This window comes from Triticum aestivum, chromosome 4A (genome assembly GCF_018294505.1).
Source record: "Triticum aestivum cultivar Chinese Spring chromosome 4A, IWGSC CS RefSeq v2.1, whole genome shotgun sequence".
NCBI classification, from domain to species: domain Eukaryota; kingdom Viridiplantae; phylum Streptophyta; class Magnoliopsida; order Poales; family Poaceae; genus Triticum; species Triticum aestivum.
The window spans coordinates 533,781,065-533,842,012 of NC_057803.1; the positions used below are offsets into that span (position 1 = coordinate 533,781,065).

A 60,948-nucleotide genomic window follows, 5' to 3' on the forward strand; every position below is an offset into this window, starting at 1 on the left:
TTGGGAGATGATCGGTATACATGCATGTGTGTGTTAGAAGCAAATGAGGCACGAGGAGAAGGATAGAGAGAGAGGGATGCATGTAGGAGGTGGTACGGGAGGCATACTATATCGAGGGGGAGGAGTGTGCGAGTACGAGAATGATGAAAAGAGTGGTGGGAGTGAGGCATGGACGGTGACAAGAGAAGAGGGGAAGCTTGTGTTTGTGCTAGGCACACCTGGCTAGAGAGGCATATCGATCGATGTGTGCCGTAAAGAAGGAGCTGCGGGCCTACACACACCATGGGTGAACGACCTAAAGTGAAAACACGAATTTGCGCGATGGAGCTAGAGAATGCTGAGGGAGGGTGAGAGGGATGCGGACGTGTGCATGCACAAGAGAAAGTTAGCGCTAGCTACAAAGATAAGAGGGTTGTGTGGGTGTAAAAGACGAATAGAGATCATATATACTTCATTATAAAAAGCGAATTCGGATATTTGAAGAATTTATCATAGTGTTTAAAACCGACGGATGTGTGAATATATATAACGGTGATAAACATGGTGTGGTTATGAACATGGTATACTACATTTAATATATTTTATCTCTACTCTTATAAAAAAACAGAGTTGTTGATGATGGTGTGTCTGCCATCCTGCATTATAGGCTGTCTGATTTATATCTGGCAGATAGCAAGGAAACTTTGATGGTTGAAGTTGGCAACAATCATGATTGTAGATTCTTATTGAAATAGAGAAACGAATTCAAATTTAGTTCGAATTGCAGCGGTGGTATAGACATTTGGAATGCACTAAAATGTTGGTATGAGTAGGTTACATGCATTATACAGCAAGCGAAAAAATTTAATCGGACATAACATGGATTCATACTCCCTCCTTCCATCTACATAGGGTGTAATGAGATTTTTAAGACTGCCTTTGACTATTGACAAGATTAATAGTACATGACATGCACAATGTGAAAATTATATCATTGAAAGAACCTTTCACAGACGAATTTAACGGTGTGCTTTGTGTAAGTTGCATGTCATATATCATTGCTCTAATATTTGGTCAAAGTTAGCATCGAAAAACGCATTAGGCCCTATATAGATGGAAGGAGGGAGTAGCTTTGAATAGCATTTGTATAGTAAAATGGGGCAAGACTCTCTCTGTGTGTGGTGTGAATAGTTTTATTTTTTTCGTTTTCTTTTTGGTTGAGGGAAGTGCGAATTGATTTGGTACGTACAAGTACAATATTACGACACGTTAGGCTTGTCCCTGAAATTCAACCCGCGTCTTATTATATCCCGAAAATTCAGATATCGTGCTCCCAAAACTGGCGCCTTCACAACCCGTGCCTTGCTATCCCGAAATTACAACGCGCGCGAAAACTCCCTCCAGCTGCCAAATCCCGACACGCGAAATCCCCCTTCTAACCCTGAGCCGAAAGCGCCGCTAGTTCAAATCGGTGGGGGGTACTTTTGTAACACACCATACATTTTGGACAAGCGCGTTCCTAAGTCATGCTTCACCCCCTTTTCGCCATTCGAAATCCCAGGCCGCCATAACCTCTTCGCTCCAGCCGCGAAACCCCACCCTCCTCCATCCGCCACGTCACCGCTGCCCAGCCGGAGCCTCTTCCCTGATGACGTCGTCCACCACAACAGCTCGACGTCCCTCGTCCACCTCCCCGGATGAGGATCCGTCGTCCATCTCGCCGTCCCACCGGTTCAGCTGCCCCGTCCTCCACCTCCAAGGAGCTGCTCCAACAATCGCCTCGTCTATCGCGGCTGCTCCATCCCCACAGCGCCGCCTTAACCTGCTCCACCGGAACCGCAACATCCTCACCGACTCCTCGGACGAAGCCGAGGCCTACTCGGCGCCACCAAAGAGGTTGTACACTCATCACATCGCACCTTCTCCTTAACTCGACCTCCCGGCGCCGACGGTGCTCCATCCCGCACCCCCATGGAGCGGCTACCTTGAAGCCGGCGCCGCGGGCGACATCTCCACGGCGGCTCTCCCCCAGTGCAAGGCCCCTTCGGCGGCAGCGTCCATACCAGCCGGATCTGCTGCTACTGCTCCGGCTCTCGCTCGATCGCTCGCTCGCCCAGCTGCTGCTGCTGCTCACCCCCTCGCTCGTGCTGCTGCTCTGCTCCGATTAAGCCACACTTCAGTCGACTGAATCGACTTTTGGGTCAGTCGATTTTCAGGGGTTGGGGGGGCTCGCTGGAGTTAAGGAAGAACCATCCGCAGCGGGGACGGGGGCTCGCCATAGAGGTACCCCACTATCTATCTTAGGGTTTAGGGTGGGGGCGGGGGGCCTAGAGGGCTGGCCGAGGCGGCGGTGCGAGTTGTTTCGGGGCGGCGAGGCGGCGCTGGGGCCGGCGGTTCAGCCGGTGGTGGCTGGCGGCTCAGGGGGGTGCAGGTTGAAGATGAACTGCAGGCCCTCCCTAAACTACATGTCAAGTGCCTCTCTGCTACCATTGCGTTCAGTTTCGACAGTAGCATTCAAATTCCACAATAAATTTCAGTTTCGATAGTTCAGTTCAGAGTCAACAGTTTTTACCTCATCTGTTCTAGTCAGGTGGTTTTTGGTGATGTTAATTTTACATCATCTATTGGAAATGTTATTAGAATCCCACTTGAGATTGACGATGTCTGTCTTGTGCTGCTTCAGCCTTGACGTCTTACGGCTCACCGGAGCTGCTCCAACGACAGAACGATCCATCACAACAGAGCAGTGCCCTGGACACCGTCTACAGATTCCTCAGGTCTTCCTCCACACCTCTGACAGCCACCTCTGCCTCAACTGCTTCAGCGACCAACCCAATGATGCTGAGGTCGACACGGCTATGGCAAAGAGGTTGTACACTTGTTGCATCACTTATTACTATACATTCATGTCGATCCATTAGGGCTATTTTGGTTCAACGGAAAAACATTGATCCACTGGTTGTTACCATCACTCTAAATTTCTGCATGCTCTCCTTACATAATCTCACCATATTTTTTTGTATGCATGTCAGATATTGTACATAGTCATGCTGAACATGTAGAGAAAAGAAGAAGAGTTTTGCGCGGCAATACAATGTCATGCAGACATCGCTCCATGGTGGGTTCAATGGCAAACCCTCCCCACCCCTCTCTAGATTGTAATCCAGAGGAAGATATCTGTTCTGAGGCGGATTCGGACGCCGCTGACCACTCCTATTTACCCCCCAAGGTGTTTGCTCTACCTTGGCATGATGATGTTAGTCATATCATGCACATGTTGCCTTGCAGTGCCTACTTTTGACATCATATATGTCATCTGCTTAGTTTAGACATGTTCTGTAATGCCACATGTTTAGTTTCTATATCATATATGGGAATTATGCAGTCTCATGTCTTTTAGCCAGCCATAATATATGTGAAATGTGCAATGCCATCCTGTTTAACCAGGCATCATATATTTGAATGATATCTTGCCCATCCTTTTCTTCATTACATTTCCATTTGTCGACAATGTTTGTACATTAAACTACTCTTCCTATGAATCAATCATTTGGGTGGGAGATGGAAAATCTAGAGTGAAAACAAGGCCTTCAGAGTAGACAGTGCTACCTATCGAAGCAGATCTCTTGTTGGGTCCCGATAGCTCCTCAGAGATGGATTCGGAGATAGATGACCAGTCCTATTCCCCCACTGAGGTGTATGCTCTAACTTGGCACGGTTATACTGCTCACATCATGCATATGGTGTCTTGCATTGCATAGTTTAGACATCATATACACAATATTCAAAACCATGTTCTTAGTTCAGACATCATATCGAATGCCCTCTGTTTAGCATATAAATCATATATGTGAATTAAATGATGTGATCCTGATTACTTAGATAACATGTAGGTGAATTATGTCAGGCGATCCTGTTTAGTTATTCATCATATCTTTGAATTATGTTATGTTATGCTATCCAGTTTAGATAGACATCATATATGTGAAATTATGTCATGTTATCCATTTTAGTTAAACAATATACATGTCAACTATTTCATGCCCTCTTTTTTCCACACTATCTATTGCATCTGTCTCTCATACAATGTCTGTACATTCAACTATGTTTCCTGTTTATCAACCATTTGAATTGGAGCGGGTGATGCCAGTATCTAGCGGACTAAAAACACGGTCTTCAAATAAAACAGTGCTACCTCTTGGTGGAGATAGCACCCCGGTTGTACATGCACAAGAACCAACCCTACCACACATAACCCAAACTCTCGCAGATTGTACCCCTACTACGATGGACAGAGAACCGGCTTCACCCAATCTAACCCCAGCCGATAGTAACCCAGTTCCTGTTGACACAGCACCATCTCCACCAAAGAGCTCCCAAACAAGAGCAGTTAGTAAGGCAGCTCCGGTGCCCAAAGGGCCAGTACTATCACGGCGAACCCCAACTCCACCAGTTAGTACGCCTATTCCTGTGGAGGAAGCACAACCAGCTAGTCGTAGTTTAGCATCTATCGCATTTGATGTTGTTAAATCGTATGTGCGTATCTTCCCATCTTGGAAATATTATACTGAAGATGAAGGAAAATGCCAGTTGCATGTGTTTGTCCAGGAGTTATGTGTAAGTAATGTTATTCATGGCAATTACTTTGCTTTGTCCCATACATCCTACCTCCATGATGGTTATAATACATCAAATTTTCCCATTTTTCTCTATAGAGAAGGACCGGTTTGGAAACTCAAGATGAGGTAACCTATGCTAATACCTCTGCTATCTTCAAGAATGCTTGGTGGCAGTATCAGAATTACCTGAAGAAAACGTACTTCACCAGCAAAGAAACTCATCAAATTCCCTTACGTTCTCCTGAGACACATTTACTGGACGATGACTGGGAACGCCTTGTTCTGTACTGGTCCTGAACCAAGAATGTGGTAAGGTCTATGAGCTCATTTTCTATTTTTAAGTATTATATTCTTGCGTCTTACTGTACTCTGTTCATGTAGAACAAGTGCCTAAACCTGAAGAACCACTGTTCTAATTTAAGATTCCATTGCTACCATAGGACATAGATATATGTTTGTTTGATGCTTTTATTATATACTAGTACTTGGCAATAGAAGACTTGGTAGTTTAATCCTGTCCACCTTACTAATGAACTGGTTCACCGAAATGAGTTTCATATACTAGTACATGCTAAACTTGTTATGTGTCTGCTTGTTTCTTCTTTTAGAATGCTGACAGAATATTGGGGAAGAGTGCCTTATTAAGCAACGGTAAGGAAGTAATGCAGATAAGGTTCAGGATAGTGACACATCCTGTCTTGGTTTAGTGTTGGAGTTACTGGCCACTACCGCTTGCACAAGCTATTCAAACTCACTATCTGAATCAGTTCGGTTTGTTGAGTCTCAACTACAAGCTGAAAGACATCGATCAGCTGTACTGTGACAAGAAGCAGAAGGACTGTGGAAGTCCCTGGAGCATTCAGATGCATACTTTCTGGTGCAACAGCAAGCGTTGGAGGATTTTAGCACCAAACAAGACAAAGCTAATCAGCTTGCTAAGCTTATTGCCAGCATGGTGGATACCCAGGATAACGTTTCTTGAGCTCTTCTAAAGTTGTTTCAGTTATGCTCTTGTTTTGCTGCCGCCTTTATTTGCACTGGTGGCCAATTTTGACGGCCAGTGTATATGATATGCTGCTTTGTTCCCTATATTTGCACTGGTGGCGAACTTTGATGCCCAGTGGATGTAATATGTGTAATAGCCGTGATAGCCTAGCGTTAGTTGCTTGCTTATTTATTTCCTTGTTGTCTTGTTTATTTTTTTGCTTGTAGTCATTGCAGTTCTTTTTCCGCGGTTAACTAGTGGCTGCAATAACCTATTTTTTAAAACTAGGCCACAATAACCATGGGCTAATATTTACTGTAGTGACACTGGGCCTCCTACGGGCCGTAGAAATAGTGGGCCTTTTACGGGCCGTAGAAACAGTAGGCCTTCTACGGGCCGTAGAAACAATGGGCCTTCTACGGGCCATATCATCAATGGGCCTTATACGGGCCGTATGATCGATTGGCCAAACATGGGCCAATAACAGGCCGCATTATGGCTGTAAACGGTCTAGAGTTGGAATCGTCCGTTCATGGGCCGACCGTAACGGGCCATCGTTAATAGGCCGTATTTGATGACGCTATGAAAACGGCCCAACGTATTAACGGACCACAAACGGGCCGACTATAACCATGGGTTGAATTTGGCCCACAAGCAAAAAATGACAGTAACGGGCCGTAAGTAAATGAATGCTGGAAATGAGCCCAAGAATAAATGGGCTCTGAGCAGGCCGAAAGATAACATGGGCCGGAAACGGCCCAACGGAATAACGGGCCATTAATGGGTATAAAGTGATACACTGTTCATTACACGCCAGTTTCACCACGGGTCGTTAATGGGTGTAAAGTGATACACTATTCATTACGGGCCAGTTTCACCACGGCCCATTAATAGGCCAAGAGTTACATAGGGCCTCATATGGGCCGAAAGACGTCATGGGCCATACATGGGCCAGAAGTGAAAACGGGCTGGAATCATATTGGATGGCCCAGATGACGCTACTGGGCCTAATTCGGATAGGGCGTAACGGGCCTTGGGTTAGCGGGCTGTAAATGGGCTATATGCAAACAGGCCGTTAACAGGCTTTCCATGGGCCGGCCCGCCAGCTTTTGACCAAGTCAAATGGGTCGGCCTTTTCATAGGAATGGGCCTTTGTTGGGCCGTGCCACGTGTCGACGTAGCATAGGTGCCTATCTGACCAACTAACAAACTGACACGTGTTTCGTCCGGCCAATAAGAATTTTACACGTGGAAATTTCCCATTGGTCGGGGCTATTAACGGGTTATCGGATCCAAAACCCGACCCGATAGCTTAACGGCGTTCCGTTACGGTGGATGCCACGTGTCGGTCACCCTTGACGAAAGCACTTCTGTGACGCGCGATTTATCGTCATGGAAGTGGACACTTCCGTGATGATAATTTTGGTAATGTCATGGAACACTTCTACGACAGCACAGGTATGACTACCTTGGTTCTGTCATAAATTTGTCATGGATGTACATGCATGACAAAAAAAGCGACCTACTATGACAAACACGTATCATCACAGAAGTGTATTTTTTTGTAGTGGGTGCTAGTGGGTTGCTAGTAGTGTTAATTACTCCTTGTAGTTGATGCTAGTTGGTTTAATTGGTGGAAGATCATATGTTCAGATCCTATATGCATATTAATACCCCTCTGATTATGAACATGTTTATGCTTTGTGAGTAGTTACATTTGTTCCTGAGGACAAGGGAGAAGTCTTGCTATTAGTAGTCATGTGAATTTGGTATTCGTTCGATATTTTGATAAGACGTATGTTGTCTAGCCTCTAGTGGTGTTATGTGAACGTCGACTACATAACACTTCGCCATTATTTGGGCCTAGAGGAAGGCATTGGGAAGTAATAAGTAGATGATGGGTTGCTAGAGTGACAGAAGCTTAAACCCTAGTTTATGCGTTGCTTCGTAAGGGGCTGATTTGGATTCATATGTTTCATGCTATGGTTAGGTTTACCTTAATACTTTTGTTGTAGTTGCGGATGCTTGCAATAGAGGTTAATCATAAGTGGGATGCTTGTTCAAGTAAGAACAGCACCCAAGCACCGGTCCACCCACATGTCAAATTATCAAAGTACCAAACGCGAATCATATGAACGTGATGAAAACTAGCTTGACGATATTCCCATGTGTCCTCAGGAGCGCTTTTCCTTATATAAGAGTTTGTCCAGGCTTGTCCTTTGCTACAAAAAGGATTGGGCCACCTTGCTGCACTTTATTTACTTTTGTTACTTGTTGCTCGTTACAAATTATCTCATCACAAAACTATCTGTTACCACTTATTTCAGTACTTGCAGAGAATACCTTGCTGAAAACCGTTTATCATTTCCTTCTGCTCCTCATTGGGTTCGACACTCTTACTTATCGAAAGGACAATGATAGATCCCCTATACTTGTGGGTCATCAACACTCTTTTCTGGCGCCGTTGCCGGGGAGTGAAGCGCCTTTGGTAGGTGGAATTTGGTAAGGAAAAATTTATATAGTGTGCTGAAATTTACTGTCACTTGTTACTATGGAAAGTAATCCTCTGAGGGGCTTGTTCCGGGTATCTTCACCCCGACCAGTAGAGCAAAGAGTTGCTCCTCAACCTACTGAACCTATTGAAAATGAAATTCCTTATGAAGTTCCTTCGGGTATAATAGAAAAACTGCTAGCTAATCCTTTTTAGGAGATGGAACAAAACATCCTGATGAACATCTAATATATGTGGATGAAGTTTGTGGATTATTTAAGCTTGCAGGTGTATCCGGAGATGTTGTTAATTAAACGCAACTCTGAAGATTGGGACCTCGATAATGGTAAAGAGTCAGGTATGACACCTAAGTTTGATTGTGTTAAATCTTTTATGGATACCGATATTTTCCGTAAGTTTAGCGCTAAATATGGACTTGATTCTGAGATAGTGGCTTCTTTCTGTGAATCTTTTGCTACTTATGTTGATCTCCCTAAGGAGAAGTGGTTTAAATATCATCGTCCCATAGAAGTAAAAGTAGTTGCACCTATTAAAGTTGAAGAAAAGACTGTCACTTATAATGATCCTATTGTTCCTACTTCTTATGTTGAGAAACCACCTTTCCCTGTTAGGATAAAGGATCATGCTAAAGCTTCAACGGCGGTTTGTAAAAGCAATATTAAAACATATACACCTCCTGAGCAAGTTAAAGTAGAACCTAATATTGCTATTGTTAAGGATCTCTTGTCTGATAATATTGCTTCGTATCACCATCACTTTTATCTTTACCGTTTTTCTTAGTTCGATCCTTTTGGTAATATCTTGATCTAGTAGAATAAAGTTTTAGTATGATCTAGTTGTGAGTTTTGCTTTATGATCCTTCTATGTAATCGAGTCTGTGAACTATATATAATAAAGATTAGTGTTGAGTCAAGGGCTTGATTATCTTGCTATGATCTTGAGGGAATAAAATAAAAGAGAAGAAACAAAAAGAAATAAAGAGATCACATGGATCTTATGGAGTGACTTCACATATAAAGAGTATGATGAATAAAAGTTGTTGAGAGTTGACAAACATAGTTTGGGTCATCGTTGCAATTAATAGGAAGTAATAAAGAAACAGAGGTTTTCACATATAAATATACTATCTTGGACATCTTTTATGATTGTTAGCACTCATTAAAATATGACATGCTAAAGAGTTGATGTTGGACAAGGAAGACAACGTAATGGGTTATGTTTTCTTGCATCTGAGATAAATTTTATTGTTATGGATCATCCAGCATGTTGAGCTTGCCTTTCCCTCTCATGCTAGCCAAATTCTTTGCACCAAGTAGAGATACTACTTGTGCTTCCAAATATCCTTAAACCTAGTTTTGCCATGAGAGTCCACTATATATACCTATGGATTGAGTAAGATCCTTCAAGTAAGTTGTCATCGTTTCAAGCAATAAAAATTGCTCTCTAAATATGTATGATTTATTAGTGTGGAGAAAATAAGCTTTATACGATCTTGTGATGTGGAAGAAATAAAAGCGACGGACTGCATAATAAAGGTCCATATCACAAGTGGCAATATAAAGTGACGTTCTTTCGCATTAAGATTTTGTGCATCCAACCATAAAAGCACATGACAACCTCTGCTTCCCTCTGCGATGGGCCTATCTTTTATTCTTGTCTATTACTTCATGCAAAGAGTCACTGTGATCTTCACATTTCCTTTTTACACTTTATCCTTTGGCAAGCACAATGTGTTGGAAAGATCCAGGTATATATAGCTAATTTGATGTGAGTTTTCATGAACTATTATTGTTGACATTACCCTTGAGGTAAAAAGTTGGGAGGCAAAAACTATAAGCCCCTATCTTTCTCTGTGTCCGATTAAAACTTCATAACCATAAATATCACGTGAGTGTTAGCAATTGTGAAAGACTAAATGTTGGTTGAGTATGTGGACTTGCCGAGAAGCTCTTATATTTACTCTTTCCTATGTTATGATAAATTACAATTGCTTCAATGACTGAGATCATAGTTTTTTAGTTTTCAATGAAGTTTCTGATTCATACTTGAGTATGTGAATGAATTGTTACTTTAGCATAAGAGATCATATAACAATATATATGTTGTTGTTCTAAGAATGAGCATGATGCCCTCATGTCCGTATTTTATTTTATCGACACCTCTATCTCTAAACATGTGGACATATTTTTTGATTTCGGCTTTCGCTTGAGGACAGGCAAGGTCTAAGCTTGGGGGAGTTGATACGTCCATTTTGCATCATGCTTTTATATCAATATTTATTGCATTACGGGTTGTTATTACACATTATGTCACAATACTTATGTCTTTTCTCTCTTATTTTACAAGGTTTACATGAAGAGGGGGAATGCCGGCAGCTGGAATTCTGGGCTGGAAAAGGAGCAAATATTATAGACCTATTCTGCACATCTCCAAAAGTCCTGAAACTCCACGGGAATTATTTTCAGAATATATAAAAAGAATTGGGCGAAAGAAGTACCAGAGGGGGCCACCCACTGTCCACGAGGTTGGGGGTGCGCCTTACCCCCCTGGGCGCGCCCCCTGCCTCGTGGGCCCCCTGGTGGCCCTCTGATGCCCATCTTTGCCTATATGGAGTCTTTCGTCGAGGAAAAAATCATAAGCAAGCTTACGGGACGAAACTCCGCCGCCACGAGGCGGAACCAATCTAGGGCTCCGGTGGAGCTGTTCTGCTGGGGAAACTTCCCTCCGGGAGGAGGAAATCATCACCATCGTCATCACCAACGATCCTCTCATTGGGAGGGGGTCAATCCCCATCAAAATCTTCACCAGCACCATCTCCTCTCAAACCCTAGTTCATCTCTTGTATCCAATCTTTGTATCCAAACCTCAGATTGGTACCTATGGGTTGCTAGTAGTGTTGATTACTCCTTGTAGTTGATGCTAGTTGGTTTACTTGGTGGAAGATCATATGTTCAGATCCATTATGCATATTAATACCCCTCTGATTATGAACATGAATATGATTTGTGAGTAGTTACGTTTGTTCTTGGGGACATGGGAGAAGTCTTGCTATAAGTAGTCATGTGAATTTGGTATTCGTTCGATATTTTGATGAGATGTATGTTGTATTTTCTCTAGTGGTGTCATGTGAACGTCGACTACATGACACTTCACCATTGTTTGGGCCTAGAGGAAGGCATTGGGAAGTAATAAGTAGATGATGGGTTGCTAGAGTGACAGAAGCTTAAACCCTAGTTTATATGTTGCTTCGTAAGGGGCTGATTTGGATCCATATGTTTCATGCTATGGTTAGGTTTACCTTAATTCTTCTGTTGTAGTTGTGGATGCTTGCAATAAGGGTTAATCATAAGTGGGATTCTTGTCCAAGGAAGGACAGTACCCAAGCACCGGTCCACCCACATATCAAATTATCAAAGTACCGAACGCGAATCATATGAACGTGATGAAAACTAGTTTGACGATAATTCCCATGTGTCCTTGGGAGCGCTTTCCTTTATATAAGAGTTTGTCCAGGCTTGTCCTTTGCTACAAAAAGGATTGGGCCATATTGCTGCACCTTATTTACTTTTTTTACTTGTTACCCGTTAAAATTACCTTATCACAAAACTATCTGTTACCAATAATTTCAGTGCTTGCAAAGAATACCTTGCTGAAAACCGCTTATCATTTCCTTCTGCTCCTCGTTGGGTTCGACACTCTTACTTATGGAAAAGGCTACGATAGATCCCCTACACTTGTGGGTCATCATGCAACTCCCGGATATTGGAGGAATGCCTTGTGTGCTATCAAACGTCAGAACATAACTGGGCGATTATAAAGATGATCTACATGTATCTCCGAAGGTGTTTATTGAGTTGGCATAGATCGAGATTAGGATTTCTCACTCCGAGTATCGGAGAGGTATCTCTGGGCCCTCTCGGTAATACACATCATAAGCTTGCAAGCAAACGACTAAGGAGTTAGTCACGAGGTGAAGAATTACAGAACGAGTAAAGAGACTTGCCATTAATGAGATTGAACTAGGTATGAAGATACCGACGATCGAATCTCGGGCAAGTAACATACCGATGGACAAAGGTAATTACGTATGTTGTCATAACGGTTCGACCGATAAAGACCTTCATAGAATATGTAGGAGCAAACATGGGCATCCAGGTCCCGCTATTGGTTATTGACCAGAGAGGTGTCTCGGTCATGTCTACATAGTTCTCAAACTCGTAGCGTCCGCACACTTAACGTTCGATGACGATATAGTGTTATATGAGTTATGTGATTTGGTGACCGAATGTTGTTCCAAGTCCCGGATGAGATCACAGACATGATGAGGAGTCTCTAAATGGTCGCGAGGTAAATATTGATATATAGGACGATAGTATTTGGACACCGGAAGTGTTTCAGGGGGTATCGGGTACTTATCGGGTCACCGGAAGGCGTTCCGGACACCCCCGACAAAATATATGGGCCTTATGGGCCAAGAGGGAAAACACACCAGCCACAAGGGGCCGGCCTAAGGAGGTGAAGGAAAGGGGAGAAGGGAAAGGTAAGTGTGGTTTAGGATTCCCACTTCCTTCCCTCTCCCCCTCTTTCCTTCCCCCTCCGACAAACATGGCAGGGGGAGCGCGGCCAAGGGCAGGAGCCCAAGTAGGATTCAGACCTACTTGGGGTGCCCCTTGGCCTCTCCCCTCTCCCTCCCACCTATATATATATGAGGAGGGGGGCACCTAGCAGACACCAGACAATTGTTTAGCCGTGTGTGGCGCCCCCTCCATCGTTTACACCCCGGTCATATTTTCGTAGTGCTTAGGCGAAGCCCTGTGAAGATCACTTCACCATCATTGTCACCACACAGTCATGCTGACGGAACACATGTAATACCTCGATGTCTTGCTGGATCAAGAAGGCGAGGGACGTCGCCGAGCTGAACGCGTGCAGAACGCGGAGGTGTCGTGTGTTTGGTACTTGATCGGTTGAAGCGCAAAGAAGTTCGACTACATCAACCGCGTTGAGAAACGCTTCCGCTTACGGTCTATGAGGGTACGTAGACACAATCTCCCCCTCGTTGCTATGCATCTCCATGGATAGATCATTGCGTGTGCGTAGAAAATTTTGTTTTCCATGCAACGATTTCCAACACAATTTTCATCATGCATTCATATTCTTCAAATATATTATGATCATGCACTATTGGATTCCAAGATATAGGGGGATATCTTTGCAATTTCAACCTGCCATGTGCATTTGCAATCCAAAGAAAATTCCTCATATGCACATCTTCAGGGGGAGTTCCTCAATATCTTGTAACCAATTTCTTCAAACTCTGTACTTACACTTCAATTATTTTTACTCCTATTGAAAGCCTAACCAATTTGTCATCAATCACCAAAAGGGGGAGATTATAAGTGCATCAAGTGCCCTCCTAATGGTTTTGGAGTATTGAAGACAAATAGGTTGAGGAACTAATGTGTTTATGAGTATACACAGGAGAAAAAGTCCCTGGAGATTTTTTTTAACACATGGAAGATGACCCCTAAAAATGGATTTTTTTTTCAAGTGAAGAATTGGTGATGAAATTGGTGCAACCTTTGAAGAAATTGATGTGAAGACTTTGAAGGTTGAAGACTTTGTTTTCATAGTTTCTTTTCTTCTTCTTTGAGTCATAGGAAAAACTGTACTGTTAAAGGGGGTCTAGGTGAAAATTATTTCACATTTCCAAAGTGATCCTCAAACTTACTCAAACTCATACACAAAAGCCGCTTCGAGTGTAGCCTTTGGAAATCTCCAGTACAACTGACACATTTTCCAGTGACAGTGACAAAATTCATCTGGTCGCTGACGAATTTGGTTACGCTGAGAAGTTAGGAGTTCGCCAGTGCGATCTACCTAAAAGTGAGGAAATTGAGTGCCCCGACGAATTCGAGAGTTCAAATTTCGACCGTTGTTGCGCTGCACACCAGCTGTCGAGTGGATCCTTATCCTGACAACGGTCAAATCAGAGAAGGGCATTTATGACAATTCATGTCGGGTTGCCCCTGGCTGTAAATAGCCACCCCCACAACCACTTGTTGGTTGGCTGCTCCGAGATAACTTGACACTTGTCATTTGAGAGCAACCCATCCTCTGACGACTTTGAGAGAAACCTAAGTGAGGAAAAACCCAGAGCCAAAGTGATTGAGCATCATTGAAGAGATTGATATGTGTGATCCGACGCCTGTTACCTTTGAAGACTGTCATTCTTCCAGACGGTTAGGCGTCAAGTTTTGAGTACACCAAGAGTCATTGTAGTGTGCCGGTGATAAGTCTGTGAAGGTTTTGGAAGTCTACCTTGAAGACTTACCACGAGTGATTGGGCGAGGACTAAGTGACCTTAGCTCAATAGGAATACAGTGAGGACCGTGTCTCCTTTGAGTCGTGACTCAGACGCCTCAACCAAACTTACAGTTGATGGAACAACTGGAACTGGTCTACCAAATTGCATTGTCTTCACTGAGCCAACATAGTTTCAAATTCCTCACCCTCTCTTACATTATTCTGCTGCTGAAGAATTTGTGATCTATGCTTTAACGAATTTGAACTCAAGTATTTCATCATGCTATCTTTCATTTCCTCAGTTTTCATTCTTCATGCTTGTATGATTGTCTGATTGCATGTTCTTCACTCTTACATATCCTGATTGCATGAACTCTGATTCTGTGATGACTTAGTTTCCCTTGTGTCTTTATTTCTTCACTCTGATCTTCGTCAAATTCTTCGGAGTTTGACGAATTTCTAAAAATTTCCCATTCACCCCCTTGGGAGATAACCTGCGCTTTCAACTATGCAAATCACATTACATACGGGTTAAACTACGGAACCCATTGGTGATGATTTCTTCAATCACTAACAATTCTTTACCAGCAACCGTTTGCCCACAACACACACGGCTTATTAGGAGGAATCGTTTGTGTTATTATCGGTCTTCCCACACAATTCTTATTACTCACCTGTTTGCCACATATCACACACATCTGGTTAAGCCGAATCGTTTGTGTTCTTCTGGAACATTGCAAATAGTTAATCAGTGTGACATGTATGTTGTCTATGACACACATCTTGTCTTGGGTAATCATTTGTGTTATTTCCACTCATCGAAAACAGTTCATCTAAGTGACCTATATGCCATCTATCACACACAGCTTAATCTATCTAACCGTTTTTGTTGTTTTGGCTCATCGTAAACAGTTCGCATGTATCAACTGTATGCCATGTATCGCACACGCAACTCTTTTCTGTATCGTATTTGATGGATCCGCCATCACACATAGTTCATATTATTGGTGATGGTTTTATTACCATACTATTTGCGATTCATGCATCACACATAGTTTCGTCGATTGGTCTCCGATACATGTGTCACGTTAGTACCATCCTGTAGTAGTGACTTGCATATTCCTATGACGAGCTTCCTCAAACGCTCGAGGTTTTCATACACTTATAGCTCTAATGCATCTGTTGCATGGGAATCCCTACTCCTTGCATTGATATCGATTGAAAGACCTCTCTAATGCCTGATGATCCATCGGGTTGATGCGGGACTTCCTCAACTTTTTCTCTTCTCTTATAAACCCCTATCATCATTCTCCTCTACCATCCAAAGTGCTAAGTCTATGGCTCACGCTCAGGTATTGAGTGGAGTTGAAAATGTTGAAGCGAGAAAAAGTATGATACAATTGCTTGGTTTGGCACCGGGGTGTTCATGATTTATACTTTGTGCTAGGAAGACCGAGTTATGCCATCCTTACATGATTAAATGAGTAGGAATAATGTTCTTTAGCACTGTTTGTTTTGAATAGTAATGATTATTTGCTAGCATTCTTTTATATTATCGTTTTGATATCTGTTAAGTCATTGCTTCTAAACATTCATAACTAAAATAATTACATGATAAGACATGTTAGGTAGCATTCAACATCAAAAATTCTGGTTTTATATTTACCTACTCGAAGATGAGCAGGAATTAAGCTTGGGGATGCTAATACGTCTCCAACGTATCTATAAATTTTTATTTTTTCATGCTATTATATCTTCAATATTGTATGCTTTATATGTCATTTTATATCATTTTTGGAAACTAACCTATTAATTTAGTGCCCAGTGTCAGTTCCTGTTTTTTGCCCATTTCTTTGTTTCAAAGAAAACCATACCAAACGAAGTCCAAACATGGTGAAACTTTACTGTGAATTTTTATGGACAAAAAGGGACACTAGAAGATTAGGGGAGGGCCAGAAGACCTACCAGGGTCGCACAAGCTCAGGTGGTGCGCCACCTGAGCTTGTGGGCCCCTCGAGACTCCATTTTCCCTAATTCCAGTGCTATAAATTCCCTAAAATCCAGAAACCCTAGAGCAAGACCCAAAAAATTTTATAGCCGCCACAAGCCTCTATTCTTCCGCGATCCCATCTGAAGGCCTCCGCTGGTACTCTGTCGGAGGGGGGAATCGATCACGGAGGCCATCTTCATCAACCTTGTTGCCTTCATGATGATGTGTGAGTAGTTCCCACAGGACCTAGGGGTCCATAGCAGTAGCTCTCTTTTTGATCTTTAGTAAAATCATCTCTTCAGAGATCTATTCGATGTAATCTTTGAAGTGTGTTTGTTGGGTTTCGATGAATTGTGGGTTTATGATCAAATTATTCAATGGAAGTGATAGAGTCTTTTTTGAGATTTATTATGTGTGATTTTATAGCCTTGTATTTTTCCCGATCTATCCATCTTCTTTGGCCAAGTAGATCGATTTATCTTCAGTGTAAGAGGTGCTTGGTAGTAGGTTCAATCTTGCGGCGTCCTTACTCTATGACAGGAGTTGCAAGGCACCTATTTGTATTGTTGCTACTGATGCGTCTCCAACGTATCTATAATTTATGAAGTACGCATGCTATTATATTATCAACCTTGGATGTTTTATATGCGTTTATATGTTATTTTATATGATTTTTGGGACTAACCTATTAACCTAGTGCCCAGTGCCAGTTTCTGTTTTTTCCTTGTTTTTGAGTTTTACGGAAAAGGAATACCAAATGGAGTCCAATTGAAGTGCCAATTTTTGATGATTTTTATGGACCAAAAGAAGACCCCGGAGTAAAAGAGTTGGGCCAGAAGAGTCCCGGGCCATCCACGAGGGTGAGGGGTGCGCCCACCCCCAGGGTGCGTGGGCCTACCTCGTGGACGACTCGGGCACCTCCTTGGCGTGAGACCGATGATACGTCTCCAACGTATCTATAATTTTTGATTGCTCCATGCTATATTATCTACTATTTTGGACATTATTGGGCTTTATTTTCCACTTTTATATTATTTTTGGGACTAACCTATTAACCGGAGGCCCAGCCCAGAATTGCTGTTTTTGCCTATTTTAGGGTTTCGAAGAAAAGGAATATCAAACGGAGTCCAAATAGAATGAAACCTTCGGGAACGTGATTTTCTCACCGAATATGATCCAGGAGACTTGGACCCCACGTCAAGAAACAAAGGAGGGAGCCACCGGCGTACTCCTTCCTCCTATATATACCTACGTACCCCAAACGATCAGATACAGAGCCAAAACCCTAATTCCACCGCCGTAACCTCCTGTATCCACGAGATCCCATCTTTGGGGCCTGTTCTGGAGCTCCGCCAAAGGGGGTACCCATCACGGAGGGCTTCTACATCAACACCATAGCCTCTCCGATGAGTGTGAGTAGTTTACCTCAGACCTTCGAGTCCATAGTTATTAGCTAGATGGCTTCTTCTCTCTTTTTGGATCTCAATACAATGTTCTCCCCCTCTCTTGTGGAGAACCATTCGATGTAATCTTCTTTTTGCGGTGTGTTTGTTGAGACCGATGAATTGTGGGTTTATGATCAAGTCTATCTATGAACAATATTTGAATCTTCTCAGAATTCTTCTATGTATGATTGGTTATCTTTGCAAGTCTCTTCGAATTATCAGTTTGGTTTGGCCTACTAGATTGATCTTTCTTGCAACGGTAGAAGTGCTTAGCTTTGGGTTCAATCTTGTGGTGTCCTTTCCCAGTGACAGTAGGGGCAGCAAGGCACGTATTGTATTGTTGCCATCGAGGATAACAAGATGGGTTTTTTATCATATTGCACGAATTTATCCCTCTACATCATGTCATCTTGCTTAAGGCGTTACTCTGTTTTCATTAACTTAATACTCTAGATGCATGCTGGATAGCGGTCGATGAGTGGAGTAATAGTAGTAGATGCAGGCAGGAGTCGGTCTACTTGTCTCAGACGTGATGCCTATATACATGATCATACCTAGATATTCTCATAACTATGCTCAATTCTGTCAATTGCTCAACAGTAATTCATTCACCCACCGTAGAATACTTATGCTCTTGAGAGAAGCCACTGGTGAAACCTATGGCCCCCGGGTCTATCTTCATCATATTAATCTTCCAATACTTAGTTATTTCCTTTGCTTTTTTACTTTGCTTTTATTTTACTTTGCATCTTTATCATAAAAATACCAAAAATATTATCTTACATATCTATCAGATCTCACTCTCGTAAGTGACCGTGAAGGGATTGACAACCCCTTATCGCGTTGGTTGTGATGAGTTATTTGCTTTGTGCAGGTACTAGGGGATGCGCACGCAACCTCCTACTGGATTGATACCTTGGTTCTCAAAAACTGAGGGAAATACATATGCTACTTTGCTGCATCATCCTTTCCTCTTCGGGGAAATCCAACACAGTGCTCAAGAGGTAGCAAGAAGAATTTCTGGCGCCGTTGCCGGGGAGGTTCGTGCAAGTCAAGATTTGACTTCCAACAATGAGCCACTTCTGGCGTCTACGCAAAAGTCAACATACCAAGTACCCATCACAATCCTTATCTCCCACATTACATTATTTACCGTTTGCCTCTCGTTTTCCTCTCCCCCACTTCATCCTTTCCGTTTTATTCGCCCTCTCTCTCTCTATCCTCCCTTTCTTTTTCCGTTTGCTTGTCGTTATGGCGAGTCCTCTATCTTCTCTGTTGTCTCTCGAGAATGAAGTTCTAAATTTTAAGCAAAGGGAGGGAGAAAATCTAAAAGACGCTTGGTATAGAATTTGCAATGCTCAAAATAGATCTACCAGGAAGCAATCTACTTCCGTTCTTCTTCGCAATTTTTATGTAGGTGTTGCTCCTTGGTACAGATATGTCCTTGATACCATTACCGGAGGGAATTTCTTGGGTAGCCACACTTTTGATTCTTATAATGCTATGATAAATTTATTTGGCTCACCACCTCTTTTGGTTAATGGAACTGTATTAACTTTGGAGCATGTAATGCAAAGGCTTAAAATTATTGAAAATAAGGTTGCTACCGTAGAGTCAATTGAAAATTTGGATAAAAAGATCCACAACTGAATCTCTCAATATGGATCTAAAGTAGGAGTTACTTTGAAAAATATTAAAGAGAAGGAACTCATAGTTAATGAGAAAATAAATCATGATTCCACTAGAATCGATAAACTTGAGGGTATCATCACCAACTTGGGAACCGCTTTTTCTTCCGTAAAGAATACTCCAAGTCCTCCTACTAAAATTGTCAAGCTTATGTATGTTCCTAAAAATAAGGGTGAATCCTCTAGTAAGGAAACTGCGGATCTAAAATCTATAAGTATTCATCCCAATCTTGTTGTTATCATTAAGGAACCATTTGTTACAAATGAATTTTTCGGTCTTGTGCCTAAAAGTTTGATAATAACTAAAAATAAAGAAATTCCTAAGGATGGTAGATGCCTTATTGAAGAATTACCAACCAAAGATGGCAATACCTAGATCTATCCTTGCTTTTTATGCCTAGCTAGGGGCATTAAACGATAGTGCTTGTTGGGAGGCAACCCAATTTTATTTTTATTCCTTAATTTTTGCTCCTTTTTAGTAATAAATAATTTATCTAGCCTCTGTTTTGGTTGTGTTTAATTAGTGTTTGTGCCAAGTAGAACCGTTGGGAAGAGTTGGGGAAAGTCTTGATATCTTGCTGTAAAAAACAGAAACTTTAGCGCTCACAAGAACTGCTGCCATTTTTATTTGGAAAGTGATATTTAGTTAATTGTTTTTGCAGATGATTAATAGATAAATTACTCGCGTCCAGAAATTTATTTTAGAATTTTTGGGGTTCCAGATCTTGCGCTAGCTACAGATTACTACAGACTGTTCTGTTTTTGACAGATTCTGTTTTTCGTGTCTTGTTTGCTTATTTTGATGAATCTATGGCTAGTAAAATAGTTTATAAACCATCGAGAAGTTGGAATACAGTAGGTTTAACACCAATATAAATCAATAATGAGTTCATTACAGTACCTTGAAGTGGTCTTTTGTTTTCTTTCGTTAACGGAGCTCACGAGATTTTCTACTTTAAGTTTTGTGTTGTGAAGTTTTCAAGTTTTGGGTAAACATTTGATGGATTATGGAACAAGGAGTTGCAAGAGCCTAAGCTTGGGGATGCTCATCGCACCCCCAATATAATCTAAGGACACCTAAAAGCCAAAGCTTGGGGATGCCCCGGAAGGCATCCCCTCTTTCGTCTACTTCTATCGGTAACTTTACTTGGAGCTATATTTTTATTCACCACATGATATGTGTTTTGCTTGGAGCGTCTTGTATTATTTGAGTCTTTATTTGTTAGTTTACCACAATCATCCTTGCTGTACACAACTTTTGAGAGAGCCATACATGATTTGGAATTTGTTAGAATACTCTATGTGCTTCGCTTATATCTTTTGAGTTATATAGTTTTGCTCTAGTACTTCACTTATATCTTTTAGAGCACGGTGGTGGATTTGTTTTATAGAAACTATTGATCTCTCATGCTTCACTTAGATTATTTTGAGAGTCTTAAATAGCATGGTAATTTTCTTAAATAATCCTAATATGCTTGGTATTCAAGATAATAATAAAACTTTCTTATGAGTGTGTTGAATACTATGAGAAGTTTGATGCTTGATAATTGTTTTGAGATATGAAGATGGTGATATTAAAGTTGTGCTAGTTGAGTAGTTGTGAATTTGAGAAATACTTGTGTTGAAGTTTGTGATCCCCGTAGCATGCACTTATGGTGAACCGTTATGTGATGAAGTCAGAGCATGATTTATTTATTGATTGTCTTCCTTATGAGTGGCGGTCGGGGACGAGCGATGGTCTTTTCCTACCAATCTATCCCCCTAGGAGCATGTGCGTAATACTTTGCTTTGATAACTTGTAGATTTTTGCAATAAGTATATGAGTTCTTTATGACTAATGTTGAGTCCATGGATTATACGCACTCTCACCCTTCCACCATTGCTAGCCTCTCTAATACCGCGCACCTTTCGCCGGTATCATACACCCACCATATACCTTCCTCAAAACAGCCACCATACCTACCTATTATGGCATTTCCATAGCCATTCCGAGATATATTGCCATGCAACTTTCCACCGTTCCGTTTATTATGACACACTCCATCATTGTCATATTGCTTAGCATGATCATGTAGTTGAAATCGTATTTGTGGCAAAGCCACCATTCATAATTCTTTCATACATGTCACTCATGAGTCATTGCATATCCCGGTACACCACCGGAGGCATTCATATAGAGTCATATTTTGTTCTAAGTATCGAGTTGTAATTGTTGAGTTGTAAGAAAATAAAAGTGTGATGATCATCATTTTTAGAGCATTGTCCCAGTGAGGAAAGGATGATGGAGACTATGATTCCCCCACAAGTTGGGATGAGACTCCGTACAGAAAATAAAAAATAAAGAAAGAAAAGAGGCCATAAAAAAAGAGAAAGGGCCCAAATAAAAAAATTAGAGAAAAAGAGAGAAGGGGCAATGCTACTATCCTTTTACCACACTTGTGCTTCAAAGTAGCACCATGGTCTTCATAGTAGAGAGTCTCTCATTTAGTCACTTTCATATACTAGTTGGAATTTTTCATTATAGAACTTGGCTTGTATATTCCAATGATGGGCTTCCTCAAAATGCCCTAGGTCTTCATGAGCAAGCAAGTTGGATGCACACCCACTTAGTTTCTTTTTGAGCTTTCATATACTTATAGCTCTAGTGCATCCGTTGCATGGCAATCCCTACTCACTCACATTGATATCTATTGATGGGCATCTCCATAGCCCGTTGATACGCCTAGTTGATGTGAGACTATCTTCTCCCTTTTTGTCTTCTCCACAACCACCATTCTATTCCACCTATAGTGCTATATCCATGGCTCACGCTCATGTATTGCGTGAAGATTGAAAAAGTTTTGAGAATGTCAAAAGTATGAAACAATTGCTTGGCTTGTCATCGGGGTTGTGCATGATTTAAATACTTTGTGTGGTGAAGATAGAGCATAGCCAGACTATATGATTTTGTAGGGATAACTTTCTTTGGCCATGTTATTTTGAGAAGACATGATTGCTTTGTTAGTATGCTTGAAGTATTATTATTTTTATGTCAATATGAACTTTTATCTTGAATCTTTCGGATCTGAATATTCATACCACAATTAAGAAGAATTACATTAAAATTATGCCAAGTAGCATTCCACATCAAAAATTCTGTTTTTATCATTTACCTACCCGAGGATGGGCAGGAATTAAGCTTGGGGATGCTTGATACGTCTCCAACGTATCTATAATTTTTGATTGCTCCATGCTATATTATCTACTGTTTTGGACATTATTGGGCTTTATTATCCACTTTTATATTATTTTTGGGACTAACCTATTAACCGGAGGCCCAGCCCAGAATTGATGTTTTTTTTGCCTATTTTAGGGTTTCGAAGAAAAGGAATATGAAACGGAGTCCAAACAGAATGAAACCTTCAGGAACGTGATTTTCTCACCGAATATGATCCAGGAGACTTGGACCCCATGTCAACAAACAAAGGAGGGAGCCACGAGGTAGTGCGGCGCGCCTACCCCCCCCCCCCAAGCGCGCCCTCCACCCTTATGGGTCCCCTGTTGCTCCACCGACATACTCCTTCCTCCTATATATACCTATGTACCCCCAAACGATCAGATACGGAGCCAAAACCCTAATTCCACCACCGTAACTTCCTGTATCCACGAGATCCCATGTTTGGGGCCTGTTCCGGAGCTCCACCGGAGGGGGTACCCATCACGGAGGGCTTCGACATCAACACCATAGCTTCTCCGATGAAGTGTGAGTAGTTTACCTCAAACCTTCGGGTCCATAGTTATTAGCTAGATGGCTTCTTCTCTCTTTTTGGATCTCAATACAATGTTCTCCCCCTCTCTTGTGGAGAACCATTCAATGTAAACTTCTTTTTGCGGTGTGTTTGTTGAGACCGATGAATTGTGGGTTTATGAACAAGTCTATCTATGAACAATATTTGAATCTTCTCTGAATTCTTTTATGTATGATTGGTTATTTTTGCAAGTCTCTTCGAATTATCAGTTTGCTTTGGCCTACTAGATTGATCTTTCTTGCAATGGGAGAAGTTCTTAGCTTTGGGTTCAATCTTGCGGTGTCCTTTCCCAGTGATAGTAGGGGCAGCAAGGCACGTATTGTATTGTTGCCATCGAGTATAACAAGATGGGTTTTTTATCATATTGCATGAATTTATCCCTCTACATCATGTCATCTTGCTTAAGGCGTTACTCTGTTTTCATTAACTTAATACTCTAGATGCATGCTGGATAGCGGTCGATGAGTAGAGTAATAGTAGTAGATGCAGGCAGGAGTCGGTCTACTTGTCTCGGACGTGATGCCTATATACATGATCATACCTAGATATTCTCATAACTATGCTCAATTCTGTCAATTTCTCAACAGTAATTCATTCACCCACCATAGAATACTTATGCTCTTGAGAGAAGCCACTAGTGAAACCTATGGCCCCCAGGTCTATCTTCATCATATTAATCTTCCAATACTTAGTTATTTCCTTTGCTTTTTTACTTTGCTTTTATTTTACTTTGCATCTTTATCATAAAAATACCAAAAATATTATCTTATCATATCTATCAGATCTCACTCTCGAAGTGACCGTGAAGGGATTAACAACCCTTATCGCGTTGGTTGCGAGGAGTTATTGCTTTGTGCAGGTACTAGGGACACGCGCGCAACCTCCTACTGGATTGATACCTTGGTTCTCAAAAACTGAGGGAAATACTTACGCTACTTTGCTGCATCATCCTTTCCTCTTCAGGGAAATCCAATGCAGTGCTCAAGAGGTAGCAATCGATGCCAAAATTCCTATAAATACATAAACCTCCAAAAATTAACCTAGATCGGAAGTTCCACCGCCGCAAGCCTCTATAGCCACGAGAAATCAATCTAGGCCCTCTCTGGCACCCTGCCGGAGGGGGCCATCATCACCGGAGGCTATGGAGGAGAATCTCGGAGGGGCCATCATCACCATGAAGGCCAAGGAACAGAGGGGGAACCTCTCCCCATCCAGGGGGAGGCCATTGAGGAGTAAGCACATGGGGGGAGAACTTCTCCTCCTCTCTCTTGGTGGCACCGGAGTGCCATCGAGAGGGAAATCATCGCCGCGGTGATCGTCTTCATCAACATCACCATCATCATCATCACCCTCATCTCTTTTACGCGGTCCACTCTCCCGCACCCCGTTGTAATCCCTACTTGAACATGGTGCTTTATGCCACATATTATGATCCAATGATGTGTTGCCATCCTATGATGTTTTGAGTAGATATCCTTTGTCTTTGGGTTGATTGATGATCTAGATTGGTATGAGTTGTATGTTTTACTTTGGTGTTGTCCTATGGTGCCCTCCTTGTCATGCAAGCGTGAGGGATTCCCGATGTAGGGTGTTGCAATATGTCCATGGTTTGCTTATTGTCTGCGTTACGTGAGTGACTGAAACACAAACACGGATAACCGGGACATGGCGTATGGGAATAAAGAGGACTGGATACTTTAATGCTATAGTTGGGTTTTACCTTAATGATCTTTAGTAGTTGCGTATGCTTGCTAGAGTTCCAATCATAAGTGCATATGATCCAAGAAGAGAAAGTATGTTAGCTTATGCCTCTCCCTCATATGAAACTGCAATAATGATTATCGGTCTTGTTAACAATTGCCTAGGACGATTCCGCACACCGATCCACCATTATTCCACACTCGCTATTTATAATATTTAGTAATATATTCTAACTTTATGATAACATGACCTATTTTTATATTTTAGCTCTCCGATATCATGCAAAGTTATCCACTTCATACCCACAACGTAGTTTTATTTCTCGTTGCTAGTTGGAAGCAAACGTTCAGTGTACGTAGAGTCGTATCAGTGGCAGATAGGGCTTGAGAGAATATTGATCTTACCTTTAGCTCCTTGTGGGTTCGACACTCCATACTTATCACTTCCACCTTTGGAAATTGCTACGATGATTCCCTGCACTTGGGGATTATCAAGCTCTTTTCTGGCACCATTATCAGGGAGCAATAGCGTGGGGTTGATATTCTCGTGTGTGCTTGTTTGCTTTCTTCACTAAGTAGATTTTGTTTTTCCTTTTTGTTTCTGTTTAGTTGTGGGTGAAACATACAATTTTTTTTAAAGAATGAAAATACAAAAAGAATTTACTTGCCTCCCATGCCTAAAAAGTTTTTCAAAAAGAGAAGTGATTGGAAAGTTATGCATTGAAGAAGTGAGGGTCGACCTTGAGCACTCATGTTCATGCTCACGGAAACAATGTAGAATTTTTCATGGAAGTTTCTATGTAAATAATTACCCCCTTATATATATCCATTGTATTATAAAAATAATGTGCCAAGCTTTGGTTTTAGGATGATTAGATTGCTTGTTTACTATGTGTAGAACAAAAAACATAAACTTTGGATGTAGCGCGTGATTTTACATTTTTTACTGGAAAGTCAAATGGATCTGAAACTTTGTGCACATTACTTCTGTACAAATTTTTCAATTTTTCAAATTTATTTCATAATTTTTGGAGTTACAGAAGTTTACTAAACCTCAAGATTACTACAGACTGTCCTGTTTTAGACAGATTCTGTTTTTCGTATGTTGTTTGCTTATTTTGATGCATCTATGGCTAGTATCGGAGGTTATGAACCATATAGAAGTTGGAATACAGTAGACATAGTTCTGATATGAAATTGGAATGAGTTTGAAACAGTACCTAAAGGTAGTGATTTGCTTTATCTTCTATATCTAAATAGCTAGTCCCCACTAATATATTTCTCTCAACATGCAAGCCTGCCACATCATCAAGCAACATGCATGGCAAAAGGCCCACCACAACATGCATTCATGCACATGAAAATGTCCACCTCAACATGCAAACATATATTAAATATTTTACAATACATTAATCAAACACAATAAAGCATATGGATTTGCAATTTTAGTTTTCGTAGTATCACTATTCACGTTCCATAGAAATCACATATTATCGAAATGTATTGCAAATATTCCTGCAACAACGTGCGGGGTATCATCTAGTTATACTAACGGATCTTACAAAGTTTTTGTTAAAGTTTTGTGTGGATGAAGTGTTCGAAGAACGAGGAGTTACCGATGTGAGAAGAATAAAGAGAGGCAAGAGCTCAAGCTTGGGGATGCCCAAGGCACCCCAAGTAAATATTCTAAGGATACTCAAGCATCTAAGCTTGGGGATGCCCCAGTTGGCATCCCATCTTTCTTCTTCAACAATTATCGGTATACCTCGGTTTTTGTTTTGTTCACATGATTTGTGTCCTTTATGTTTTTCTTTTTCTTTAAGAACCATGCTAGTATGAGATTTCCCTTCATCAATTTATAGAATACTTCATGTGCTTCACTTATATCTTCTAAGTATGATCTTATAGAATTGCTCTTTGAGCTTCACTTAAATCTTTTGAGTATGGCTTTATAGAATGCTTCGTGTGCTTCACTTATACCTTTTGAGCTTGGATATTGGTTAGTCTATATTAATTGTAGAATGCTCCATGAACTTCACTTATATCTTTTGGAGTATGAATAATACTATTATCTAAAGCGGGTTTGGAAGAGTGTCAACTAGGAACTAGTGATCCCGCTATTCCGAATGAGGAGAATTTTGCTTATGTGGAGAGTAGTAAAATTTCTATGCTCATAGATCACGAAAAGAATGCTTTATGTGATGGTAATATTGTTGAACTCATTCATGATGCTACTAAAAATTATTATGAGGGAGGAATACATGCTTGTAGGAGTGCAATAATATCAAGTTTCCTCTCTATGTGCTTAAAGTTTTGAAGTTATACTTGTTTTTCCTTCCTATGCTAGTTGATTCTTGTTCCCATAAATTGTGTGCTCACAAAATCCCTAGACATAGGAAGTGGGATAGGTTTAAATGTGCTAGTCATATTCTTCATGATGCTCTCTTTATGTTTCAATTCTTATCTTTTATGTGAGCATCATTGAAATTATCATGCCTAGCTAAAAGGCATTAAAGAAAAGCGCTTGTTGGGAGACAACCCAATATTTACCCTTACTTTTTTTGTGTGTTCTCATGATTAAGCTACTGTAGTAATCATGTATTATAGCTTTTGTTTCAATAAAGTGCCAAGTAAGACCTTTGGGAAGACTTGGGTGAAAGTTATTGTGATCTTGCTGTAAAAAACAGAAACTTTGCGCTCACGAGATTAGCTGCCATCTTTTTACAAAAGAGTGCGATTGTGTTGATTCTTTTTTCAGAAGATTAATAGACAAATTCCTCACGTCCACCAATTTATTTCATAATTTTTGGAGTAGCAGAAGTATTGTTGGTGTTCAGATCATTACAGACTGTTCTGTTTCTGACAGATTCTGTTTTCATTGCATAGTTTGCTTGTTTTCTAGTTTCTATGGCTTATATTTCTCAATATAATTTTTAGAAATGATATGGTACAGTAGGCATTGTGTGAGAACAATTATGAGCCTTGTCTTTGACAGTACCAAAGTGAATGATTTACTCTTTATCATACTAACCTATCTCACGAAGTTCCGTTAAGTTTTGTGTGATTGAAGTTTTCAAGCTTTGGGTGAGGTATCGATATGAGGAGAATAAGGAGTGGAAAGACCCTAAGATTGGGGATGCCCAAGGCATCCCAAGTTAATATTCAAGGAAGACTCAAGCGCCTAAGCTTGGGGATGCCCCGGAAGGCATCCCCTCTTTCGCCTTCAAAATTATCGGTATACCTTACTCGGAGCTATATTTTTATTCGTCACATGATATGTGTTTTTTTTGGAGCGTATTTTTAATTTTATTTGCTGTTGGAATAAAATCATTGGATCTGAAATCTTGAATGGAAAAAAAGAAAAAGAGAAGGGAATCCTCCCATGGCTAGTTAATTATTTGACTACTCAGTGTCCTTCACTTATATACTTTTTGAGTAGTTTGTCATTTACTCACGTGCTTCATATATATCCTATGAGTAAATGGTTGAATGAATTGAATATCATAAATCTGAATTTGTATATGTTTCATATGCATATACCATGGGGAGTAATGACTTCACACAAAATAAGTATAGGTAGTAAACTTATTGAAAGTTAGCAAACGTAGAATTGGTCACTTGAACAATTCATGAAAGAATATTGAAGGAAGAGAGAATTCACATATAAATTATACTATCTTGCACATCTTTTGTAATTGTGAGCACTCATTAAAATATGACATGCTAAAAGGTTGATGTCGGACAAGGAAGACAGCGTAATGGGTTATGTTTTCTTATATCCGAAATAAAGTATATTGTCTTGGATCATCCAACATGTTGAGCTTGCTTTCCCCCCTCATGCTAGCCAAATTCTTTGCACCAAGTAGAGATACTACTTGTGCTTCCAAACATTCCTTAAACCAGTTTTGCCATGAGAGTCCACCATACCTACCTATGGATTGAGTAAGATCCTTCAAGTAAGTTGTCATCGGTGCATGCAATAAAAATTGCCCTCTAAATATGTATGATCTATTAATGTGGAAAAATAGGCTTTATACGATCTTGTGATGTGGAAGAAATAAAAGCGACAGACTGCATAATAAAGGTCCATATCACAAGTGGCAATATAAAGTGACGTTCTTTTGCATTAAGATTTTGTGCATCCAACCATAAAAGCGCATGACAACCTCTGCTTCCCTCTGCGAAGGGCCTATCTTTTACTTTTATCTTCTACCCTTATGCAAGAGTCATGGTGATCTTCACCTTTCCTTTTTACATTTTATCCTTTGGCAAGCACATTGTGTTGGAAAGATCCTGATATATATATCCAATTGGATGTAAGTTATCATGAACTATTATTGTTGACATTACCCTTGAGGTAAAAGGTTGGGAGGCGAATCTATAAGCCCCTATCTTTCTCTGTGTCCGATTAAAACTTTGAACCCATAAATATCACGTGAGTGTTAGCAATTGTGAAAGATTAAATGATAGTTGAGTATATGGAGTTTGCTAAATCAAAGCTCTGACATAGACCCTTCCTGAAAATAAGATGAATTGCAATTGTTTGATGACTGAGAATATAGTTTGTTAGTTTCAAGAAAGTTTATGATCTATACTTTAACATGTGAATAGCTTGTTACTTGATCATGAAAAGTTTTATGAAAATGAGCTACTGTTATGATATATAATGATGCTAGAAAAAGTGATTGGAACTATCATTGATGAAACTTATGCACTTGCTAGCATTCACACTTCATAAATTATTTCTTTTATCATTTACCTACTCGAGGACGAGCAGGAATTAAGCTTGGGGATGCTGATACGTCTCCAACGTATCTATAATTTATGAAGTATTCATGCTATTATATTATCAACCTTGGATGTTTTATATGCATTTATATGCTATTTTATATGATTTTTGGGACTAACCTATTAACCTAGTGCCCAATGCCAGTTTCTGTTTTTCCTTGTTTTTGAGTTTACAGAAAAGGAATACCAAACGGAGCCCAATTGAAGTGCCAATTTTTGATGATTTTTTATGGACCAAAAGAAGACCCCAGAGTAAAAGAGTTGGGCCAGAAGAGTCCCGGGCCGTCCACGAGGGTGGGGGGCGCGCCCACCCCTCGGGCGCGTGGGCCTACCTCGTGGACGACTCGGGCACCTCCTTGACGTGCGACCGACGCCAAAAATTCCTATAAATACATAAACCTCCAGAAATTAACCTAGATCGGAAGTTTCGCCACCGCAAGCCTCTATTGCCACGAGAAATCAATCTAGGCCCTCTCTGGCACCCTGTCGGAGGGGGCCATCATCATCGGAGGCTATGGAGGAGAATCCCGGAGAGGCCATCATCACCATGAAGGCCAAGGACCAGAGGGAGAACCTCTCCCCATCCAGGGGGAGGCCATGGAGGAGGAAGCACGAGGGGGAGAACTTCTCCTCCTCTCTCTTGGTGGTACCGGAGTGCCATCGAGAGGGGAATCATCGCCGTGGTGATCGTCTTTATCAACATCACCATCATCATCATCACCCTCATCTCTTTTACGCGGTCCACTCTCCCGCACCCCGCTGTAATCCCTACTTGAACATGGTGCTTTATGCCACATATTATGATCCAATGATGTGTTGCCATCCTATGATGTTTTGAGTAGATATCCTTTGTCTTTGGGTTGATTGATGATCTAGATTGGTATGAGTTGTATGTTTTACTTTGGTGCTGTCCTATGGTGCCCACCGTGTCGCGCAAGCGTGAGGGATTCCCGGTGTAGGGTGTTGCAATATGTCCATGGTTTGCTTATTGTCTACGTTGCGTGAGTGACTGGAACACAAACACGGATAAGCGGGACATGGCGTATGGGAATAAAGAGGACTTGATACTTTAATGCTATGGTTGGGTTTTATCTTAATGATCTTTAGTAGTTGCGGATGCTTGCTAGAGTTCCAATCATAAGTGCATATGATCCAAGAAGAGAAAGTATGTTAGCTTATGCCTCTCCCTCATATGAAACTGCAATAGTGATTATCGGTCTTATTAACAATTGCCTAGGACGATTCCGCACACCGATCCACCATTATTCCACACTCGCTATTTATAATATTTAGTAATATATTCTAACTTTATGATAACATCACCTACTTTCATATTTTAGCTCTCCGATATCATGCAAAGTTATCCACTTCATACCCACAACGTAGTTTTATTTCTTGTTGCTAGTTGGAAGCAAACGTTCAGTGTACGTAGAGTCGTATCAGTGGTAGATAGGGCTTGAGAGAATATTGATCTTACATTTAGCTCCTTGTGGGTTCGACACTCCATACTTATCACTTCCACCTTTGGAAATTGCTATGATGATTCCCTGCACTTGGGGATTATCAGCTAGTAAGGGTAAAACGGTGGGATTTAATCACATTAATTGATTCTACTTTATCTACATTATTTCATCATGCTCCAAGCATTACTCTGTTTGTTATGAACTCAATACCTCAAGATGCATGATGGATAACGGTTGAGGGGTGGAGTAATAGTAGTAGATTCAGTAAGATTAACGGTCTACTTGTCTCAGATGTAATGCCTATATATTGATCACTCCATGAATATCATTATGCACTATGCTATCAATTGCCCAACAGTAATTTATTTACCCACTGTACCACGCTCATGAGAGAGAGGCCTCTAGTGAAATCTATGACTCCCGGGTCTACTCACTTCAAATTTACTAAAACTCTAAAAATACTTACTGCAATTTATTATCTTTTATTTTCCCTTTTACTTATCTATCTACAACTATGAAGATTTGATCCTTACAATTGATGCGTACAACGGGATTGACAACCCTCTTGCCTGTGTTGGTTGCACGTATTTGCTTTATTTGTGTGCAAGTACCGTTTTTATCTTGTTTGCTTTGTGTCTCCTATTAGTTCGATAACCTTGGTTTTTAACCGAGGAAAATACTTTCTGCTACTATACTACATCAACCTTCCTCTTCGAAGAAATCTCAACACCCATCACAAGTAGCAAGCACCCAAGTGCTCTTATGTATTTCCCATTTTCAAAGCATCTATCTAGTCTAAGCTAGACACTCACCCTCTTTTACCCATTGTTGTTCCAAATAAATATATATAACTTGAAAAACCGAGGTCTCGTAAACCACAAACCTCTACACATCCTCTGAACGTTGTGTGCGTGCACGATCTCTACCATTAGGCCCCAACCGCCCATGCGCCCATAAAATTTCATTAGAATCAATTTCAAATGACTATGGGCAAATCATACTGAGTAGCAAGGTATCGTAGAACGCTTCAGGTTTTGTCACGGAGTTCAATCCGTGGTTCATCATTTGTGCTGGGGAATCTCCATGTCCTCTCCTCACATGACCATCTACCTTTAGAAGGTATTGGTGGTAAGTCCGAACCTCCTCAACAATTCCATTTCTCCAAGAAAGAACAAGGCCGCTACCTTTTCGTCTACAATTTATTCGTGTTACATCTCAGTCTTTCCATTATCGACCCCCTCTTCTTTGTTTCCCAGAGGAAGACCAAGCCGGAATTGAGGGACCTGGTCAAGTCGCTCGGCTCACCAACTATCAGGGTCAACCCTAAGCCTCGACAATTCAGACCAAGATCTTCATGGCTTCGATCGGGCATGTACCACACGTGCAGGCTTCCCCGGGGTTGGAAATTTTAGCACCCTAACCAGTCACCACATCCCTCTACCTTTGTTGTCCCTTCCTCTTAGCCCCCCCCAATCCAGCCGAACCCTACACTTCCGCAGGGATCACTCATTTTCATGATACCCCAGAGACCAGATTGACCCGCAACGCCGCCCAAGAAACCCTAGAATCGTCCCCAGACCGCTTCAAGAGGCGAACTACCCTTCATTCGTTCTAACCACGTAAGTTTATGTAGTTTGAGTTTCACATTGGCAAAAATATTTTGTTGAAAAACATAGTCCTTTCCTTTTTGTGCTTATTAAAATCCATCGTCCCCAAATTGCCTATCTATCCAGATCCATCCGCGAGCGCACACACTGCTACTACCTATGAGTCAACACCAGACACTGGCTATCCGATCAGACGCCAACCACCGAGTACTATTCCGTGATTTCTGTCGAGTGAAGACCATATCATGGCATGATAATTGATGAAGCACGCCGTGGACAAAAGATAAACATAATCATACGTGGTGGAGGATAGAGGGGCTCCGGCGGGCCTGAAATGAAGCCGGTCTTCTTGGACCAAAGCGTGCGTTTTCTAGGGCAAATCTTCCCACCCCCCGCCCCACCACCACCTTGTCCCAACCCCCTTTCCCTCCCATGGGGTCTCATGTGTGTCCAGCTCAAACCCGGATTAAAATACTCCCTGAAAAGAAGAAGCGCACAGATTAAACTAAACCATTCTCGCAGGACACGAGCGAGGAAGGAGAGAAGACTGCCGCTGCCCGACCCGGCCTCCACACAGCGGCGGTGGCGACGGAGATCTTCCAAATCTCCCCGGAAATCCGCCGCATTGCTCGAGACCCGCGCCCGCCTGCCGGACTCCGGTAGGTTCCAGCCCTAAAGGCGCCGCCTTTTTTGAAACTTGTCGATCTGCTCGTGCATACCCATTGTAGGGCCGACCTGACGCCTTCCGGTTTTCTTTTCTCGTCCGTGGGTGCCCGTTTCCTAGGCTCAGATTTGGGGCGCGTTCGATCCGGATTGGCGCCGCTGCTGCTGCCGCTTCTGCTTTGCCTCGGTGAGTGGTTTATTTGACGCAATCTAGGGCCATTATTAGCGGGGGGCTAGGGAGGAGAAATGCTGGTGCTGTTCTAGCACGTTCTTGATTTTTTTTCCTGAGATTTGCGCTTAGATTAATGAAATGTGGCCTTCGTTACCTTGCCCTGGATCATGCTAGGGTAACGCGTGCTCCTGATTCGCTCCCTTGTCCAGTAATTTCATCAAATTTCTTCGACTCAGCCACCTCCCCCTGTTGATCTCAGCTGGACCCTCACCGGAGCGTCGCTGATCTGCCTGCCAGCCGTGGCCTGCTCCAGAGAATGCCGGCAGTCGACTTCCCTTGAGAGGGAAACCCGGACGGTGAGACATTTCCTTACTGTCTTTTGTCTGAACTTGTCTGTCTTGGCTATCACCTGAAACTTGCCTGAGCCTGCTTAGGCTGAGCAGTGAGCACCATTTTTGTTATTTGAGGGAACGACTGGTGTCTAACCTTTGGGTTGCATGCTTACTTCATTTAGTTTTTTTGCGCGCAAGTGGGTGATTCAAGCTTGTGCTCTCTGATACTGATGTTACTTATACCCTTTTTTTTGTCGATTAGCGCCTTTCCTATTCAGTTATCTTCCTCACACGTGTTGCGTTTACATAATTGCTTGGAAGGGACAATTTAAGTAGTGCATGTTTTACATTGGTGTATGCACATTTCATTTCATCTTATCTTATTATAAGGAATACATGATCTCAATGCTCCATTCAGACAGACTAATGGATATAAAATTTCAGAAAGAGAATAGACAAACAGAATTACTAAAACATATTCCCTCTGTTCAAATTTGAACTAAAACCACAACAATAATTATGGTTGGAGGGAGTAGAACAGAAAATAAAGACATTCTATTCTTCTCTTTTGTTGTTTTTAATGCGGAATATCTATGAACATTGTAGTAAAGGAAGTTAGAAAATGGCAATCAATGCTTCAATATCTGGTTTACTCTCCAGACTCCAGCTAATAGACGGGAAAATAATTTGAATGGGGCTTAATTTATCCAATTGTCCTGCTGTGTCTCCTAAAAACACCCATCATTTGGTTGGGGTAGTTTATGTACTTATTATAGATCATTCTTTCTCTAAGCACAGCTTCTTGCTGAGATTACATTTTTGCAATTTCTTACTTCTAATAATTGTATCTGAACTGTTGAGTTTTGGATCCATTGTCATTTGTCCAAGGTTCTGTGTTTAAAGGTTCCATCAGTCAAGAAACAGATAAATTATCTGCCGGTTTTCTTTAGGAATTGCAGTTACGACTTAAGAGGCAATAAAAGTACTCAGGGAATTGTTGATGCGTGGCTGGCTGACTCATTCTGAAAAGCGATCTTGGTGATGTTGGGTCTTTAGAACCTATTTGTATCGAGCAAACCAGAAGGATTAATTGATAACCTTCTATCTATCATGCTATTTGACATGCTGGCTAATTGGTACCTCACATTACGAAGAAAATTCGGTTCTACCTGTAAATTTCTCAGTCTGACTGGAGTGTTGGTTTGCTCTGTATCATCTTTTCTGTGCTATAGATTCTCGAATAAGAATTCACAGAAATAGTAAACCTGCCTTTTTTATCTGTATTCAGTGGCGGAGCTACACAGGGGCAAAACTGTGCTATGGCCCGCCCAACAGAAAGGAAAAACAGTGAAACATGAGGGCAAACTAGGCCATCTAAAGCAATTTGTATGCGTTTTTCTCTGTGCTAGCCCGCACAGGCCCGGCCAGCTTTTCCTAGCTAGCTCCGCCACTGTCTGTATTAATATTTTATACACCATATTAACATCACTAGCTGTATACATCTCTAGATTAGTAGATTTAATGACATACCATGTCAAAGTTTCCCTTTTCTGGAAATAGGAATTGCCATTCACATATTAACATTCAATCATCTGCCTAGTTTTATCTGTACGTTACTCCACAAGTTTCAATATTTTACTCCTTGACATTGAATTGCAATTTACCTCTCTTTACCAATTCATGGGTCTGTTTGTGCATATTATCTGCAAGGTATAAATCTAGTGTTAATGCTATTAATTGTTTATTTTTTCTTAGATCATGCTATTCAGATATCCAGACTTTGATACTATGGTTCTTGATTACTGCAGGTTGGTGCTTCTTTTTAGTCGGCCACTACGTCTCTGGTTCTTCAATTATGACAGCCATGGCTGAAGGGTGTGTTGGTCCTAGTGAGCTTCACTTGAAGAAAGAACTTACTGCCTTGCGAAAGGCACGGTTCCTGCGTGATCCTGAAACATGCTCATCCTGGAGGGGCCCATTGAGTTCTAGATCATGCATGACAAGTTCTAGCATTATAAATCACAATGAGATTGTTGGTAACTTGACACAAAAGTACACTGAGCCATCCGTCGGGCCTCTGAAAAGTGAAAAGAAAAGGAAAAATGTTTATCTTTACAATTGGAGGCATCACTCTAACAAATCCAGTGAAAGTGGGATTAATTTTGATCAGGATGACAGGAGCCTGGAAAGCCCATGCATTTCTAATGTTATGGACTCTAGGAGTGACACATGTCTGGAGGTTCCTGTTAGCATATATAGTGTCCAAGGCTCGAACTCAGGCACTCCTGTTAAAAGAACTATTAGGAGGGTGAGGAGGAGTTCATTCTCAAAGAAGGGAGCAATGCGAAATTCAACAGTTTCAAAGCTGCTAGATCTCCATGTTAACTCTGGTGAGCAGTCTGAGGATACTGAGACTTATAACTCAGAGAATCATGAGCTGCTTCAGAAGGGCGGCTACTTTTCTCGATCAACATCACCGTTGTTTGCTGCTTCTGGATGTCTCAGCTCATCAAATCCCTCTAAGCTGTTGAAAATGGCAAGAAGAGAAGGATCTTCCTTTTCTTGCACTCCGGTCTCCACTAGCTCTTATTACAGGTACAGAGGCAGGAATCCCAGCACTGTTGGCTCATGGGATGCAACAACTGCTGCTTCACTTGATGACGATGGGCTGAACCAACAAGCACCGCTGAGAAGTCAAAGGTGTGGTATTCCATATTGGTCAAAGGGGAGTAAACAAAGAAGCTGTTCTCCTTCACTATCTGATACACTTAGACGAAAAGGAAGCAGCCTGTTGTGTGGAAGTCAGACAATGCACAGAAGGAAGAGATCATCTGGCTCCAACAAATGTGGATATCTTAAAAAATCTTCCCAAGGCGAGCCACTCTTGGGTGATAGTTGCCATTTTTCTTACTCGTCATTTGATTCAGCAAGCGAGGGAGTTTCAACCATATTTGGAGAACTAGATTTAGAAGCTTTGAGCCGGTTGGATGGCAGAAGGTGGTCAAGCTGTAAAAGCCAGGATGGGATTGCTGTGCCTTTGAGTGGAGCTGATCATGCAGTTTCAGACCAGAGAAGCTTGAGCCAGAAGTACCGTCCAAGATCATATCATGAAATTGTTGGTCAAAACTTTGTAGTACAATCACTTAGTAATGCCATCATAAGGGAGAGAATAGCCCCAGCATACCTGTTTCATGGGCCTCGTGGAACAGGAAAGACTTCTGCTGCGAGAATCTTTTCAGCAGCTTTAAGTTGCACTGCTAATGGAGAGAATAAGCCCTGTGGGGTTTGTATGGAGTGTAATGACTTTTTCTCCGGAAATGGAATTAATCTAATTGAAGTTGATGCTAGCAATAGAAAAGGTATAAACAGAATTAGGCACTTGATTGAAAACATACCAGCATCAGCAACTTCTTCACGATACAAGGTGTTTGTTGTTGATGAATGCCATATGGTATCTTCTAAAGTCTGGTCAGCATTCATGAAATTTCTTGATGAACCATTACCTCATGTTGTATTTATATTCATCACCATAGACCCTGAAAACCTTCCTCGTGCTGTCATATCACGTTGTCAGAAATACATGTTTTCAAAGATCAAAGACATTGACATAGTCTGCCGGTTGAGGAAAATTGCTGTGAAGGAAACTCTTGATATCGAATTGGCAGCTTTAGATTTGATAGCACTAAATTCAGATGGATCGCTAAGAGATGCAGAGACAATGTTAGATCAGCTGAGTTTGCTAGGGAAGAAGATCACACCGTCACTTGTAAATGATCTGGTGAGTTATTTTTAGGTCATCCGCTATTTTCTTTTTAGTGTCACCCGTTCTTTGTTATTAGTACTGTTTTGTTGTGGTTTTCTTTGAGACTTGTACATGTCTAAAACTCTAAATGGAGACTTTTATGTATGCATATAAGTTATTGTGTTTAAGTTCCACTGACAGATCATGAATGCACTTGGATAATTACAATACAACATGTCATCACATATATGTCCTGCACAAGTGTCTTGTTTGACTATGTTTTCTTTGCTCAAGGTTATACTCTTCCCTACAGTTTTGTGAGTGTTAGGTTTATGTTTTGTCTGGCATAAACAGTTTTTTGGAACCATGCGAGCGAACTGCGTGTGATCATATATTAGAAGAAGAAAAGAAAAGGTCCAAATATAATATAACAACGACCGATCGACCATCAAAAAACACAATATCCTCTAGGACCTAAAAAAGAACGACCACTCCTGATACACCTTTTTCGAACTATGCAAGCGAACTGCATGTGATCATATACTAGAAGAACAACAGAAAAGGTCCAAATATAATATAACAACGACCGATCGACCATCAAAAAACACAATATCCACTAGGACCTAGAGAAGAGCGTCCACTCCTGAACAAAATTAAACAGTCCTGGGCTCCTAGCAGAAGCAGGCCTGATCCAGTAGCTACGTTGGCTTTAGTCTGACTAATGACATAGAGAATAGGAGAGAAAATGCTTTCAAAGACACGATTATTTCTCTCCCACCAAATAGCTCAGACGACCAAGATGCAAAGTCTATTGTGTTTCTTTCTTTTGTCTCCCTGAAGAGTTCTTCTAGCAGCGATCCATGAAGATGTAATGTTTTGTATGGCACAAACACCGGCAAATCTTTCAATCAGACAATTAATGAACTTATTTTTTTCCAAACAGCACACTATTTTTTTACTGGACCATGTATGATGCTTTTCATGGAGCTCACTTTATCAAACAATATTCCAACCCTTGCTTGTCCAAACAAAATTGCAAAGAAATTAGCATATAATAATGATCAAGATTACCTTCAGAGGCTGCGCGACTTCTGTGATTTAGCATATAATAATGGCAGATTCTCTGTAGCCTATCGAAATCCAGAATGATAACCTCAGCAACAAAATCACCTAGCAGCTAGCTGATATCAAAATTAACTGAATTTCTTGATCTGTTAAACAAACCCAACATGAATATGATTTCTGTTCTTTGCTTGTTTGCAATTTTAAATATGAAAATAGTTTCCCTATTCAAATTAATCACACAAAGGTTGAAATTATATTTTACAGGTTGGGGTTGTTTCAGAGGAGAATTTGCTTGATCTTCTAGAGATAGCTATGTCATCAGACACTGCTGAAACAGTCAAAAGGTCAAGAGAACTGATGGATTCTGGGGTTGATCCGATGGCATTAATGTCTCAATTAGCTGGGCTCATAATGGACATCATTGCCGGGACCTATAGATTAGCTGACCCTACGTGCGGTGAAGGAATTGGTGGTCGAAATAGTAAGTATTTCAACTGATGGGTGCAATTCTTTCAAGCCATATTTATTGAATTATTATCATTTATGCTTCATTTGTTATGCAGCAAGAATCATTCAGTGTCATATTGAGTAGATCAAACCACTCTCCTCTCTTATCTTTTATTCTGGGAGTGTGCACTGCTCCTTTTGGAGTTTGACGTCCTTTATTTTGGGAAAATGTCAGTTTTCGTCCCTTGAATCTGTCCAGTTTGATAGTTGAATGCGTGATTTCTCTGGTTTTAAAGAGAGAGCTGGGGGGAGGGGGGATTTGAGTATGGTCTTTATCTATTATTATTTTTAGACTAAAAGGGGGCCTTTTTCCTTGTTCTGAAAGACATCGCATCATATTGATGATCTTATGCCTTACAGGTGCTAGTTAATAATTTTGTTTATCTTTGCAAGTGCAATGGTCTTTTTTTTGCAGGGTGAAATTTCACTTTAACTATTATGGATAATAGTTAATGACATTCTCAAACAAAGTCTACTGATACAGTGATACTTTTGTGTTATACTGCATGCATCAGTAGTCATGCTAAACTGATCTAGTGATGTTTTGAAGTTTTAGTTATGAAGGAAAACATATATTGATCTACCTGAATCATATTTGACGGGTATCATGTTCTTTTATTTATAATCTAAATCCATTTTTTTTCCTGCGCCTGACTTTCACCAGTAATGACTTTAAAATGTGTAGTCCCTTATCAAATGTTATTTCAACATTAAGTATATGACAAGACTAGGTTCGAAAACAATAGACTAATAAGTGTCTCACTCAGTGAGCTGTATTTCTTCTGAATAACTTGAGAAATGTAAAATTGATGTGGTTTTCCCCCATGACGTACCACTACAGAAATAAATTGGTCATGTACTTTTTTTTCAGGAAAGTTGAGTATTTCAGTTGTGCATGCCATTATTATTAGTTTCTGCTATCATACAACTACCAATCAAAGTGTTACACTACCCATGTGCAAAATACCTTGGTGCTGAAAAACATATACAAATTTATATCAACCACTTGCCTACAAGACTTATGTTAAAAAAATAAAGAAATGTATATGATATAGTGCACTACCTCCTATCATTATTTATTTTGTTGCTTATCTAATGTTTTAAGCACACTTTTTCCTCCTGTAGTAACTGATGCCGAGTTAGAAAGATTACAACAAGCATTGAAGATTCTTTCTGACGCTGAAAAGCAGATAAGACTTTCCAGTGAGCGTTCAACATGGTTCACTGCAGCTCTGCTCCAGCTTGGTTCTGGGCATGATTCAGAAATAACCCATTCAAGAAGCAGCAGTAAACAAAGTGCTAAAGCAGCCAGTGAGACCATGTTAGAAGCAGTAAGAGAATCCTCTGCAAGCAGGAGTGTGTCTCATCCTCTATTTACTATTCGCGGTTCAAGGAAAACATTGGACCACAGAACAGCCAGTGGGCACTCCAGTCCTCATGATCTTGCTTCATTATCTTCCCGGATGAGGCCCAGTGACAACTTAATTTATGGAGAATGTAGATCTGTTGATAGAGTTCTATTGGATTCTGCTCAAGCAAGTAATTCTACTGAGCAAAAGCCTATAATTAATGGAAGCTCAGACCTTGTCCAAATTTGGCGAAAATGCATAGACAATTGTCACTCAAAGACGTTGCAGCAGCTACTCTCTGATCATGGGAAACTAACATCCATCAAAGAATTTGAAGGTGTGTTTTCTTTCTTGTGTTTGCATCATTATGCATTTTTGGTCCTTCATCATCGATGCTCTTTTTAGGGTTGGTCCAAATCAGGCGTGTAATGGTCCTGTAACTTATCAGATTCAGCACATTTTTAATACTAAATTTGGACTAAACCTGTTATTTGAGCATTTCAAAGGATTTAGAAATTTAGGTTCAATAATGAACTTCCATGAAAGTTGATGGACGAAAAAGGGAGATTTCTTTTTCTTTATTCTATTATTATTCGTAGTGTTTGACTAATGTAAAATAAAGCTGTTCACATACCCTATTTGATGAACTTCCATTTCAGGCTATTTAGTTGCTTTCATATCATTTGAGGACAGCAAAATAATGTCTCGTGCCCAAAGATTTGTGAGTAGCATCAGAAATTCGATGGAGACAGCACTGAGATGCAACGTGGAAGTCAGAGTCGGTTTAATGTCTGAATTTCTTGCTGGACGACTCAAGCTTGAGGTGGACCTGGAAGAAAGAGCTGAGCCTGATGTCTTGAGTTGCTCAACAAACAGTGACCGACTAAAGGGAATTCTTAATGCCCCAAGAAGCTTAGGGTATTCTGAAGAGATCGAAAAAAAACTGGAGAAATACAGCAATACTTCAGCTGCCGGTGGAGGGGTGCAGTCAGACATCACTGAAGGAAATGCAGGAATGCATAGGGCTAGAGGGCAAGGAGTCCCCGCTGAACGATCAAAAGCAGTAACTGTTGAGGAGCAAAGGTTAGAGAGTGCATGGCTCCAAGCTGTTGAAAAGCACACACCTGGGGTGAGACCTGAGAAATACCAAGTTGTGCCACAAACTGGTGGTGGTCAGTACCACAAGAAGTCCTCACTGGCCACTGTTGTGCCCTCAAGGAATATTGACAAGGATTTGAGTAATGGATTGAAAGCTTTAAAGATCAGTGAGAGTCATGGTTCCCAGAAGGGTCAGAATGTAGGAATGGAGAATGGATTTGTGATTTCACCAAGCCTCTTGCACAGTAATAATGAATTGGCAAATTGCGACAACGAGAGTGTGTAAGTAATAAACTAACTTATTTATGTGTTCTCTGCATGAATCTAGCATTTGTCTTGTCTTTAGAACAGTAAGATTCTTACTAGAAAGAAGAAATAACTGCAATCAACCCTTGTACAAGACAATACGACTTTATAAAGTTTAGTTTGCAAATGAAGTCCTTTTTTCTTTTGTTGGTCACAACAGCTGATGCAACTCAAGAAATTGACACTGAAGGCTGTAAAAGATATTCGAGCTTGACTCGTTATAGGCTTGTCTTGAGACCTAAACGAGTTGAACTCAAGCCTAGCTGCAGGCTCGCGCGCTTGCCAAGCTCGAACTTAAATAGTTCAGTAAGGCTCGGTAGATGGTGTACTCTGCAGTGCACCGTCACTTTCCTTCAAAATATCATAGGATCTTCGCCTGCTCAGCAGTTCTAGCCCACCTGTTCTCCCTACCTAATAAAACATGTGGAAGCACATATGAAGTTTTTTCATGCGCCGTGGAAGTTCAGGCCTAAACGACCACGCAACTCATTCAGCCTTTTCTATCTGCGCGGTAGCATAAGCATTCACGAGTCCATCTTTATTGCTCATGCATTGTAGCATTCAGCCTCACGAGCATCTACTAAATGTAATTTGCTTGACGAGCCTAGCCCAAGCTCACCTCTAAGCTCAAAGTGTAAATTGACCTCGGGCCGAGCTGGGATGTAGCTCGTTTACAGCCCTACACTGAAGCGTTCTATTCTACCCCCAGTTTGGACAAAGTACTGTTTTGTTACCCCGCAAAAAAAAGGGCACTGTTTTGTTAAATTAATTTTGGTAGTATTCTCCTGCATCATCTGCAACTTAGCTTACATCTAGTAGATGCTCCTTTATGCATATTGTTCGCATTTTGTGTGATTGACCTACATGTAAATTGCAGGGCCTCTGAGTCCGGAGCACCAGGTTGTCATGGCCTCTTCCCCTGCTGGAAAACTGAAAAATCAAAAAGAGGAAAGGTGCATTGATCGTAATCCCTATGTAGATATCTCTTTTGGCCGTCTCACCTCACAACTTCATCCGATTTGGCGATTTCATTTTGCGTTTCAGGCAAAACGGCAGACTCGTTTGAAGCCATCTTAATCTGGGAAGTTATAAAATGACCACTGTCGTTCGAGCTGCGGAAAACAGTTGCTAATACCAAGAGAACGCAAGGAACCAGTTGTCATATTAGGTCGCGGCTGTGACCTCGCCTGACGCTCTCTGCTGATGCAAGATGGCTGCATTTTCGTCCTAACGACTTGGTAGAGCTCATAGTAGAAGAACTGTGGCCGGGAATGCAAATTTCAGAAAACTGAAGGGTAGTAGTTGATTGTTGTTTACAGAACATTTTGATTTGCCCAGTGTTGCTCGCAAGCATAGGATAGTCGATTGAAGAAGCTCAGTCTAGGTTTCTAGTGCATTGTTTCTTGATGATAGTTGCTTTTATTTCGATGTATTTGACTGCATTTCAGTACACACCCCTTTAGTCATTGTCGCAACTTTCTGTTAATAAGAAGAAAGAACTAAGAGAATACAAAGAGCTTTGTTCTAACAATGATGTAGCACTAGACAGTATATGTATCATGTATGTTAGTATGTACACTTCAAAGCTAGCTACTGATTCCCAGCAAAAAAAAAGTAGTGGTCGCCGGCTACGGGTAAGGGTCTGTCCAGGATGCGTCGTCCGCCGCGGCCTCCTTCCATCTCCTGTTGAATATCTGCATCTCGGTGAACGATCGCCGCCTCACGGCGGCCCGGAACGCGGCGGCCTTGCCCTCGGCGCCGCCCGAGGGTGGGGACGCCCCTGTGGAGGACGTACTCGCTGTCGACGACGCCGACCTTGAGCGTCCGGTCGCCCTCCGCGCAGTAGCCGAGCTTGTAGTCGAGGCCCCACGCGTGCACCAGGTCGTTCTGCACCATGCCCCAGCTGCAGCGCCACGCCGCGCGGGAGAACACCGGGACCATGATCTCCACCCACCCGGCGCACGGCGGCCCCGTGCTGCTGCCGTCGCACTCTCCACCTCCCCAGCCGGCCGCCGGCTTGTAGAACCGCCTGTGCACGCCGCCGCCTCCTTCGGCTCCGGGCCTCGGCAGCGCGCGCGTCGTGATGCCGTGGTGGATCTCCGACCGGCGGTCCAGCGCCGGCTGCGATATCTCGAGCCCTTCTCTCCTGACGGCGTCGAGGTACACGAGCGGGTCGAAGGCGTCCACCTCGACGTCCTCGTCCCAGAGGAAGACGTAGTCGTACGCCGCGACCACGTCCGGGTGCAGGAACCTCTTGGCGAACCACCACTTGGTCTGGCCGGGCGCCGAGACGTGCACCGCGCGGCGCGACCACTCGAGGTCGCCCCACCGCTCCTCGCCGGCCCCGTCGTAGTGGAACAGCATCACGGTGAACCGGTCGGCGGGGAACTTGGAGACGAGCTTGTCGACGGCCGCCTTGTTCTTGATGCCCACCGGGATCGCGAGGAGGCTCTTGGACGGCCTGCCGCCGCCCTGCTGCTGCTCGGGGTCGCCGACCATGGGCACCATCTCGAGGTCGGACGTGGCTTGCACGATGCCCCTCGGCAGAGCCGAGCCGCCCGGCGACGGCTCCTCGGATTCTCGGTGGACGGCTACGCGCAACAGTTTGCGGGGCATGGACCTGGAATCCTCGGATAGTTCGCTCGCGCGTGACACCCACGGGTTGCAATCCTTGTGATGAAGCTTGAAGCCTGCGCCGGCGACGAACAGCAGCACGAGGAGGAACACGAGCGCCACCGGCAGCGAGAAGCGCTTCTGCGACGCCATGGACCGATCCACGCGAGGTGAGGCAAAGCGATCTATAAGACTATGACGGGTTCGAGCTTGTGCTGGTGCTATATATCGCTGGTCACCACTATATTATGCTGGAGTTGCACGTACATCAGACCGAGACTGATCTGCAGTCGGCTCTGGAACACAATCTGTTCAGCAATCGGACAGGCGATGCAAATCTTGGACGCCCGTCGACCATCCAAGCCGTATGTCTGTAGCTCTAAGTTTCGTGGGATCTGATTAGTATTAGTCAAGTAATGCTCATGGGAACACAATGAAGATCTGATGGGGTATAGAAACCACACATGGAAAAGGAAATTAAATAAAAAGAAAAACAACTGAAAATTGGAAATAAAAACGAAAAACCAAAACAAAAAAATGACTTATAAATAAAAAGGAGAAAGTAAAAGAAAAGGAAACTGCAGAAACCTGAAGAAATGAAGAAGTTGGAGCGCATACGTTTGTTCTTGGATTTAATTTAATGTTAAGAAATTCATGTTAAGCTTTCCATGTGAGGCAGACTGATACCGGGCCTCACGACGACCGAGTAGGCCATGCAAAACCTATTTTTCTTTGGTCTTTTGTTCTACTCCCTCTGTTTCATAATGTAAGGCGTTTTCTGACACTACACTAAAGTCAAAAAACGTCTTACGGAGGGAGTATTTGTTAGTCTTCTCGAGACCTCCTATCCGAGGAGTCCTCCTGGTCCCCGCCAGGGCTATATATCACCTGCTAGCTTCCTCTCGCCCAAAGATTGTTCTAGTCGAGGGAGCCGGCCCAATATGGATTCTCGCAGGAGCGCGTTTTTTCTCTCATTCTTTGGTCTGTTTTCTGTGTTGGTTTCATTGGTTTTTCTTGCGGTTGTTTTAGCCTTCTATGTTTCTTTATAGGTTTTTCTTTGGTTTTCTCAGTTTTTTCTTTTCCTTTTGGTTTTCAATGTTGGTTTTCAATGTTTTTCTTTTTGGTTTTGGTTTTTTGTGTTTCTTTACCGGTTTTCTACCATTTTCTTCTTTTCTTTTTAACCTTTTATTTTATTTATGTTTTCCAACCCATGTCTACTTTTTTCGCTCACATTATACATTATCCGTGTAAACCAGGAACATTATTTCGTACATGTTGATTTTTTAAAATATATGATTAACATTTTTAACAAAATGATATTTTGATGTCTATTATTTTTTATACACACTGTACATTTTTAGTATACATATCTACATGTAATTAATGTTTAAGAAAATTAATACTTGGTAATAGTATTTCAAATACATGCTTATTTTTTTAAAGGTAACAAGCTACTTTTAAACTATGAAAACATTTTTTATTTGCATAAGCATTTTTAAAAATGTCAGCACATAGTTTTGGAACGTGTGGACATTTTTTAATCTAACATACATGTTTTTGAGTAGTATGAAACCTTATTTTTAAATTACATGAACATTTTATTTCTATTGGATAAATATATTTTTGCATTGTCACATCTTTTTTTGAAAGGCTTGAACAATTTATCAACTGTCACAAAATATGTTTTTAATGTTCAACACTTTTTTAAAATTGTGGTAAAAATGTTTTTACAATGCGTAAATATTTTCCAAATTCATATTTTAAAAAAATAAGTAAAATTAAGATTTGGGATATACATGTTTAGATTTTTTTTCAAAAATATGACCATAAGAACTAAAAAATTGAGTGAAAAAGTAAAATGAACCAACGTGCAGGAAGCTAATTGGGTCGGGCCTACGAGACGCTAGCTTGAGTCGATCGTAGATCAATACGGTATTATCTCGGTCATGCAATATATAATAGGAGCGCCCTCCTCGTCTGTGCATACGGCGTTGCTTTTTTTTAGAAAAGCTTGCTAGGCTTTATTGATCAGCTAAAATGTTTGCCGGAATTACAATTGGGTCATGTGGGTGATGAGGACATCAATATTATTGTTACACCCACAGCCCCTACTGTTATATATACTGGACCAATTACTAGAGCTCGCGCATGCCAATTAAATTACCAGGTACTTTCGTTTCTTGGTAATGATTCTAATGTTCATGAGAATATGATGCTGCCTAAATTGGATACATTTGTTTTGCTTACAAATGAAGGGCCTAGCTTCGAGAAGGATGAACATTGAAGTAAGAACACACATGGAGTTGATGGCATGCGCAAGGGGATCAAGAACGGAGTTACAAGTGATGATTTCAGGACTTTGAAGCCGTCATAAGGAGTGCATGAAGCCTTAGACGAAATATATAAGATGTCACTTCATAATATTTGTCCATAGACTATTCTAGGTGCTGCGTCACCTTATTAATGGGCCAGGCCCATGTAATTTCGAAATACTTAAGTATAGGCTATTTTTAGAGTCCGTATGTGTGGGGAAACAAGAGTTAGGGTTGGTTTCGGACCCCACCCTTAAGGGCCACGAAATTCCCCCCTCTTCCTCCATATATACAGCCCTTAGGGCGTCGTTTAGACTTTGGGTTTTGTTTAGATTAAAAGTTCGCCATAGCTGCAACTTCTCGTACTTCGTTTGTGTCCAACGACCAGACCAAGACGTCACAGAACCCCACCTTGATCAATAAAGCTTTCATCTTATATTCGCAATATCCAGATTGCAATCTCAGTTTCTTGCGTGTTCTTCGTTTGCTTGCAGGAAACAGACCCTCGTGGTCAGGTTGATCGTGCTCCGGCGTGGTCAATAACCCCTCGGAAGTTGGTTTAGCGATTGCTAAGGCGCGATGTCTCGCACATTCGTAGTCGGATCATCAAGGTCGACTCCCCCAGAAACGATAGCCACCATCTCATCGAAACATCGGAACACCTTTGCCTCTATCAAGTGGTATCAGATTTCCAGGTTGCTCGGTGAGATTTTACAGTTTTTCGTAGATTAGATCGAGTTTGTTCTTCATACCTACAGTCCACGAAAAAGCCACAAAAAAATTAAGGTTAGTTCATCATATCCGAACTAATCTGAGCCTTTGCATAATCTTTTAGGGTTTTTGCTTTGTTGAATTTGCGGTTGCATCATCGTGTCAAGTTGCTGGTCTTAGAGTCTAGTCTTTTAGAGTTTCGAGTTCTGGTCATAAGTTGTCATGCCGCCGCCTCACCATCATCATCGCCTTGCCATCTACCACCATTGCTTATCCGCCACCGCTCTGAATCCGTATCCATATACCACCACCAATCCGTATCCATATACCACCACCAATCTGTATCCATATACCACCACCACTACCATATACCACCACCGTGCCATATACCACAACCATATATCCACCACCAATCCGAGTTCTTCTCATATTAGGTTTGTTCTTGAGATCAATCTAAATTCCGATTCGTGTTTCCTTGCATGCGTAGGTCTCGAAAAAAAAGAGTCTGGAGACCCCCGGGCAGTTTTTAGGCCAAAATTTCGGCGACCAAAAATATTTTTCCCTATCCTATTTTTAGGCTTTTCTGAGTCTTTTGAGCCACGTGCCATCATAGTGATTTTTTGTCGCACTTTTTCGTCGTCGCTGCCCTGATTTCTGAAAAAAGAGTGAACAAAATTAAATTTCGTGCCCATCCTATCAGTTTGACGAGGGAAGAGTTTTGAGACACTCGCCATTATAGTGATTTTTCGCAAAAAAAAGAGGAGCGAAAAAAAAGGAGCGCAAAAAAAGAGCGAAAAAAATAGTTCCAGAGTGTGCTTTTCCCTTATTTACGTGCAGCGCCGTGATTTTGTTAGTGTTCTAGGCTCGCGTCTCTAGCACGGTCTAGCCTAGGACCAGCACAGTACCGTCGTCGAGCGTTTATTCAACTTTGCATCTCTGAATTGATTATTGCTGACCCTTTTTGCTACCATACTATAAGCCTTCCCAGCTCCACATACATCTACGTCGTGCGTTTGACTCTTCCTGGCAATCGCTCTATCCAAGCTTTTGAGAATTTTGACTACAACGGTTGCCGATCACCGCTTGCTGCTGGGTAAGAACTGGTAAGAATTTGAGATTTGCTTGACGGATTTGTGACACCCGCCACCACCACCACTTGTTAGTAGTCTGTAGGATCATATTCTTGTGTGTTTCTATTGCTGCTAACCATGCCAGGATCACAAGCCGACGAGACTGACTGGGAGAACTTGACGAACAAGGAGCTTCATGATAAGTTTCAGCAAATGATGAGTGGACAGGTGCAAGATGTGCTAAACAGATTTGAAGAGGCCATGGAGAAGATAGATGGCATGGAGAAGACGTTTGAAACAAAGCTCGATAACAAGTTTGCTGAATTGCTTTCGCGTTTTCCACCACCACCACCGGCTGCTCCTGCCGCACCTCTGCAACAACAGCAACAACACCGACTACCTCCACGTCGGGAAACAACCCTCCGCCGAGCGAGCCGTGTCCCTCTTCAGCCGGGCCAAACTGTTGGTGTTGCTGTTGATACTTCTGTGGCTCCTACTGCTTATGTGGAGGAGGATGATTATGTGGGAGATTACGAGGTTGAGGTTGATCAAAATCAGAACTACGTGCCACCACCAGCACAGCAACCACCAGGTCGTCCACATGCAAATAATGGCAATGGTAGGGCTCACCCTCAGGTACGAGATCATGACCATCTCCCTAAATTAAAATTGAATATTCCACCATTTGAGGGTAGATATGTTCCTGATATATATCTTACTTGGGAGTTAGAAACTGAACAACGATTTACATGTTTACAATATCCCGAGGAGAGACGTGTTCCTGCTGCTGTTTGTGCATTCACTAGTTTTGCATGTGTTTGGTGGTCTGAGCATTGTAGATTATATCCTATTCCAGCTACTTGGGCTGCTTTGAAAACTGCTATGCGTACTCGTTGGGTTCCACCATATTATCAACGTGAATTACTTCAAAAATTGCAGCGCTTAAGACAGGGAAAAAATTCTGTAGAAGAATATTATCAGGAATTACAAACTGGCATGATTAGATGTGGTATTGTTGAGGAGAATGAAGCTATGCTTGCACGTTTTATGGGTGGATTAAATAGAGAGATTCAGACGATTCTAGAGTATAAGGAGTATACTAATATCACTCGTTTATTCCATCTTGCTTGTAAAGCTGAACGTGAAGTGCAGGATCGACAGGCATTGGCGCGGACTAACTTTTCTGCAGGTCGACCTTCATCATGGACACCACGTGCATCATCTACTTCCACACGTTCTGCTACACCGGCGCCTCCGTCGGCTGCCACCTCCAACCGTGATACAATAAAGCAGGCACAATCACCACTATCTGCCAAGAGCACACCTTCTGGGCCTGCAAAGAGCTCTTCTTCATCCATGGCATCAACAGGGCAAACACATGATATTATTTGTCGACGTTGCAAGGGTGGAGGTCATTATGCGAGAGAATGCCCATCTAAGCGTGTGATGATTGTTACTGAGGATGGTGGGTATGAGTCCGCTAGTGACTATGATGAGGAGACTTTGGCTCTTATTACACGTGACAAACACGGTGGAGACGATTCTGATCATGAGACGCAATACATGGCTCCTGAAGATGCTGACAGGTATGAATGTTTAGTTGCTCAACGTGTTTTGAGTGTGCAGGTTACACAAGCTGAGCAAAATCAGAGGCATAATTTGTTCCATACAAAGGGAGTTGTGAAGAAACGTTCTGTTCGCGTGATCATAGATGGAGGGAGTTGCAACAACTTGGCTAGCATGGAGATGGTGGAGAAGCTATCTCTCACCACAAGACCACATCCATATTCTTACTACATCCAATGGTTCAACAACAGCGGCAAGGTTAAGGTAACACGTACTGTTCGTGTGCATTTTAGTATCTCTACATATGCTGATTATGTTGATTGTGATGTGGTACCTATGCAAGCATGTTCCTTATTACTTGGTAGACCATGGCAATTTGATAAAAATTCTGTACACCATGGTAGAAACAATCAGTATACTCTTGTTCATAACGATAAAAATATTACTTTGCTTCCTATGACTCCTGATTCCATTTTGAAAGATATTAATAGAGATAATAAAGCAAAACAGGAGACAAATAAGAGTGAAAATCAGATTGTGGCAAAAGAATTTGAGCACCAAATGAAGCCTAATAATAAACCATCTACTGTTATTTCTGAAATTAAATTGAAAAGTGCATGTTTACTTGCCACCAAATCTGATATTGATGAGCTAGATTTTAGCAAATCTGTTTGCTATGCTTTTGTGTGCAAAGAGGCATTATTTTCATTCGAGGACGTGCCTTCCTCTTTGCCCCCTGCTGTCACTAACATTTTGCAGGAGTTCGCTGACGTCTTTCCATAAGACGCGCCACTGGGATTACCACCTATTCGAGGGATTGAGCATCAAATTGACTTAATTTCCGGTGCTTCGCTACCCAACCGTGCACCATACCGTACCAATCCAGAGGAGACGAAGGAGATTATGCGTCAAGTACAGGAGCTGCTCAACAAAGGTTATATACGCGAATCTCTTAGTCCTTGTGCTGTTCCTATTATACTAGTGCCTAAAAAGGATGGTACGTCGCGTATGTATGTTGATTGTAGAAGCATTAATAATATTACTATTTGTTATCGTCATCCTATTCCTAAGCTTGATGATATGCTTGATGAATTGAGTGGCTCTACAATATTCTCCAAAGTTGATTTGCGTAGTGGATACCATAAAATTCGTATGAAATTAGGAGATGAATGGAAAACAACATTTAAAACTAAGTTTGGTTTATATGAGTGGTTAGTCATACCTTTTGGGTTAACTAATGCGCCTAGTACTTTTATGAGACTAATGAACGAAGTTTTACGTGCTTTCATTGGACGATTTGTGGTAGCCTATTTTGATGATATACTGATTTATAGCAAATCTTTGGAAGCACATTTGGAACATTTGCGTGCTGTTTTTATCGCTCTACGTGATGCACGTTTGTTTGGTAACCTTGGAAAGTGCACCTTTTGCACCGACCGAGTATCTTTTCTTGGCTATGTTGTTACTCCACAGGGAATTGAAGTTGATAAAGCTAAGATTGAAGCTATTGAGAGTTGGCCGCAGCCCAAAACGATCACACAAGTGAGGAGTTTCCTTGGCCTCGCTAGTTTCTATAGGCGTTTTGTGAGAGATTTCAGCACCATTGCTGCACCTCTCAACGAGCTTACAAAGAAGGATGTGCCTTTTGTTTGGGGTACCGCACAGGAAGAAGCCTTCACGGTATTGAAAGATAAGTTGACACATGCTCCTTTACTCCAACTTCCTGATTTTAATAAGACTTTTGAGCTTGAATGTGATGCTAGTGGAATTGGATTAGGAGGTGTGTTATTACAAGATGGCAAACCTGTTGCATACTTTTCTGAAAAATTGAGTGGGCCTAGTCTGAACTATTCTACTTATGATAAAGAATTATATGCTCTTGTTCGGACTTTAGAAACATGGCAACATTATTTGTGGCCCAAAGAATTTGTTATACATTCTGATCATGAATCTTTGAAACACATTAAAAGTCAAGCAAAACTGAACCGTAGACATGCTAAATGGGTTGAATTCATTGAGACTTTCCCTTATGTCATTAAACACAAGAAGGGTAAAGAAAATGTTATTGCTGATGCATTGTCTCGTCGTTATACTATGCTTTCACAACTTGACTTTAAAATATTTGGTTTGGAGACCATCAAAGATCAATATGTGCATGATGCTGAATTTAAAGATGTATTGCAGAATTGTAAAGAAGGTAGAACATGGAACAAGTTCGTCGTTAATGATGGATTTGTGTTTCGTTCTAACAAGCTATGCATTCCAGCTAGCTCCGTTCGTCTTTTGTTGTTGCAGGAGGCGCATGGAGGAGGACTAATGGGACACTTTGGCATGAAGAAGATGGAGGATATACTTGCTACACATTTCTTTTGGCCAAAGATGAGACGGGATGTTGAGCATTTTGTTGCTCGCTGCACTACATGTCAAAAAGCTAAGTCACGACTCAATCCTCATGGTTTATATATGCCTTTGCCTGTACCTAGTGTTCCTTGGGAGGATATATCTATGGACTTTGTTTTAGGTTTACCTCGAACAAAGAAGGGGAGGGATAGCATATTTGTTGTCGTGGATAGATTCTCGAAAATGGCACACTTTATACCATGTCATAAAAGCGATGATGCTGTTAATGTTGCTGATTTGTTCTTTCGTGAAATTATTCGCTTGCATGGTGTGCCAAATACTATTGTTTCAGATCGTGATACTAAATTTCTTAGCCACTTTTGGAGATGTTTATGGGCTAAGTTGGGGACTAAACTGCTTTTTAGTACTACTTGTCACCCCCAAACTGATGGACAAACTGAAGTAGTCAATAGAACATTATCTACTCTGCTTAGGGTTGTTTTGAAGAATAATAAGAAAATGTGGGAAGAATGCTTGCCTCATATTGAATTTGCTTATAATCGTTCATTGCATTCTACTACTAAGATGTGCCCTTTTGAAATTGTGTATGGTTTCCTGCCTCGTTCACCTATTGATTTGTTGCCTCTTCCATCTTCGGAGAATGTTAATTTTGATGCTAAAGAACGTTCTGAATTGAGTTTAAAAATGCATGAGTTAACTAAGGAAAACATTGAGCGTATGAATGCTAAATATAAACTTGCTGGAGATAAGGGTAGAAAACATGTTGTGTTTGCACCTGGAGATCTTGTTTGGTTACATTTGCGTAAAGATAGATTTCCTAATTTGCGCAAATCAAAGCTAATGCCACGTGCTGATGGTCCTTTTAAGGTGTTAGAGAAAATAAATGATAATGCATATAAACTTGAGCTACCTGTGGATTTTGGGGTTAGTCCCACTTTTAACATTGCAGATTTGAAGCCTTATTTGGGTGAGGAAGATGAGCTTCCATCGAGGACGACTTCATTTCAAGAAGGGGAGGATGATGAGGACATCAATACCATTGTTACACCCACAGCCCCTACTGTTACATATACTGGACCAATTACTAGAGCTCGCGCACGCCAATTAAATTACCAGGTACTTTCGTTCTTGGTAATGATTCTAATGTTCATGAGAATATGATGCTGCCTAAATTGGATACATTTGTTTTGCTTACAAATGAAGGGCCTAGCTTCGAGAAGGATGAACATTGGAGCAAGAACACACATGGAGTTGATGGCATGCACAAGGGGATCAAGAACGGAGTTACAAGTGATGATTTCAAGACTTTGAAGCCGCCATAAGGAGTGCATGAAGCCTTGGACGAAATATACAAGATGCCACTTCATAATATTCGTCCATAGGCTATTCTAGGTGCTGCGTCACCTTATTAATGGGCCAGGCCCATGTAATTTCGAAATACTTAAGTATAGGCTATTTTTAGAGTCCGTATGTGTGGGGAAACAAGAGTTAGGGTTGGTTTTTGACCCCACCCTCAAGGGCCACGAAATTCCCCCCTCTTCCTCCATATATACAGCCCTTAGGGCGTCGTTTAGACTTTGGGTTTTGTTTAGATTAAAAGTTCGCCATAGCTGCAACTTCTCGTACTTCGTTTGTGTCCAACGACCAGACCAAGACGTCATAGAACCCCACCTTGATCAATAAAGCTTTCATCTTATATTCGTAATATCCAGATTGCAATCTCAGTTTCTTGCTTGTTCTTCGTTTGCTTGCAGGAAACAGACCCTCGTGGTCAGGTTGATCGTGCTCCGGCGTGGTCAATAACCCCTCGGAAGTTGGTTTAGCGATTGCTAAGGCGCGACGTCTCGCACGTTCGTAGTCAGATCGTCAAGGTCGACTCCCCCAGAAACGATAGCCACCATCTCATCGAAACATCGGGACACCTTTGCCTCTATCAGTGGGGTACCCAACCAAAGGTGTTTTCCATAAGGAAGAGAAACACCAAACCTAGCTAGCTTATGAGGTTCAAAGTTTGAAACTCGAAATTCAAAGAAAAAATTACATGAAGTAAAAGTGGTAGAAGTTTGTAAGATTTCATTAATGATAGCACCATAATCTCCTCATGCACCCTGTTGAATGTGTTGTATCACTTGCTTGTAGTCTGAAGCTACTTCAATATATTCCGTGCCGAGATCTTGCGCTAGAGCCAAGCCCTCCCTGCATGCAATCACCTCAAGCCCTGGAGGATCAACCAAACCTTGAATCTCCTCAAGAGCGTTGCTAGGAAACGTAAGATGCACTCCTCGCGAGTTTTTGCCAGGCCTATGTGCGGGCGCAGGGCGCCTAGTCTTTTTTTGAAGAACATTCATTCCATAACTTAACCATTACAACAGAATCGCTAGCAACCAAGTCACATGCAAAGGTAGGAGTTTGGTCTTTCCACCAAGTGCATGTTGCACCCGCTCGGTAGCCAAAGTTAGTAAGGCTATGGGCTACTTTATTACACGACTAATTACAGAAAATGAACTGAAAATCATCAAAGAAGCAAAAGGGCTACGTGCTTCTCGCAGCACAATCCGATTGGAGAATGAAGAGAGATCATGGTCACCCGAGGTTATAGCATTGACCAGCTGTAGCAAGTCCGACTCGAAGATCACATGAATGCCCATCTCGTTCGCAACTTCAATGGCATGCACACAAGCAGTTGCTTCCGCCTGTAGAGGCGACGCCAGGAGGTCCAGTTTGGCCGCACAAGCAGCGATGAATGCTACCTCTTGAGCTTGCGTTGGATTTCCCCGAAGAGGAAGGGATGATGCGACAGAGTAGCGTAAGTATTTCCCTCAGTTTTTGAGAACCAAGGTATCAATCCAGTAGGAGGCCACGCTCAAGTCCCTCGTACCTGCACAAAACGATAGCTACTCGCAACCAACGCGATTAGGGGTTGTCAATCCCTTCACGGTCACTTACGAGAGTGAGATCTGATAGATAATATTTTTGGTATTTTTGGTATAAAGATGCAAAGTGAAAAGTAAAAGGCAAAGTAAAAAAGCAAAGCAAGATTAAAGTGATGGAGATTGATATGATGAGAATAGACCCGGGGGCCATAGGTTTCACTAGTGGCTTCTCTCAAGAGCATAAGTATTCTACGGTGGGTGAACAAATTACTGTTGAGCAATTGACAGAATTGAGCATAGTTATGAGAATATCTAGGCATGATCATGTATATAGGCATCACGTCCGTGACAAGTAGACCGAAACGATTCTGCATCTACTACTATTACTCCACTCATCAACCGCTATCCAGCATGCATCTAGAGTATTAAGTTAAAAACAGAGTAACACTTTAAGCAAGATGACACGATGTAGAGAGATAAATTCATGCAATATGAAATAAATCCCATCTTGTTATCCTCGATGGCAATGATGCAATACGTGCCTTGCTGCCCCTTCTGTCACTGGGAAAGGACACCGCAAGATCGAACCCAAAGCTAAGCACTTCTCCCATGGCAAGAACTACCAATCTAGTTGGCCAAACCAAACAGATAATTCGAAGAGACTTGCAAAGATAACCAATCATACATAAAAGAATTCAGAGAAGATTCAAATATTATTCATAGATAGACTTGATCATAAACCCGCAATTCATCGGTCTCAACAAACACACCGCAAAAAGAAGATTACATCGAATAGATCTCCACAAGAGAGGGGGAGAACTTTGTATTGAGATCCAAAAAGAGAGAAGAAGCCATCTAGCTACTAACTATGGACCCGAAGGTCTAAGGTAAACTACTCACACTTCATCGGAGGGGCTATGATGATGTAGAAGCCCTCCGTGATGACGGCCCTCTCCGGCGGAGCTCCGGAATAGGCCCCAAGATGGGATCTCGTGGATACAGAAAGTTGCGGCAGTGGAATTAGGTTTTTGGCTCCTCTTTTGTTTGTTTGGGGGTACGTAGGTATATACAAGAGGAAGAAGTACGTCGGTGGAGCTCCGAGGGGCCCACGAGGCAGGGGGTGCCCTAGGGGGGGGGGCGCCCCCACCCTCGTGACCGCCTCTCTGATGCCTTGGCGTAGGGTCCAAGTCTCCTGGATCACGTTCGGTGAGAAAATCATGTTCCCGAAGGTTTCATTCCGTTTGGACTCCGTTTGATATTCTGTTTCTTCGAAACACTGAAATAGGCAAAAAAACATCAATTCTGGGCTGGGCCTCCGGTTAATAGGTTAGTCCCAAAAATAATATAAAAGTAGAAAATAAAGCCCAATATAATCCAAAACAGTAGATAATATAGCAGGGAGCAATCAAAAATTATAGATACGTTGGAGACGTATCAGGCATTCCCAAGCTTAATTCCTGCTCATCCTCGAGTAGGTAAATGATAAAAAGAGAATTTTTGATGCGGAGTGCTACTTGGCATAATTTCAATGCAAATCTTCTTAACTGTGGTATGAATATTCAGATTAGGAAGATTCAAGACAAAAGTTCATATTGACATAGAGAATAATAATACTTCAAGCAAACCAACAAAGCAATTATGTTTCTCAAAGTAACATGGCCAAAGAAAGTTTATCCCTACAAAATCATATAGTTTAGTCATGCTCCATTTTTGCCACACAAGAATGCTCTCATCATGCACAACCCCGATGACAAACCAAGCAATTGTTTAATACCTTAATAATTTCAAACTCATAAACTTTCACGCAGTACATGAGCGTGAGCCATGGATATAGAACTATGGGTGGAATAGTATGATGGGGGTTATGTGGAGAAGACAAAAAGGAGAAAGTCTCACATCAACGAGGCTAATCAATGGGCTATGGAGATGCCCATCGATTGATGTTAATGCAAGGAGTAGGGATTGCCATGCAACGGATGCACTAGAGCTATAAATGTATGAAAGCTCAACAAAAGAAACTAAGTGGGTGTGCATCCAACTTGCTTGCTCACGAAGACCTAGGGCACTTGAGGAGGCCCATTGTTGGAATATACAAGCCAAGTTCTATAATGAAAATTCCCACTAGTATATGAAAGTGATAACCCAATAGACTCTCTATATGAAGAACATGGTGCTACTTTGAAGCACAAGTGTGGAAAAAAGGAATAGTAGCATTGCCCCTTTTTACTTTTTTATTTTTTTTGGGCCTTCTTTTTTTCTTTGGCCTTTCTTTTTTTGGGACAATGCTCTATTGAATGATGATCATCACACTTCTATTTATTTACAACTCAATGATTACAACTCGATACTAGAACAAAGTATGACTCTATATGGATGCCTCCGGCGGTGTACCGGGATATGCAATGAATCAAGAGTGACAAGTATGAAAAGATTATGAACGGTGGCTTTGCCACAAATACTATGTCAACTACATGATCATGCTAAGCAATATGACAATGATGAATGTGTCATGATAAACTGGATGGTGGAAAGTTGCATGGCAATATATCTAGGAATGGCTATGAAAATGCCATAATAGGTAGGTATGGTGGATGTTTTGAGGAAGATATAAGGATGTTTATGTGTGAAAGAGCGTACCATATCACGGGGTTTGGATGCACCGGCGAAGTTTGCACCAACTCTCGATGTGAGAAAGGGCAATGCACGGTACCGTAGAGGCTAGCAATGATGGAAGGGTGAGAGTGCGTATAATCCATGGACTCAACATTAATCATAAAGAACTCATATACTTATTGCAAAAATCTACAAGCCATCAAAAACCAAAGTATTACGCGCATGCTCCTAGGGGGATAGATTGGTAGGAAAAGACCATCGCTTGTCCCCGACCGCCACTCACCAGGATGACAATCAAATAACACCTCATGTTTCAAATTTGTTACATAACATTTACCATACATGCATGCTACGGAACTTGCAAACTTCAACACAAGCACTTCTCAAATTCACAATTACTCAACTAGCATGACTTTGATATTATTACCTTCATATCTCAAAACAATTATCAAGCATCCAACTTTTCTTAGTATTCAACACACTCAGAAGAAAGTTTCACAAATCTTGAATACCAAGCATGTTATTATTAAGAAAATTACCATGCTATTAAGACTCTCAAAATAATTTAAGTGAAGCATGAGAGATCAATAGTTTCTTTAAAACAAATCCACCACCGTGCTCTAAAAGATCTAAGTGAATCACATAGAGCAAAATTATAACGCTCAAAAGATATAAGTGAAGCACATAGAGCAAAACTACATAGCTCAAAAGATATAAGTGAAGCACATAGAGTATTCTATCAAATTTTAATTCATGTATGACTCTCTCAAAAGGTGTGTACAGCAAGGATGATTGTGGCATACTAAAACACAAAGACACAAATAATACAAGACGCTCCAAGCAAAACACATATCATGTTGGTGAATAAAAATATAGCTCCAAGTAAATTACCGATGGAAGTGGACGAAAGAGGGGATGCCTTCCGGGGCATCCCCAAGCTTTGACTTTTTGGTGTCCTTGGATTATCTTGGGGATGCCATGGGCATCCCCAAGCTTAGGCTCTTGCCACTCCTTGTTCCATAATCCATCACAAGAATTCACCCAAAACTTGAAAACTTCACAACACAAAACTTAAAGTAGAAAACTCGTGAGCTCGGTTAGCGAAAGAAAACAAAAACCACTTCAAGGTACTATAATGAACTCATTATTTATTTATATTGGTGTTAAACCTACTGTATTACAACTTCTCTATGGATTATGAACTATTTTACTAACCATAGATTCATCAAAATAAGCAAACAACACACGAAAAACAAAATCTGTCAAAAACATAACAGTCTATAGTAATCTGTAGCTAGCGCAAGATCTGGAACCCCAAAAATTCTAAAATAAATTGCTGGACGTGAGGAATTTATCTATTAATCATCTGCAAAAATAATTAACTAAATATCACTCTCCAAATAAAAATGACAGCAGTTCTCATGAGCGCTAAAGTTTCTATTTTTTACAGCAAGTTCAACAAGACTTTCCCCAAGTCTTCCCAACGGTTCTACTTGGCACAAACACTAATTAAACACAAAAAACACAAAACAGAGGCTAAATAATTTATTTATTACTAAACATGAGCTAAAAGCAAGGAATAAAAATAAAATTGGGTTGCCTCCCAACAAGCGCTATCGTTTAACGCCCCTGGCTAGGCATAAAAGCGAGGATAGATCTAGGTATTGCCATCTTTGGTAGGCAATTCTTCGATGAGGCATATATTTCCCTTAGGAATTTCTTTATTTCTAGTGATTATCAAACTTTTAGGCACAAGATCGAAAAATTCATTTGTAGCAATTGGTTCCTTAATGATAGGAAAAAGATTGGGATGAACACTTATAGATTTAAGATCCGCAGTTTCCTTACTAGATAGTTCACCCTTATTTTTATAAATATACATAAGCTTGGCAATTTTAGTAGGAGGACTTGGAGTATTCTTTACGGAAGAAAAAACGGTTCCCAAGTTTGTAATGATACCCTCAAGTTTATCAAATCTAGTAGAATCTAAGTTTATCTTCTCATTAACTATGGGTTCCTTTTCCTTAATATTTTTCAAAGTCATTACTACCTTAGATCCATATTGAGTAATTTGATTGTGGATCTTTTTATCTAGATTTTCAATCAATTCAATAGTAGCAACTTTATTTTCAATAATTTCAAGTCTTTGCATAACATGCTCCAAAGTTAACGTGGTTCCATTAACCAAAAGAGGTGGTGAGCCAAATAAATCTAACATAGCATTATAAGAATCAAAAGTATGGCTACCCAAGAAGTTCCCTCCGGTAATGGTATCGAGGATATATCTATACTAAGGATTAACACCTACATAAAAATTGCGGAGAAGAACTGAAGTAGATTGCTTCCTGGTAGCTCTATTTTGAGCATTGCAAATTCTATACCAAGCATCTTTTAGATTTTCTCCCTCCCTTTGTTTAAAATTTAGAACTTCATTCTCGGGAGACAACGGAGAAGATATGAGACTAGCCATGACGACAAGCAAACAAACTAGCACACGAGCAAACAAAAAGACAAGCGGAAAAGAGAGGGAGGATAGAGAGAGAGGGCGAATAAAATGGCAAGGGTGAAGTGCGGGAGAGGAAAACGAGAGGCAAATGGCAAATAATGTAATGCGAGAGATAGGGATTGTGATGGGTACTTGGTATGTTGACTTTTTGCGTAGACTCCCCGGCAACGGCGCCAGAAATCCTTCTTGCTACCTCTTGAGCTTGCGTTGGATTTCTCC

General features: G+C 41.4%; 1 protein-coding gene and 1 pseudogene across 3 annotated transcripts; one reads left to right on the plus strand and one right to left on the minus strand.

Moving 5' to 3' along the window:
* Positions 1-33,275: 33,275 nt before the first annotated feature.
* LOC123086751 (protein STICHEL) lies at positions 33,276-43,593 on the plus strand. Of its 3 annotated transcripts, none has more exons than XM_044508537.1 (9): positions 33,276-33,529; positions 33,655-33,720; positions 33,880-34,061; positions 35,846-37,815; positions 39,109-39,325; positions 40,477-41,037; positions 41,360-42,080; positions 42,982-43,057; positions 43,149-43,593. In XM_044508537.1, exons 4-9 carry the CDS (start codon positions 35,893-35,895, stop codon positions 43,179-43,181), a joined length of 3,531 nt encoding a protein of 1,176 aa, XP_044364472.1. In that variant the 5' UTR covers positions 33,276-33,529; positions 33,655-33,720; positions 33,880-34,061; positions 35,846-35,892; the 3' UTR covers positions 43,182-43,593. The 3 variants fall into 3 exon arrangements, with proteins under 3 accessions (XP_044364472.1, XP_044364474.1, XP_044364471.1); XM_044508539.1 differs by having other exon boundaries at positions 33,942-34,061; XM_044508536.1 differs by having other exon boundaries at positions 33,965-34,061.
* Positions 43,594-43,653: 60 nt separating this feature from the next.
* On the minus strand, positions 43,654-45,111 carry LOC123086752 (uncharacterized; annotated as a pseudogene).
* Between the last annotated feature and the right edge of the window lie 15,837 nt (positions 45,112-60,948).

Excerpts from the sequence above, each read along its gene's own strand:
- LOC123086751 (XM_044508537.1), top strand. The coding sequence starts at position 35,893 with ATGACAGCCATGGCTGAAGGGTGTGTTGGTCCTAGTGAGCTTCACTTG. Across the intron at positions 39,326-40,476 it reads AGGAATTGGTGGTCGAAATA|TAACTGATGCCGAGTTAGAA; the intron begins GTAAGTATTTCA and ends TTCCTCCTGTAG. Across the intron at positions 43,058-43,148 it reads AAAAATCAAAAAGAGGAAAG|GCAAAACGGCAGACTCGTTT; the intron begins GTGCATTGATCG and ends TTTGCGTTTCAG.